Source organism: Oncorhynchus mykiss, chromosome 6 (assembly GCF_057628025.1).
Source record: "Oncorhynchus mykiss isolate SJ-2025 chromosome 6, ASM5762802v1, whole genome shotgun sequence".
Lineage (NCBI taxonomy): Eukaryota > Metazoa > Chordata > Actinopteri > Salmoniformes > Salmonidae > Oncorhynchus > Oncorhynchus mykiss.
The window spans coordinates 37,531,469-37,595,312 of record NC_143027.1 but is presented as its reverse complement, the minus strand read 5'-3'; the positions used below and the strand labels follow the sequence as shown (position 1 = coordinate 37,595,312).

The window sequence follows — 63,844 nt, the reverse complement described above, 5'->3', positions numbered from 1 at the left end:
AGGTAAAAAAAAATTGCCGCAAATTCACAAAGAATAAAAATATCATTATTCATACTCTTCGCTATGAGACTCAAAATTGAGCTCAGGTGCATCCCGTTTCCATTGATCATCCTTGAGATATTTCTACACTTTGATTGGAGTCCACCTGTGGTGAATTCAATTGATTTTGACATGATTTGGAAAAGCACACACCTGTCAATGTAAGGTCCCACAGTTGACAGTGCATGTCAGAGCAAAAACCAAGCCATGAGGTCGAAGGAGTTGTCTGTAGAGCTCCAAGACAGGATTGTGTCGAGGCACAGATCTGGGGAAGGGGGAATCAGGCCTTTATGGTAGAGTGGCCAGACGGAAGCCACTCCTCAGTAAAAGGCACATAACAGGATGCTTGGAGTTTGCCAAAAGGAACCTAAAGACTCTCAGACCAAGATTTTCTGGTCTGATGAAACCAAGATTGAACTCTTTGGCCTGAATGCCAAGTGTCACGTTTGGAGGAAACCTGGCACCATCCCTACGGTGAAGGATGTTTTTCAGCGGCAGGGACTGGTAGACTAGTCAGGATCGGGACAAAGATGAACAGAGAGATAGTACAGAGAGATCCTTGATTAAAAATCTGCTCCAGAGCACTCAGGACCTCAGACTGGGGCGAAGGTTCACCTTGCAACAGGACATCAACCCTAAGAAAACAGCCAAGACAATGCAGGAGTGGCTTCGGTAAAAGTCTCTGAATGTTCATGAGTAGCCCAGCCAGAGCCCGGACTTGAACCCAATAGCTGTGGAGCGACGCTTCCCATCAAACCTGACAGAGCTTGAGAGGATCTCCAGAGAAGAATGGGAGAAACTCCCCAAATTTTTTTTTATTTTTATTTCACCTTTATTTAACCAGGTAGGCTAGTTGAGAACAAGTTCTCATTTGCAACTGCGACCTGGCCAAGATAAGGCATAGCAGTGTGAACAGACAACACAGAGTTACACATGGAGTAAACAATTAACAAGTCAATAACACAGTAGAAAAAAGGGGAGTCTATATATACATTGTGTGCAAAAGGCATGAGAAGGTAGGCAAATAATTACAATTATGCAGATTAACACTGGAGTGATAAATGATCAGATGGTTATGTACAGGTAGAGATTGGTGTGCAAAAGAGCAGAAAAATAAAAATAAATAAATAAAAACAGTATGGGGATGAGGTAGGTGAAAATGGGTGGGCTATTTACCAATAGACTAAATACAGGTGTGCCAATTTTGTAGTGTCATACCCAAGAAGACTCGAGACTGTAATCCCTGCCAAAGGTGCTTCAACAAAGTGCTGAGTGAAGGGTCTGAAAACTTATGCAAACTTAATATGTTTTTTTTATTTTAACACATTTGCAAAACTTTCTGCAATTCTTGGTTTGCTTTATCATTATGGGGTAATGTGTGTAGATTGATGAGGGGGGGGGGGGGGGAATTAATCAATTTCAGGCTGTAACGTAACAAAATGTGGAAAAAGTCAAGGGGTCTGAATACTTTCCGAATGCACCATATGTATATCATCAGTTATACATCTAGAACATTTAATTGAACACTGGATGCCAATTCCACCATCAATGATTGAGATGTACTTCTAACATTAATTGCCCTTGGGCCATGCACACACAAATAAATCATCAGTTATAACAATAATAATAGAGGTATTTTATATAGCACTTTTCATTACATGTACAATTTCTAAATTCCTTTAAAAACAGAATTACCTAAACGATTAAACAAAACAAACATAGAGATCTGTCTGTTCTTAGTCCTCCACAGCTTTAGATGATGAGAGGAGGGAGCATAGATGGTACAGCCAGGCAGGGAGGTAGAGACATCTGACAGACAGGCCATGGAGCTTGTTGTCGGGCATGTCACGGCCGTCGAAAGAAGTGGACCAAAGTGCAGCGTGGTGAGCGTACATTTTCCTTTTCTTTAAAATGTCGCCAACAAAACAACAAACGAAGAAACAACCGTGAAGCTTACAGGGTTATAGTGCCACTAACAAAAGTCAACTTCCCACAAAACCAACAGGGGAAAAGGCTGCCTAAGTATGATTCCCAATCAGAGACAACGAAAGACAGCTGTCCCTGATTGAGAACCATACCCGGCCAAACACAAAGAAATAGAAAACATAGAAAATCAGAACATAGAATGCCCACCCAAATCACACCCTGACCAAACCAAAATAGAGACATAAAAAAGGCTCTCTCAGGTCAGGGTGTGACAGGGCACCTTGTTATCTTCGATAGTTGCAGCCCCTACTCCGTAGGTAGGCTGGATCATCCACTACTAAAATATAGCACCCACCTCTGTGATGCTTCGGCGACTGTAAAAGAACCAGTTAGAGCACCACATCTCAGCAGTGGTCCAGAAAAGCCCCCTACGAAGCGAGCCTCTGTATCCACTCACACCGCAGTCCACTTCCCTCTAGGAACTGGGGCAGGGTGCCAAAAAGGCGATGATGTCGATCTGGTGTTGCTGCATCATTCAAATCATATAATCAAATATAAACTGACTTGCAATAATCAGTCCTGCAATTCTGTGAGTCACCACCAGATATTTCAGTAACTCTATCAAGAAGTTATCAAAAACAAAAAAAAGTTGAAAAATGCAATAAAAAAACACTCAACAATAATGAAATATTTACAATATATTCTGCCTAGGCTACCTCAGTGCACTATGGCAACCACATCATCGCTAAACTAAAGTAGTCCAATGTTTTTGATTCAATTATAGCGAATTAGCCTAATAGCCTACATCATGTTGACTTTTATGACATCCTCCCCACATCAGGAGGTTGAAACAACATTGTCAGGATATTTTCAGAATGTTGTCTATGGATGTGTTAACCCATGACAGTTTTTTGTAATTCAGAAAAATCTATACTACAAGACATAGGGAGGGAGATAATTATTCCTGGGCTGGGTGCACTGAACTGTCACACCCTGATCTGTTTCACCTGTCTTTGTGATTGTCTCCACCCCCCTCCATGTGTCGCCCATCTTCCCCATTATCCCATGTATTTATACCTGTTTTCTTTTTGTCTGTTGCCAGTTCGTCTTGTTCGTCAAGTTAACCAGCGTTTTTGTTCTCAGCGCCAGTTTTTCCCGGTCTCTCTTTTCTCGCCCTTCTGGTTTTGACCCTGACCTGTCCAGACTCTGAGCCCGCCCGCAGAGCGGCCAACTATGCGGTGGATTTCCGCACGTTGGCAGCAGAGAACGCGTGGAACCAGGAAGCACTGTTCGACATGTTCCTGCACAGCATATCTGAGGAGGTTAACTTCTTTGGGATAGGGGGCAGCATTTTCACTTTTGGATTAATAGCGTGCCCAGAGTAAACTGCCTCCTACTCAGTCCCAGATGCTAATATATGCATGTTATTATTAGTTTTGATAGAAAACACTCTGAAGTTTCTAAAACTGTTTGAATGATGTCTGTGAGTATAACATAACTCATATGGCAGGCAAGAACCTGAGAGAAAATCCAAACAGGAAGTGGGAAATCTGAGGTTTGTAGTTTTTGAACTCAGCCCTTATCGAATTCACAGTGGGATGTGGGTGATTTTGCACTTCCTAATGCTTCCACTAGATGTCAACCGTCTTTAGAACGTTGTTTCAGGCTTCTACTCTGAAGGGGGAGCGAAGGAAAGCTGTTTGACTAAGGGGTCTGGCAGCAGCCTTGTTCACATGAGAGGTATCTCTCGTTCCATTGCTTTTCTACAGACAATGGAATTCTCCGGTTGGAACATTATTGAACATTTATGATAAAAACATCTTAAAGATTGATTCTATACTTAGTTTGACAAGTTTCTTCGACCTGTAATATACCTTTTTGAACTTTTCGTCCGACTGGACCTGAACGCGCATTTGGATTTGTTTACCAAAAGCCCTAACAAAAGAAGCTATTTGGACATAAATTGACATAAATTATGGACATTATCGAACAAAACAAACATTTATTGTGGAACTGTGATTCCTGAGAGTGCATTCTGATGAAGATCATCAAAGGTAAGTGAATATTTATAATGCTATTTATGACTAATGTTGACTGCGCAACATGGCGGATATTTATTTTGGCTGGTTTGGGCTCTGAGCGCCATACTCAGATTATGCTTTTTCCGTAAAGTTTTTTTTAAATCTGACACAGCGGTTCCATGCATAACACTTGAATTTTCATCAACATATATGAGTATTTCTGTGAATTCATGTGGCTCTCTGCAAAATCATAGCATGTTTTTGAACTACTGAACATAAAACACCAATGTAAATGCGATTTTTGGATATTAATATGCACTTTATCGAACAAAACATACATGTATTGTGTAACATGAAGTCCTATGAGTGTCATCTGATGAAGATCATCAAAAGATAGTGATTCATTTTATCTCTTTTTGTGACTCCTCTCTTTGGCTGGAAAAATGGCAGGGTTTTTCTGTGGCTTGGTGGTGACTTAACATAATCGTTTGTGGAGCTTTCGTGGGAAGCATTTTTGAAATCAGAGACTGTGGCTGGATTAACGAGAAAGTTATCTTTAAATGGTGCCTAATACTTGTCTGTTTGAGAAATTAGATTTATAAGATTTCTGTTGATTTTGAATTTATCGGGTATCGGGTTTCCCCCTGTCCTAGACAGGTTAAGGAAGAGCTTGCTGTTCGGGAGCTTGCCATGGACCAGGACTCCCTCATTGCTTTGACCATCTGAATCGATGGCCGATTGCAGGAACGACGGATGGAGAGGAAATTTGATTTCACTCGCACGTTCAGGGATTCCACCTCACCTCCGAGTTATCCCAGAAGTACCCGATGGTCCCGTTGCCGAGAGCATCCGAGTTTCCCAACCTTCCTCGAGAGTCACCAAAGACGGCTGATGCACTGTTTCCCGAGCCTATGCAACTAGGCAGAGCTGGGCTGTCGCCAGCGGAATGGCAACACAGGATCAACACAAGGAGCTTTCTGTATTGCGGGACTTTTGGTCATTTTGTGTCCCCTTGCTCGGTAAAAGACCAGGCTCACTGGTAGGAGCGAGTACTCTGGTGGGCCATATGGAGAACTTTTCAGCCTCCCTTACTCGCACCCCTTTTGATGTCATTCTGCTGTGGGGAAACCAGTCTAAATCTCTCCGGGTCTCATTGACCCTGGGGCTGATGAGAGCTTTTTTTTGGATGCCACACTGGCTTCCAAGCTGAACATCCCCACTCAGCCCCTTTCCATTCCCATGGATGTTGAGCGCTGGACGGGTGCTCTATAGGCCGGGTCACCCATAACACCACTCCCATCAACCTACGTGTGTCAGTGAATCACAGCGAGACCATTCAATTCCTGCTCATCAAGTCCCCCCAGATTCCTGTGGTTAAGGGATTCTCCTGGCTCCAGAGACACAATCCCCTCATCAACTGGTCTACTGGTCCCATTGTGGGCTTGGGTCCATTCTGCCACGCCCATTGTCTGAAGTCGGTGCACCTTACCCTGGGACGTCTTCCTGGGGGCTCGGAAGTTGCTCCGGACCTCTACGCCAGGACCTCCGGGAGGTGTTCAGCAAGTCCCGGGCCACTTCCCTTCAGCCAAACCGCCCTATGACTGCGGGATTGACCTTCTCCCTAGCACCACGCTGCCCCGGGGATGTCTTTACTCTCTGTCAGGACCAGAGACCAAGGCTATGGAGACCTACATTTGGGACTCCTTAGCGACAGGATTTATCCATTCCTCTTCCTCTCCTGCTGGGGCAGGGTTCTTCTTTGTGGAGAAAAAGGACAAGACCCTGCACCCGTGCATTGACTACCGGTGAGTTAATGACATTACCTGTGAAGAACCGTTATTCGCTACCACTCATTTCCTCCTCTGCCTTTGAGCCGCTCCAGGAGGCCACTGTTTTCTCAAAGCTGGATCTACGAAACACCTACCACCTAGTGCAGATACGAGAGGGGGACGAGTGGAAGACCGTCTTCAACATTCCCTTTGGTCTCACTAAAGCCCCTGCCATGTTTCAGGCTCTGGTGAATGATGTTCTCCTTTACATGTTGAACCAGTTTGTCTATTGTCTACATTGATAACATCCTCATCTTCTCCTGCTCCCCCCAAGAACACATGCTCCACAAACAACAGGTTCTCCAGCGCCTTCTGGTGAACAGGTTGTTTGTTAAGGCAGAAAAGTGTGAGTTCCATCGCTCCACTATTCCCTCTCTGGCCTACATCATCTCTGCTGGGAGTGTCCAGATGGATCCCAAGAAGGTGAGAGCGGTGGTGGATTGGCCTCCGCCTAAGTCCAGGGTGCAGCTGCAAGGGTTCGCCAACTTTTATCGCTGTTTTATCTGGGGTTACATCACCCTGGCATCCCCATGTCTGCACTCACCTCTACCAAGGTTCTGTTCACATGGTCCTCTGCCTCTGACTGGGCATTCTGGGATCTTAAATACCACTTCACCACTGCTCCTATCCTGGTTCATCCTGACCCTTCCCGTAAGTTTGTGGTGGATTCCGATTCTTCGGATGTCGTAGTGGGGCTGTCCTGTCCCAATGTTCAGCCCTGGACCTTAAGCTGCGTCCCTGCGCCTTCTTCTCCCACCACCTCAATGCCACAGAGAGGAATTATGATGTGGGGAATCGGGAGCTTCTCGCGGTGAAGACGGCGTTGGATGAATGGACGCACTGGCTAGAAGGGGCGGAACATCCGTTCATTGTGTGGACCGACCACAAAAACCTGGAGTATCTCCGCACCGCCAAGCGCCTCAACTCCAGGCAAGTGAGATGGGCCCTGCTGTTTACCCGGTTCAACTTCACTCTCTCCTACCGGCCGGGGTCCAAGAACGTCAAGCCGGTTCCCTGTCTTGCGCGGTTACCACTCCTTCCGACCTCGTGCCTGGCAATGGCACTCAGCTGGGGTATAGGGAAACAGGTCTGGGAGGCACAGCAGTCCCAGCCGACTGCTTGGGGGGCCAGATAACTGGATGTTGTGCCTGACGCTGTCCGCTCCGGGGTCCTGGAGTGGAACCATTCCTCCAGGCTTGCCTGTCACCCAGGCTCTCGTCGGACCCTGGCCTTTGTGCGACGTCGCTTTTGGTGCCATCCTGACTGTGGTCAAATGGTTTTCCAAAGCCGCCCACTTCATTCCTCTCTCCAAACTACCCACAGCCAAGGAGACAGCCCTGCTTATGATGCAGCACATCCATGGACCCCGGGTGGACATGGTCTCCAACATGGTCTCCGCTATAGACATCCTGGACCCAGCCCTCATTGCCGACTTCCACTGCCAGCACCCCGGTGAACCAGGTATGCGCCCAGGTAGGACGCCAGGTGGCGCCCCTAGAGAGGGGGGGGGGGGGGGGTGTACTGTCACAGTTCCCAGTTCGTCTTGCTTGTCAAGTCAACCAGTGTTTTTGTTCTCAGCTCCTGCTTTTCCCAGTCTCTCTTTTGTCACCCTCCTGGTTTTGACCCTTGCCTGTCCTGACACTGAGCCCGCCTGCCTGACCACTCTGCCTGCCCCTGAGCCTGCCTGCGACCTGTACCATTGCCCCACCTCTGGATTATTGACCTCTGCCTACCCTGAGCCTGCCTGCCATCCGGTACCGTTGCCCCACCTCTGGTTTACTGACACCTCCCTGCTTTGACCTGTCTTGCCTGCCCCTGTTGGATTATTAAACCAAACCATTGTTAATTCGACGTTGTCTGCATCTGGGTCTTGCCTTCATACCTGATATTGAACTACTCAACTCATCATCTACTGTAGTACATGATGCCATCACAGGATTCCAACTTCACCCAGTACATCATTAATGCTTTTTGATGCTTTTTGTGGTCGGATTCAGTTCAATTATTAAAAATAATCACGGTTTTCGATTTTGTTTTCAATGATTTTTCTTTACATTAAATGCATTATGTGGGTTGAATGCTGTAACACAAAATAAAACAAATAATAAAAGTCCCTTGTTGGTAGTGACTACCCATTGCTGCTTGTCACTTATTAACCATAATTTAATCAATCAAATATTTCAGTTGTTGTGTATTACATTTGTTTTATGAGATGAATTTGAATGTAATAATAAAGTAACCTCATCTCTATGCTGCCCTACAAATGCAAAACGCAGTAACCACACCAACAGTGAAACTGAGAAAACTTGCTTTTTTAAATTGTCCCCAGCACAAGGTGCACCTGTGTAATGATCATGCTGTTTAATCAGCTTCTTGATATGCCACACCTATCAGGTGGATGGATTATCTTGGCAAATGAGAAATTTTCACTATAAGGGATGTAAACAAATTTGTGCACATCTGCTTGAAATAAGCTTTCTGTGCATATGGAAAAATTCTGGGATCTTTTATTTCAGCTCATGAAACATGGGAGCAACACATAACATGTATGAGTTCCATTTGAAATGTCCCCAAACAGAGTGAGGAGAGACCACTGCTGCCTCCTGGAAATGGTATGCTAAAATGGACGAGGTGATTGACGGCAGGCCCTCCATTACACAGCATGTCGTCTTTGCCTCGGCCAGCCAGGAGGTAGGTAGTAGTGGTCTCTGAGAAGTTGAAGGTGCAGAGGGAGAGCGTGAGAGAGAGAGATGACCTGTCTTGAAAGAGGAAGAGGGAGCCGAAGTGAGTCGTTCTGCTAAATTATATGCAAGACGGATGAGGAGACAGAGATTTTGTCAACCAAGAAGATGGAAAAAGGGAGCAAGATGCACTGCAGAGAGAAAAGGAACAGAGAGAGAAGGATGAGCAAAAGAAGGAGAGCCGGAAGAGGAAGGACAGGTGAGAGGAGGAAAACCTAAAGAGAGAGCAGAGGAAATAAATTAAAGCAGTGGAGGGATGAAGAAAACAAGTGTAGAGAGGAAGAGAATAGAGGGAGGGAAGATAGGCTGCTTAAGATCCTAGAAGGTTTTTCCGGAATACACAAATAGTGGAATTGTTTATATTATATTTTAGTCAAAGCTTGTTCTTGTCTGTTGACTTTCAACTCTCTAGATACCTTTACTACTTTTCTATTAGTGACTTGACATGTGACGTGACTTGACGGGACTTGCCACTTTGAGACTTAGGAGTGGGATTTGAGACATGACCAGTTTGACTTACGACTTGACTTGGGACTTTGGACCTCATGCCTCGTGACAGCGGTGACTTGATCACACCTCTGCAATTTGGTTCATAAAGTTAATATCAACTGTATCCTTCTTTCAGATGTATGTTTCTTCATTATCCCGAAAAGGACTGCTCCACCACACTCCTCGCCCTGGAATACTTGACATTGTTAGTGGCCTCCACTGCACCCGTCACTAGAACTATTTGTTGTTGCATTCGATGTTTGTCCTTGCACCTTGCATAGCCCTTACCTGCAGTCAATGACCAAAAGCACCCTCTTTGGCTTCATGGGTGGAATGTTATTAATATTTTTCATAATTTCATATTATTATCATTTTAACTGATGAAAATCTGGTTTCTATGTCACACTGTTTTGTTATATTTCAGTCTTCTGTGACGTAAACAACCAGTCAAAAGTGTGGACACACCTACTCATTCAAGGGTTTTTCTTTATTTGTACTATTTTCTACATTATTGAATGATAGTGAAGACATCAAAACTATGAAATAACACATATGGAATCATATAGTAACCAAAAATGTGTTAAACAAATCAAAATAGATTTGAGATTTTAGATTATTCAAAGTAGCCACCCTTTGCCTTAATGACAGCTTTGCACACGCTTGGCATTCTCTCAACCAGCTTCATTAGGAATGCTTTTCCAACAGTCTTGAAGGAGTTCCCACATATGCTGAGCACTTGTTGGCTGCTTTTCCTTCACTCTGCGAGGTAGTCACCTGGAATGCATTTCAGTTAACAGGTGTGCCTTGTTAAAAGTTCATTTGTGGAATTTCTTTCCTTCTTAATGCATTTGAGCCAATGAGTTGTGTTGTGCACAACTGAGCAAGAGGACAAGTGCATTAGAGTGTCTATTTTGAGAAACAGACGCCTCACAAGACCTCAACTGGCAGTTTCATGAAATAGTACCAACACAACACCAGTCTCAACGTAACCAGTGAAGAGGCGACTCCGGGATGCTGGCCTTCTAGGTACAATTGCAAAGAAAAAGCCATATCTCAGACGGGCCAATAAAAAGGAAAGATTAAGATGGGCAAAAGAACACAGACACTGGACAGAGGAATGCGTTGCACACCACCGTCTGGAAAGCCCTGCGGTTGTGGGCGGTGCAGTTGCCGTACCTGGCAACTCTTCAGCCTCCTTAGGCTGAAGAGGCGCTGTTGCGTCTTCTTCACCACACTGTCTGTGTGGGTGGACCATTTCAGTTTGTCCATGATGTGTATGCCGAGGAACTTAAAACTTTCCACCTTTTCCACTGCTGTCCCGTCGATGTGGATAGGGGGGGGTCCCTCTGCTGTTCCCTGAAGTCTGCAATCATCAACAACAGCCAGTGTTCAAGTAACAGACATATCTCAACATTAACTGTTCAGAATAGTGAATCAGTGTGAATCAGGACTTCATGGTGAATTTATTTCTGCAAATAAAGCACTACTATATGACAATACTAATAAGAAGAGCCTTGCTTGGGCCAAGAAACACAACAATTAGACCAGTGGAAATCTGTCCTTTAGTATGATGAGTCAAAATTTCAGATTTTTGGATGCAACCGCCATGTCTTTGTGAGAAGCAGAGTAGATTAACTAATGATCTCCGCATGTGTAGTTGCCACCGTGAAGCATGGAGGAGGTGTGATGGTGTGGGGTGCTTTGCTGGTGACACTGTCTGTGGTGTATTTAGAATTCAAGAAACACTTAACCAGCATGTCTACCACAGCATTCTGCAGTGATACACCATCCCATCTGGTTTGCGCTTAGTGGGACTATCTTTTGTTTTCAACAGGACAATGACCCAACACACCTCCAGATTGTGTAAGGGCTATTTGACCAATAAGGAGAGTGATGAGTGCTGCATCAGATGACCTGGCCTCCACATTCACCCAACCTCAACCCAATTGAGACGGTTTGGGATGCGTTGGACCACAGAGTGAAGGAAATACAGCCAACAAATGCTCAGCATATGAGGGAACTCCTTCAAGACTGTTGGAAAAGCATTCCCGGTGAAGCTGGTTGAGAGAATGCCAAGCGTGTGCAAAGGCAAAGGGTGGCTACTTTGAAGAATCTAAAATCTAAAATCTATTTTGATTTGTTTAACACTTTTTTGGTTACTACATGATTCCATATGTGTTATTTCATAGTTTTGTTGTCTTCACTATTATTCTACAATGTAGAAAATAGTAAAAATACAGAAAAACCCTTGAATGAGTAGGTGTGTACAAACTTTTGACTGGTACTGTATATGAACCACAGCATGTTGGTGGCACCTTAATTGGGGAGAACAGGCTTGTGATAATGTCTGCATTGGTATCAAATACACCAAACAAATTGTTTCCATGTGCTTAATGCCATTCCATTTGCTGAATTCCGGCCATTATTATGAGCCGTTATCCTCTCAGAAGCCTCCTGTGATATGAACTGAATATGTTTGTCAACAACAGCCAGTGTTTTATTTTTATTTTTTGACCTGTAATGACAATTGTTACTGTCAATCTAATGAATTCATAATAACACAATGCTACAACGAACATCTGGGCTGAAGGTATGTTGACCTCAACTTCTTGCTCTGGGAAGAGCGGAGGCTGATACCGCATGGAACATTCGAAGGGGGAGAGTCCAGTGGCCGAGCAGGGGAGAGTGTTCCTGGCTTATTCCACCCAGACCAGATGCTGGGGTTACTGGCAAAGAGACATCGGAGTGCCGTCTCCATGTTTTGATTGGCTCGCTCCGACTGGTCCATTGGATTGAGGATGAAACCCGGAGGACAGGCTGGCCGATGACCTGATGGGTTCAAATTGGGGACATGATAGGGGCTGCACCAAATGTTTGATGTATTATAATAATTGATTATGCTTATGTTGTATTAATAGAAGGGGAGGGGCTATGGGACCCCACCTCCTCTACATTTATAGGATCCTAGACTACAGATTAACAATATATATATTCATTATAAGGTTTTAAAATGTAACATTTTCTCAGTCTCTGCTTCTTATAAAGAAATGGTCTGAGAAATGTGTGAATTATTGCATGGGGTCTGTGAAAAAGCACTTCAAAGATAAACATAGAGTGTTGCTTATTTGTTAAGTAAATAAAATGGAACACAGAAAAACAGAAACAACATTTGGCGAGCTTGCCAGGAGGGAGTGAGTGCAACGTTACTGGACGGAACCTGAACCCACTTCTCTGATCACCAAATTGTAAGGTAAGCAGACACCTGTGATATCGAAGTCTGTAATTTAAAAGAAGTGTTTCGCTGGTATGTAAAAGCGCCGCCTCCCTCTTGTAATTGTAAAAACAAAGGAACCTAAAATGTGCATGTGAAAGTCAATGAATGTGTGGTAATTGATGTATGTCAATGTGTGTTATATGTTATATGTATTAAGAACAGTAGCTTGCCTTCTAGCGTGTTGTGGGTGCTGGGGTGTCTTCCGGAAGGGTACTCAAGAGTAGTTAGGAGCAGAAGCTGTATCTGAGTGAGAGTTCTGAAACAGGCCATAACCTATGGGACACCTGAGATAAGTTTTTAGTTAGGGACAGAAGCTGTATCTGAGAGAACAGTTCTGACACAGACGATAACCTATGGGGCACCTGGAAGATAGAAATGAAATGTTGTCTGTCCATATGTTTGTTTGGTGTGAGTGAAAAGCGCAGTGGGTGAGGAGATAAACAAATTGAGAATTGGTTATTTGGTCTGAGGACTGAGAGCCGTTTATAAGTGGATTTTTGATAAGGAGGAGGACGAAGAACAGTATATAGATTAAGGCAGTCAATTTGAATAATATCAGAAAGTGATTTTTGGAAGTGAGGAGAGCAGGAAGGAGTTCTGTCATTGTATAAGAAAAGGCGGGTTTGATAAAGATAATACCTATAATTTCCAGTCACAACTTGCAGACTTGTTTACGACGGTTTTTACTTTTTAATTACCGTTTATATTTTTTGTTTTTCCCTCACACTAACTTTTTCACTCCGAAAACTTTATCTGGACGTGGTTCGTCAGGACCTCCACCAGCCGAAGCAGTAACATTAACATTAACCTGATGCCTTCTAATTGCAGTCGCTGTACTCATAATATACAGGAGAACAATCACCTTACGGCGAGGATAGCTGTGCTGCAAGCCCAGCTTCAGACGTAATTGTTAGACAAGGGTAATTTCAGTGTAGGAAAGGATGAAACAGCGTCTGTGCCACCAGTAAGTAAGGATAGTAGAATAAATCCCCTCGCCGACAACTTTCTCATGGTTTCTGGAGGGAAATGCTGTAGGAATGCTCAACCGGTGTCGCTCATTCAGTCGACAGAAACTTTCCACCGGTTCTCCCCAGCAGGTCGGAGTCAGAGGCTGAGCCTTCTCTGGTCTCTACTCCTCCCGTTACGGGGTCTGGGATGCAGAAGCCTCCCAACCATTAGATCTGACAAATTGAAAACCCTAGTCATTGGTGACTCCATTACCCGCAGTATTAGACTTAAAGCGAATCATCCAGCGATCATACACTGTTTACCAGGGGGCAGGGCTACCGACGTTAAGGTTAATCTGAAGATGGTGCTGGCTAAAGCTAAAACTGGCGAGTGTAGAGAGTATGGGGATATTGTTATCCATGTCGGCACCAATGATGTTAGGATGAAACAGTCAGAGGTCACCACATAGCTTCAGCATGTAAGTCAGCTAGAAAGATGTGTCGGCATCGAGTAATTGTCTCTGAGTGATGAGCTCAACAGCAGTCTCGCAACTCAATCGCTGGTTGAAAACTGTTTTCTGCCCCTCCCAAAAGATAGAATTTGTAGATAATTGGCCCTCTTTCTGGGACTCACCCACAAACAGGACCAAGCCTGGCCTGTTGAGGAGTGACGAACTCCATCCTAGCTAGAGGGGTGCTCTCATCTTATCTATGAACATAGACAGGGCTCTAACTCCCCTAGCTCCACAATGAAAAAGGGTGCAGGCCAGGCAGCAGGCTGTTAGCCAGCCTGCAAGCTTAGTGGAGTCTGCCACTAGCACAGTCAGTGTCGTCAGCTCAGCTATCCCCATTGAGACCGTGTCTGTGCCTCGACCTAGGTTGGGCCAAACTAAACATGGCGGTGTTCTCCTTACCAATCTCACTAGAATAAAGGCCTCCTCCATTCCTGCCATTATTGAAAGAGATTGTGATACCTCACATCTCAAAATATGGCTACTTATTGTTAAATCCCTCACTTCCAAGGCAGTTAATGTCAATGAACTAATCACTGATCATAATCTTGATGTGATTGGCCTGACTGAAACATGGCTTAAGCCTAATGAATTTACTGTGTTAAATGAGGCCTCACCTCCTGGTTACAATAGGGACCATATCCCCCGCGCATCTCTCAAAGGCGGAGGTGTTGCTAACATTTATGATAGCAAATTTCAATTTACCAAAAAATCAACAATGTTTTCATCTTTTGAGCTTCTAGTCATGAAATCTATGCAGCCTACTGCCATCGGATGGGGCCACAGTGTCTCCTGACCCGGGGGGCTAGGGTCAGTTTGTTATATCTGGAGTACTTCTCCTGTCCTACCCGGTGTCCTGTGTGAATTTAAGTTTGCTCTCTCTAATTTTCTCTTTCTCCCTTTCTCTCTCTCGGAGGACCTGAGCCCTCGGACCATGCCTCAGGACTACCTGACATGATGGCTCCTTGCTGTCCCCAGTCCACCTGGCCGTGCTGCTGCTCCAGTTTCAACTGTTCTGCCTGTGATTATTATTATTTGACCATGCTGGTCATTTGTGAACATTTGAACATCTTGGCCATGTTCTGTTATAATCTCCACCCGGCACAGCCAGAAGAGGACTGGCCACCCCACATAGCCTGGTTCCTCTCTAGGTTTCCTCCTAGGTTTTGGCCTTTCTAGGGAGTTTTTCCTAGCCACCGTGCTTCTACACCTGCAATGCTTGCTGTTTGGGGTTTTAGGCTGGGTTTCTGTACAGCACTTTGAGATATCAACTGATGTACAAAGGGCTATATAAATACATTTAATTTGAAATTTGATTTGATTTACTCCTGAGGTGCTGACCTGTTGCACCCTCAACATCCACTGTGATTATTATGATTTGACCCTGCTGGTCATCTATGAACATTTGAACATCTTGGCCATGTTCTGTTATAATCTCCACCCGGCACAGCCAGAAGAGTACTGGCCACCCCTCATAGCCTGGTTCCTCTCTAGGTTTCTTCCTAGGTTCTGACCTTTCTAGGGAGTGTTTCCTAGCCACCGTGCATTGATTGCTGGTTGGGGTTTTAGGCTGGGTTTCTGTTCAACACTTTGAGATATCAGCTAATGTAAGAAGGGTTTTAGAAATACATTTGAAATTTGACACTTGAAAATTTGAAATATAAGACGTATATTACTCTACATCCTGAGGAACTAGTAATACCCTCAACATATTTTGTATTAGTTGAAATACGACCTACGACTTGTAGGAGGATAGATAAGTAGACTTTTAAGTGGAACTGGTGGAGAGGAGGTTGTGTTTTATGGGCATGTGAGAAGACAGTGGAGGAAATAGAGTTCAAACTGATACAACATCCACTATTGATATGATTGAAAGTTAGATAATAGGTAGGAAAGACTAACATAGGGCACCTACACCATTATCATTACACGGCTGACTGTCAAATAAATCCAAACTGATGCTCACCATGTCTGCAAAGGCTTGTAAAGGTTTTTTTATTAGGTAATGGCCCAATTGTGGAATAAAAAGTTAGGAATAGGACAGAAGTTATTTGAATAAAAGGTTCATTGACTTCTAGAATGAGGTTGTCTATGTGAGGCCCATATGTGAAATATATTTGAGTTGAGTAGAACCATTTACCATAGCCTGGATTAAGTGAGTAGAATTAGGATTACAGTATCACCCACTGTTGTTTAACACGCATTGAAAGGAGATAGAGAATCATTTATATAGGCATATTCATACATGTTACACCCACTTTAGGATAACCCTATAGAAATTGGACAACACATTACACGCAGACTATCTAAATAAAAAGCCGGAGCGCCATGGCACAGTCAAACCAGAATGAGGAATATATGCTAAATAAGTTTCCTGCTGTGGAATTTACATTCACTTTTATGAAATGGCATGTTTGGACAGAGATGGCAGGAGAACATAGATATCCAATGGCTGGTTCATTCAACAAGACTAGGTTAGATTTAGTCAAGGAGATCATTCAGACAGGAAGAATGGACAATGAGAAGGGAATGAAGAAGTGCCCTTGTATCAGAAAGTGTGACGGTGATGATGGTGCTGGAAGAAAAAGGAGGCACAGTTCCTGGAGGGAGTTTCCCTCTCCACCCCAACTCATTCCACAAAAAGGAACAGACTGGAAGACAAAAAGACATCTGCTCAAGTTGTTTCTACAGGCTCACCACAGCCTGCAGCTCCCCCACAGTTACATTAGTCACACCTGTGAACCTGGTGCCCGAAGGGTATGTGCTTTTCACCACTCAACATTATGGTGACCTACAAACATGGACTGGAAGAGGACGTTGGCCGCCAGAGCCCTTCGTGAATGGAACAACACTCAATGCTAGACCTGTGGGCAGTTGGGGCATGTGAGTTTGCAGTGTGGGGGAAATGGAAGAGGAAGAGGTTACAACAGGGGAAGAGGAAACTCCACAGGACCAGTCACCCGGAGCTGGAAATGCTCCCCGGGGCCACTTATGGACAAGGAGGACAAGTTAATGACTGAGGATAGCCATGACCAATGGGAAATCAGAACACCAACAGTTATTATTTCCCTCAGAATCAACAATGAAGGTGTCCGACTCCCCTGCTCCAGTTTGAATTCAATGATGGAAGAGAAGAGCCAATAGATACTCTTAATGTTAAGGACATGATGTCACTTTCGTTATGAGTGGAACAAAGCTCAGTGTGAGTTGAGTTCCACATATTTATTGAGGTGAAACTTCAATCAACAAATAAATATATGAACGTGCAGTTCGTGGCGCACATAGCACTAAACAAAAACAATATCCCACAACGCAGGTGTGGACCACAACGCAGGAAAAGGACCACACTAAGTATGATCCCCAATTAGAGGCAACAATCATCAGCTGCCTCCAATTGGGAACCATACTCAAACCAACATAGAAATTAAAGACTAGAATACCCCCTAGTCACGCCCTGACCTAAAACACCAACTAAACCCCCCCCCCCACACCCCCCCCCAAAAAACCTGAACCTGGATGTGGAGGGTTAGGGTGGGCAACTAGCCGTTCCTGGACTGGGCAACGGCGCAGAGGACTCAGGGCTGGTGACACACTCTTCAGGATGAGAGTACGGGGAGCCGGCACAGGACGTACCGAACTGAGGAATCACACTGGAGGCCTGGTGCGTTGATCCGGCACAGGTTTCACCGGACTGATGACACGCTCTTTAGGGCGAGTGCAGGGAGCCGGAACAGGATGTACCGGGCTGGGAAGGCGCACTGGAGGCCTGGTGCGTGTAGCCGGTATGCAGGTTTCACCGGACTGATGACACGCTCTTCAGGGCTAGTGCGAGAAGCCGGCACAGGACGTACCGGGCTGGGGAGGCACAATGGAGGCCTGGTGCATGGAGCCGGCACAGGTGGCACCAGACTGATGACACGCTCTTCAGGGCTAGTGCGAGAAGCCGGCACAGGACGTACCGGGCTGGGGATATTCTGTCACGTTCCTTATAATGAGTGGAACAAAGCTCAGCGTGAGTAGAGTTCCACATATTTATTGAGGTGAAACTTCAAATAACAAATAAATAAACGAACATGCAGTTCGTAGCGCACATCCCACAACGCATCCCACAACAAACAATATCCCAAAACGCAGGTGGGAAAAGGACCACACTAAGTATGATCCCCAATTAGAGGCAACGATCATCAGCTGCCTCCAATTGGGAACCATACTCACACCAACATAGAAATTAAAGACTAGAACACCCCCTAGTCACGCCTAGTCCCCTAGTCACATGATCTATAATATATAATAGACAATAAAGCTTACTGTTTCTGTTTAGAAAAACATGGACAAGTTGTTGGAGAGCTTCCCTGAGCAAATCATCAGTAACAATAACAGGGACATCTGGACAGTCCAGGAATGTGTACCGGACAAAGACTTGTTTGATGTACCTCTGCTTGACTCTGACATGGTGCTGTTCTTTGATGATTCTGCTTATATAGATCAGAACACAGAGTAGAAACGTGTAGGATTTGCTGTAGTAGATGCGGAAGGTGATACTGAGGTTATCCGGCCACTATCAGACCATTTATCAGCGCAACAGACAGATTTATTCTGAACACAGGTCCCATTGCAGGCGTCTCCCAGGTTGGCAACCATCCTGCTTGGAGGACACAGAGGAGGAAAGAGGCTGAGACCCACCGATGAGGAGGGGCCAGAGGAGAAACTGGGAAGACCACAGCCAGAGGGCCGAGACCAAAGGCCAGAAGAACCAACAGAGAGTTCAGCCACAGGACTTGAAGAGTCATCAGATGTCGAGGACACCATCATACACACACACTATGGTTGAGAAACAAGAAAATCACAACCATGGAAACACACATGCAGGGTATTTATTGCTCTCCAAATCCTACTCATTCCCTTTGTGAACGGGGGATGTGGAGAATAATACATGGGTGAAAGCAGTGACATACATAGGATTACAGGAGAAGGGGAACACATCTGGCACACAGGTAATGATTTTCCAGAAATCTCCACAGCCTTTCTGTGGGGAACCCAGGTAGTACCAATTGGAAAGAATGATTTTGGATGTTAATTACTCCATTCTATGCAAAGGAACAATACCAGGGTTTGACAAAGAAACATTAATGATACTATTCTGATGTTAGTCACTAGGGGGAAGGAAGCAGCATGGGAAGGTGGATTATCCAATAATACAATAGGCAGTTCAGATGCAGCTAAAGAATTTAAGGAGGGTGGGCCCATTGAGACTAAATGGCCAAAGTGGAAGAAGATTCTTAGTGTACAACCACGTAACATTTCCCAGCTGATTAAATGCATAAATGCATCCAAAAGTACATTGGAGAGAGTATCTGACTGGTAGTGTATAGTCCCTAAATGATGAAGGAGATGTTGTGTTGGCAGGATTAAAACCCACAATAACTCCCCCTGTTTGTATCTGCAACTCAGGGAATGTGGATGTAGGAAACACCACTAATTGCCTGTCTTACACAGGCCTATAAACAGATACCAGTCATTTTGATGTACTGGATGGGCAATTGATAACTAGAGTAAGTATGTCAAACATAAGCAAAGGCATGAGGACACCTCAGGATCATTTCTGGATCTGTGGGGGTAATGGCTACATTTCCCTCCCCATGGGATGGAAAGGTGTTGTTATCTGGGGAAACTGAACTGACAGCAGCTACATTATGTGCCTCTGAGCTGCTGAACAGTTCTTTGCAAAATAGTTTTAGATCGAATGGCAGAGCTAAAAGAGCAGTGGCTCAAAATAATGAGGATTATGGACATGTGCTGTCTCAGGTAGAGATGGTAGCCCTAGTAATCTTTTCAGGTGCAGGAGTTGTGCTAAAGGGTAAGGGGATTAACAATTTGACATATTCCATATAGGCCCCTACTCATTTGATAGTACAGGGTTTTACTCAGTAGTCACTAAATGTGCAGAATTTGAAGGCAGTAGTGACCAGAGACGAAATGGCACGGCCCTTGGAATATACAATGAGGATTACTGTGTCATGTTGCTTCCTGACTCCTCTGACAACATGACAGCTATTATTAATGACCTGGCTAAATTTGGTTGTACTCTAGGAAAATCTTTGAGGCACTTTCCAGGCACTTAATGGGCAACGTATCATCAAAACTATGATCTCTTTAGAAAACTAAAATCAGATTTTCATCTTAACAAAAGTATTCTCTTCATCCTTGATATTTCCTACACAACGTAAAGGATGTAAACCTGACATACACAGTGTGAAAGCTCTTCATGTTACAACATTTTCACTGTAACATTTTTATATCATTTTTAATGACATCACAAAATAGACATTAATGTTCCATAGACCATCTCTCATCATTCCCCACATCCGGATGCTTAGAAATATTCTCCCAGTGTTCACTTTTGGATGTTAGAGTTTTTGGGCGGCAAAATATCTCTGTAACAAAGAAACATTCCAATCACCACTCCTGAAGACCAAAAAGAGTTACCTGCTGCATACAATTTACAATTGGCGCGAGGTGTCATAAAAACCCCACATCAATCCCTACTCCCCTCTGTGAGTGAAAGGGGTCTGGTGGACGTTGATCCATTGTAACATGATCTTTGGATCCTCACAAGAGAGTCATGACAAAAGGCAGCCAAGCATCAAACATCATGTCTCCAGAATAAAACCCTCGATATTTATTGGAAAGGAGCATCAATCACCGTGTGCACTTTCACTACCTTGTGAAGTTCATCATAATTGATTTAATCTGTAGCCTAATAAACTGCATTCTTTCTGGAGTCGTAGTGGGAGGACGACACAACATATCATCGCGTGACTTCCAGTTTATTTATTATATTTATATTTACACATTAAGGCATTTCCATCGCCATTTCTTGCATAATTAATTTTACAGAGGCAAAAAGATCCCTACGGAAGTCCTCGACAAAACAACTTTTGTTATGTCGTGATCACGGCAAAATTATCTTGTGATCTTGACGAAACAACTTTTGTTATGTACTGATCATGAGATAAATAAGTTGTGATCTTGAGGGACTTCCGTAGAACCCATCTTGTCTAAAGTATTTTATTTTCTAGATATTTGGAAAGTTTACCGACAAATTTGCTGCTACATTCAGGCCCGTCATGTGATTTTTTTTTATCCGACATGTACTTTACTCGCATAAAAAGGTTGTATGGAAACATGGTTAGTGACTAAAAATACGAACATCCCCATTTATTTGGATAACAAAGCGAAGGATATAAAGACACTTCAAATGAAAACCGAGATGACTGTATTAAAAGTTAAATACAGAATAGGCGACATAGACCTACAGTACCAGTCAAACGTTTGGACACACCTACTCATTCAAGGGTTTTTCTTTATTTTTACTATTTTCTACATTGTATAATAATAGTGAAGACATTAAAACTATTAAATAACACATATGGAATCATGTAGTAACCAAAAAAGTGTTAAACAAATCCAAATATATTTTCTATTTGAGATTCTTCAAAGTAGCCACCCTTTGTCTTGATGACAGTATTTGCATGATATATTAAATAAATGTCATGTTAATTCAATTTAGTTTTATTTAGCTATATGTACACTAGCCGGGTGTATGTCATTTTTGCATCAATATATTTCATGATGTGTAACATGTGTGCAATGAGGTGTAAAACTTTTGATTTAGTGCATTATTACAGGGTAAGCATTAGAATAAGCTGCCACAATATTTGTAGCCATACGCTCTCACAAAACAAGTTCCTTGTAGAACCAAAAAGGGTTCTATCGCTTGCTTCATATATGGAACCCCTAAAAGTTCTATATAGAACCCTTTGATCAGAACCCCAAGAGTTATTCTTCATGAACCAAAATAGGTTCCATATAGGACCCTGTACGGTGTCATTTAGGAATTACAGTTACTACTAATAAATTGTTATTTTTTTTGCTTTTAATATAACAAACACTTATATAATGGACAAAACAATACCAGCATAGTTTTGAGATTTTATTGTCATTATATGCAAACATAGTTCAGAAATATGCACTGGTGGCCAGGGAGGCCTCGCTTTGTTTGAATGATGGCCCACGTCAACCTTGGTACCAACCTAGCTGACTTCTTTATAGAACAGTACAGTATGGTCTGTTGCCTGGCTGGTTCCTGAGAAGAAGAAAAAAAGAGCAAAAACAGTTCATCTTCAGGAATGAACGAGTTCATCTGCAAAATGAAGACCAAAGGCTATGCAGACATATCATTATTATGATGTAGACTAGAAGAACAACTTACATGTAGTTGTCAGCAGCAGCGAAAGCAAGATTCTCTACCTCTGATAGTTGGGTTACTGCCAAACTGAGCAAAACATAGAGAATGTGTTGAAAGGGATTAAAGATGAACTAGGCTACTAGGATCTCTCTGTACTTTGCTCCGTTCATCTTTGCCTCGATCCTGACTAGTCTCCCAGTCCCTGCCACTGGAAAACATCCTCACAGCAGGATACTGCCACCACCATACTTCACTGTAGGGATGGTGCCAGGTTTCCTCCAGACGTGATGCTTGGCATTCAGGCCAAAGGGTTCAATCTTGATTTCATCAGACCAGATCTTGTTTTCATCAGACCAGATGTTGTTTCTCATGGTCGGAGATTCTTTAGGTGCCTTTTGGCAAACTCCAAGCGGGCTGTCATGTGCCTTTTAATAAGGAGTGGCTTCTGTCTGGCCACTCTACCATAAAGGCCTGATGGGTGGAGTGTTGCAGACATGGTTGTCCTTCTGGAAGACTTTCCCATCTCCACAGAGGAAATCCGGAGCTTTGTCAGAGTGACCATCGGGTTCTTGGTCACCTCCCTGACCAAGGCCCTTCCCCCTCGATTGCTCAGTTTGGCCGGGCGGCCAGCTCTAAGAAGAGGCTTGGTGTTTCTAAACTTCTTCCATTTAAGAACAATGGAGGCCACTGTGTTCTTGGGGACCTTCAATGCTGCAGACATTTTTTGATAACATTCCCCAGATCTGTGTCTCGACACAATCCTGTCTTGGTTTTCTGCAGACAATTCATTCTATCTCGTGTCTTGGTTTTTGCTCTGACATGCACTGTCAACTGTGAGACCTTATATAGACAGGTGTGTGCCTTTCCAAGTCATGTCTAATCAATTGAATTTACCACAGGTGGACTCCAATCAAGTTGTAAAAACATCTCAAGGATGATCAATGGAAAAAGGATGCACCTGAGCTCAATTTCGAGTCTCATAGCAAAGGGTCTGAATACTTATGTAAATAAGGTGTTTTTGATTATTTATACATTTGCATAAATGTATAAAAACCTGTTTTCGCTTTGTCATTATGGGGTATTGTGTGTAGATTGCTGAGGGATTTTTTTTATTTAATCAATTTAGAATCAGGCTGTAATGTAATAAAATGTGGAAAAAGTCAAGGGGTCTGAATACTTTCCGAAGGCACTGTACTTCTTTCAGCCCACTGCCCATCACCTGCATTCAATGGTCTTCTAATGGCTTCATGAAACATTGTCCCCTCATCTGACTCCACACTGAAATACTAAAATAAAACTAACAAATTAGCTAATTGCCAATGTCAGGCTGGGTCTGTAGCCATATTTGGCATATTCCATAATAAAAAAGAAAGTGTATTTCTAAGAGTTAGCTAGCTACCTTGTAATGTGGATAATTAAAGTAGCCTAGCTTTTTCCTGTCTAGCTAGCTAGCTTACAAACGGTGCTCAAATTCTAATACAACTTTATCTATCTAGCCTAGCTATAGTTTATCATATGACTTTGGTTTCATATATTTGAATCAAACAATCAACTTTGCTCACCTAAATAGATGGGAAAATAACCTGCTTATTGGTAGGCTATTTGCTAGTTTAATAACCATCCTCTTGCATCATCATGCTGGAATGGCAGTTTGACCAAAGTGTTCTATATAGAACCCACTTTTTTGTCTATAGTGTATGCTTTGGTTAAACACAGTATTTCCTCTTGCTTCTAGCTAGCATTTAGATTGCAACAGCACAGGTTTGTATGAACCTTGCTGTTTTCCACTCAGATCAGCAACAATGTTGCAATATGCTAATTAAATCTCCCGCCTGTCATAGAGAGTTAATTGTGTCGGAGGTCAGCTAACCATTTTCATGAACGGGAAATCATCCAGCATTAATATGGATATAAATGTTAATTAAAAATAGCTAAAACAAATTAAAAAGGAGCTAGTTAGCTGTCATTCCAGAGTTTGGTGTGTTAGCATGTGTTAGCTTTTTGTTTTTGTTTGCTAAAATCCACATTACACTCTGGGGTAGGGATAGAACTCTTGTGGAATAATTCTAATGTAAAGGAAAGATTTGAATGGAGAAAGCTGATTCGAGAGAAGACCTCCCTTACTATCGATCCTAGCAATATTGACACATGCTCCAACGACGCATTTAGCGACCGTTGTTTTGTTGTTGTTGTTTGTTTTGGTGTTTTGGGAAATGCATGTTACATCTTCAGGAGTTGTAGGCAAGATCCATCGTTAAAACAATTGTAAGCCTAAATTCCATTGTTATTGGGAAATCGGGCCCAGCATGAGGCAGATAGACCTGTTCACACTGTGATGATCATGGCCATGTCATCAATTCCCAAATCATGTAAGAAAAGAGAAAACAAGTGATGTTAGCCTTTCATTATTGTTTAATTTGATTTTCCCATCTGACATCTTTCTCACATGTTCTTATAGTCTTCTCTTCATAACTACCATAGACACAAAACCCTTCTTTCCAACCACCATGTGAGTCTGAACAGGCACTATCTGTACCAGCCATTGATTTAACATCTGTGTTACATCTTAATCCCAAAGTTCAGTAGACAACTCTGTCCCTGCCTGCCTGTGAGTCTGAGTGGAGGGAGGGGGACAGGGGGGGTTTGTCCTTGAGAGGCTCCCTGTCTGCTATTGATAATTACCAACAGCAGCATTCATGTCGTTATTATCATAATCATGGCTGTTTGGATGTGTCCCATTCCTGCACTCAGGTCACTGTGTGTTATTTTGGCGACGCAGTTAATTTCCTCCCGTTGTGCTTCTCGCCTCTATGTAATTATTCCATTCCTGCTGTTGATCGCCATCACAAAGGCGGTAGAGAGGTTAGAAGAGAGAGAGAGACAGAGAGAGGGGCGGTAGACATTGAGGGAAGGGAAGAAAGACAGTGAGAGAGAGAGATGGGGGCGTCCAAGATATGCTTCACCATGTTCTGTTTGTGGAAATGAATTATTGTGTACCTGTATGTGGGTCATTCCACCAATTCGGTGCCTTTTGAGAAGTGTAACTTGATAAAAAAAAAAGTTTGATTTCACCCCTTTTTTTTTTACCCCTTTTTTTCTCCCCAAATTCGTGGTATTTAATTGGTAGTAGTTACAGTCTTGTCTCGTCACTGCAACTCCCGTATGGAGAGGCGAAGTTCGAGAGCCATGCGTCCTCAGAAACACAACCCAACCAAGCCGCACTGCTTCTTGACACAATGCCCATCCAACCCAGAAGCCAGCCTGCACCAATGTGTCGGAGGAAACACCATACACCTGGCGACCGTGTCAGTGTGCACTGCGCCCGGCCAGCCACAGGAGTCGCTAGTGCGCGATGAGACAAGGATATCTCTGCCAGCCAAACCCTCCCTAACCCGGACGACGCTGGTCCAATTGTGTGCCGCCCTATGTGCCTCCCGGTCGCAGCCGGCTGTGACAGAGCCTGAGCTCAAACCCAGAATCTCTAGGGGCACAGCTAGCACTGCAATGCAGTGCCTTAGACCACTGTGCCACTCGGGAGGCGATTTCACCTAATTGTAACATTAAAAAACATGTTTTCCCATCTCAAGAGGTTAAATAAATAAAACAATGACTATAGTAAGTGCATATTAAGTGCCAAATAAAGTAACAGGGTTGACCATAACAGGGTTGAGGATTTCTTCTTAAATCAGCCATACATCCCCCTGTGATAAGAGGAATGAAAGCTTGTTGTGTGCAACAGGGAGTGGCAATTGAAGGCAAGCTTCACCCAAAAAAAACACAAAATTGTTACAACATTTCTAGCCTGTCTATCTACGGGTGTTATGCTCAAACCGTTCAGTTTTCCACCAGAAAATGTCCACGAAGAGTAGACCCAGCTCACCTGCTTTTACAATATTAGATGTTCAATGTTTAATTTAATTTTAATTTAAAAAAAAATCGTTTTGCATATTAAACAAGAGTTCAGTTCATGTTACAGTTTTGACCTTAAATGAGGGACAGAAGTAAATGAATCACTAATCACATTAAATAAATAATCTTCCAAAATGACTGTCAAAGCAACAAAATAACTAGGGCTTTACAATGATGGTGAAACTTTGATAAATGTTTGGATTAAGTGGGTTAAAACCTTCCTGGAAATGTTGACGAAGGAAAAAAGTGTAAAAATGCTGCATTTTGGCACTTTAGCTAGCCTTTATTCATATAAAAAAATCTGATTGATTTAGTTCTCCATGTGGTCCATATTAAAGGGGACTTAATTTAATATAACAGGCTTTAATTTCTACATAAAATATTAAAGAGACACATATGGCACTCTTTTCGTGGAACGACCCATGTGTATTTAATTGAAGGAGTCTGTTTATCAGAAATCTATCATGAGAGTAAAGTGTAAAGTGATAAACAGCAGCTCAGGAGACATTCAGAAATGTCAAAGAAGAAAACAAACACTATATGGCTAAGTTCCAAATGGCATCCCATTCCCAATATACAGATGTAGGATCTTAATTTGATCACTCTTTTGTTGGTGAGAATTTTCCTGCAAATTAGGAAAACCAAACTTAGTGTATTCAAGGTTTAAAAAACAATGTTTGTAATTTCAGCTTTAAAATGTCAGACTTGATTTCTTCTGAAGAAAAATGTATCAACCCCTAAAAAACATTTATTTGAATTATAATACACATAATAATTCACATTATTCTTCTGTACCAAACGGACTCAAATTAAGATCCTACATCTGTAGTGCACTACTTTAGACCAAGGCCCATAGGGCTGTGGTCAAACGTAGTGCACTATGTAGGGCAGGGTTTCTCAACAGGTACAGGTACCTGTGGGGTCCAGGGTCCAACAGGTACAGCAGGCGTTCAGCGAGCAGAACTCCACGAGGTGCTGCAGGTGTTCCGCGAGCAGATCTCAATATATATACCTCGTGGACCCTGGACCCCAGTTTGAGAAACCCTGCTCTACATAGGTGGATCCTGAACCCCTTGAATATGGTGCCATTTCGAAACCTATGACGGACAGCCTTAAGACAGACAATTAACACCAACAAATCGACTATAGGATAGTCCATTAGTAGTTCACCTTTTCAGAAAGGTATCAGTGAAATTACATTTTCCTTTTTAGTGAATGCAAAGTGCATTGGCCTTATATTAACTCAAAGCACACAGCAGCACAGGCTATTTGTGGTGGTGCTCTCAAACCCAACCCTGGAAGTAAGACAGACGCAGCATTAATCTCTGGCCTGTGCCAATGCATCTGCTGCAATGTGCCCTGCGTGCCAACCACAAACAAATCTCTGCTGTGCAGACCCAGGATGTGTCTAAAATGCCACCCTATTCCCTATATAGGTAATTCTACAGAAGTGGTGCAAACTGCAGTCCCACTGTACTGTACTACTGTACTCCACTTCTCTACTTGAGTTTCATACTATTGAAGCAAGGGCCCATGGCCTCTTGATCTAGTGGTCTTGAGACCAGTCAAGACTACATAAATGTGGTCTTTAAATTTGGTCACAACTCACTGGGTCTTCATCTTGGGACTCTAGTCCTAGTATAAATCTTGGTCTTGGCTCCTGGAAATGTACCTTAGTCTTTTGTTTTCAAACCATAGGCAACCAATCGGATCATTGGCTGATCACTCCCAACCCATTGGGATCCCGAGTGGCGCAGTGGTCTAAGGCAATGCATCGTAGTGCTAGAGTCATCACTACAGACCCGGGTTCAATCCTGGGCTGTATCACAACCGGCAGTTACCAGGAGTCCCATAGGGCCAGTGTCGTCCAGGTTAGGGGAGGGTTTGGCCGGGGTAGGCCGTAATTGTAAATAATAATTTGTCCTTAACTGACTTACCTAGTTAAATAAAGATAAAATTGGAATCCCCACCCAGTTGACTACTTTAAAATGGTGAAAGCCCAGTCCTCAATGGCAATGTCTATACTAATATGAGTTACATAAATTCTCTATGATTGACACTGAAACATCTGGTATTTTACCAAAAGACGGGTAAAGTGATCATTTAAAACATCTAACAACAATCATTCCATCAACCTTGAACATTTTACAGTGATCAATAGAGATGATATTTCTCTAAGTTAAATTGAAAGGTTTTGACAAGATTTTCAAAAATGTATCTGTAATAGAAGGTTAATCAAAATGATCACTACTGTGTTTCCCTGCAATACAAACAAAGTGGGATGGGATATCTCTGCAGAATGCTGTGGTAGCCATGATGGTTAAGTGTGCCTTGAATTCTAAATAAATCACTGATAGTGTCACCAGCAAAGCACCCCCACACCATCACAAGTCCTCTATGCTTTACGGTGGGAACAATACATGCGGAGTTCATCCGTTCACCTACTCTGCGTCTCACAAGACACGGCGGTTGGAACTAAAAATCTAAAATTTGGACTCATCAGACCAAAGGACAGATTTCCACCCTTCTAATGTCCATTGCTCGTGTATCTTGGCCCAAGCAAGTCTCTTCTTCTTATTGGTTTTTGCACCAATTTTAACAGGAAGACCTGATTCACGCAGTCTCCTCTGAACAGTTGATGTTTAGATGTGTCTGTTACTTGAACTCTGGGAAGCATTTATTTGGGCTGCATATCTTCCTTTCCTGTGGCTGTCCTCACAAAACCAGTTTCATCATAGCACTTGATGGTTTTTGCAACTGCACTTGAAGAGTCTTTCAAAGTTCTTGAAATTTTCCAGATTGACTGATCTTCATGATCTGGTTTTGGTATGTTTCATTTAAATGTATGCAGTCTGTTGTCAAATATTGATTGGGTTAGGATTTGGGTTAAATCAACTGATGCTGATGTAATTGTGTTTTCTGAAACCTGGCTCAGCAAGTCTGATCTTGATAAGGATATTTGTATAAATGGTTACAATGTGTATCGCAAGGAACATGTTCTGATGCTGATTGGCTTCTTTTTAGGCAGCTACGAAACAAGTGTTCTTCTCTTCTCAGGAAGGCCAAGTCTGAATATGTTATCTTTTACCACTGATAACCTATTAAGTCTTATGTCTGATAAAATTCATGTTAATTCATTACCGTTATTGTGTATTGAAGGACTCTGTTGCTGTATATGACAAAACTGAAATGCTGAATTGTTTCAATGGGCACTTTGCATCATTTGGTAGGCTATTTGATTCAGTACCCTCTGTCTCAGAACAACCCTGTGTGGATAAACCAGTGAGAGCTGGTCAAACTTTGAGCTTTTTGCCATTCTCAGTGCAGGAGGCACATAAAGCCCTGAAATTCCCCGCTTGATCCCCGCTTTTTTCAAAACTTGCAGCTGATTTCATAGCTGAACCACTTACATATCTGTTCAATCTAACCCTGGAATGTAAAGGAATTCTAATGATATGGAAATCAGCATTTGTCCTACCACTTTTAAAAGGGGGAGATCCAACTCTTTTAAATAATTATAGGCCAATCTCAAAGCTGTCACCCCTGGCGAAAATACTTGAAACCCTTGATAATGAACAGCTAATAGTTTTTATATACTAACTCTATTTTATCAATGTACTAATCAGGCTTCAGGAAGAAGCATAGCACAACTACAGCAGCCATTAAGGTTTTAAATTATATCACTGAAGCCCTTGACAAAAAACAGCACAGTGTCTCACTTTTTATTGAGCTCTCTAAAGCTTTTGATACAGTTGATCGTACTATACTGTGGCAGAGATTGTCGAGCGTAGGTCTTTCGGAGCATGTAGTTGCATGGTTTGCTAACTATCTGTCTAATAAAACTCAGTGCACTCAATTTGATGGGCTCAAGTCTGTTAAATTGTCTGTCTGTGATGGTATGCCCCAGGGCTCCTGACTTGGTCCCCTCTTATTCACTATTTATATAAATAATTTAGACAAAAATGTACTAAATTATACTGTTATTTACTGTTGTGCCTCGTCTCTCACAAAAGCTTTCCAGAACTTGCAAATCGCTTTTTATACTGTTCAACATACCTTGTGTCAATTGAAGCTTATTCTCAATGCTGACAAAACTAAACTAATGGTGTTTTCTAAAGCAAGAAATACACCTCTGAAACTTTCACCTATTACTACTTGTCAGGGCAATGAGATTAAGGCTGTAACCTCATATAAGTATATTTGAATTTTAATGGATGACAGCCTCTATTTTAAATTGCATATTCAACAACTTACAAAACAATTGAAGCTGAAGTTGAGATTTTATTTTAGGAATAAGACCCGTTTTTCTTTTGAAGCCAGAAGAAGGCTGGTATCAGCTACATTTATGCCTATACTAGACTTTGTTGATGTTTTATATATGAATGCTTCCACTCAGTGTTTGAGGTCAATTGACACCCTTTACCATGGAGCATTGAGTTTAATTTTAAACTGCAAAACCCTTACGCACCACTGCACTTTATATAGCAGGGTTGGCTGGCTTTCTCTAATCAGTCATAGGCTCAGTCACTGGTATACTTTTATTTACAAAGCCACTTTTGGTTTACTACCTACTATTTGGGCATTTTTATACTTCAGAAATGTGGTGGATACTCTCTTTGTTTGCAGGACTTCATTCTGCTAACTGTTCCAAATGTCAGAACAAAAATTTGGTAAAAGGGCTTTAAATGTACTCTGCGCCATTGGGTTGGAGCACCTTACAAAATACTTTCAAACTGGAATAACTTGTTATTTTTAAGTAATTGATGAAGGATTTTGAGGCTAATTCCTTGACCTGTCAATGTTTTTGATTTGCTGTTTTATGATTGTTACACTCCTGAGATTTCTATGGTTTTTACTAGATTACCTGTAGTTTTTCATATTGTCTGTCTGTAATTGTGTAATGAATTGGTGCTGCCTATCTTGGCCAGGATGCTCTTGAAAAAGAGATATCAAATCTGAATAAGCCCCTCCTGGTTAAATAAAGGTTAATTAATTAAAATGCCTTAAAAGTAATGGACTGTCATTTCTCTTTGCTTATTTGAGCTGTTCTTGACACATGGACATGGTATTTTACTAAATAAATAGGGCTATCTTCTGCATACCACCCCTACCATGTCACAACAACTGATTGGCTCATATGCATTAAGGAAAGAACTTCCCAAATAGTACTTTTAACAAGGCATACCTGTTAATGGAAATGTATTCCAGGTGACTATCTCATGAAGCTGGTTGAGAGAATGCCAAGAGTGTGCAAAGCTGTCAAGGCAAAGGGTGGCTACTTTGAAGAATCTCAAATATAAAATATATTTTGATTTGTTTAACACGCTTTCGGTTACTACATGATGTTATGATATGTGTTATTTCATAGTTTTGATGTCTTCACTATCATTCTACAATGTAGAAAATAATAAAAATAAAGAAAAACCCTTGAATCAGTAGGTGTCCAAACTTTTGATTGGTACTGCATATGAACCACAGGAGATTGGTGGCACCTTAATTGGGGATAACGGGCTTGTGGTAATGACTAGAATGGTATCAAATACATCAAACAAATTGTTTCCAGGTGTTTGATGCCATTCCAAACTTTTGACTGGTACTCACATATATATATATATATATATATATGTCTACTTGACACATTTGAAGACGTGTACCGAAAGTTTTGTAAAAATAGGATACACATTTGCATATTTTTCCAACCCCAAATTTCTACCACTTTTGAAGAGCAACCGTATGGGCCCTGGTCAAAGGTATTGCACGATATAGGGAATAGGGTGCCATTTGGCAAGCACACCCAGGAAATCCACCACATAAACTGTGTGACCATTACAACATCGTTATAAGACAGGCAGTGTCTGAAATGGCACCCTATTCTCTATATAGTAGTACACTACTTTTGATCAGAGCCCATAGCAGCCACACTTTACATGGGAGATGCCCCTGTAAAAAAAACATTTACAGGCAGAATATAGATGACAGAGCAAAGAAATCAAATTCAAAACAGCTTTATTGACAATGACAGTAGTGTTTATACAATGCCAGAGCTAAGATGAAGCTCAAACAGTGCAATAAATCAGATTAGATATGAAAAAGATCCTAGCTTTACATGGATTGATATAATTTGGACTGGATTTGTTGTATCCCTTATAACATTGGTTTTGTTTCAAAAAAGCTAAGTATATAAAAAAATGGAAGAGACTGAAAACCCCTGATGAGACCCTAAAAGATCTGTAAACAGTTTCCTTTTTTAACTTAATTAAAATACAACACACACACACACACACACACACACTTAGTTCCTGAATAGGCAGTTCATACATACAAACATAGTGCTGTCGAAAAGTATTCAGACCCCTTGACTTTTTCCGCAATTTGTTACGTTACAGCCTTATTCTAAAATTGATTAAATCATCCCCCCCCCCCTCAATCTATACACAATACCCCATAATGACAAAGCAAAAACAGGTTTTTAGCCATTTTTGCTAATTTATAGAAAATTCAAAACTGAAATATCACATTTACATAAGTATTCAGACCCATTACTCAGTACTTATTGAAGCACCTTTGGCAGCGAGTACAGCCTCGAGTCTTCTTGAGTATGACGCTACAAGCTTGGCACACCTGTATTTTGGGAGTTTCTCCCATTTTTTACCGCAGGTCCTCAAGCTCTGTCAGGTTAGATGGGGAGCATTGCAGCACAGCTATTTTTAGGTCTCTCCAGAGATGTTGGATTGGGTTGTCCGGGCACTGGCTGGGTCACTCAAGGACATTCAGAGACTTGTCCCGAAGCCACTCCTGAGTTTTCTTGGCAGTGTGCTTAGGGTCGTTGTCCTGTTGGAAGGTGAACCTTCACCGTTGAGATTGTGCCAGGTTTCCTCCAGACTTGGCATTCAGGCCAAAGTGTTCAATCTTGGTTTCATCAGACCAGAGAATCTTGTTTCTCATGGTCTGAGAGTCCTTAAGGTGCCTTTTGGCAAACTCCAAGCGGGCTGTCATGTTTGTTTTACTGAGGAGTGGCTTCTGTCTGGCAACTCTACCATAAAAGTGTGATTGATGAAGTGCTGCAGAGATGGTTGTCCCTCTGAAAGGTTCTCCCATCTCCATAGAGGAACTCTGGAGCTCTGTCAGTGACCATCAGGTTCTTGGTTACCTGCCTGACCAAGGCCCTTCTCCCCTGATTGCTCAGTTTGGCTGAGAAGCCAGCTTTAGGAAGACTTGGTGGTTCCAAGCATCTTTCATTTAAGAATGATGGAGGCCACTGTGTTCTTGGGGACCTTCAATGCTACAATGTTTTGGTACCCTTCCCCAGATCTGTGCCTCGACACAATCCTGTCTGAGCTTTATGGACAATTCCTTCAACCCCATGGCTTGGTTTTTGCTCTGACATGCACTGCCAACTGTGGGACCTTATATAGACTGGTGTGTGCCTTTCTAAATCATGTCCAATCAATAGAATTTACCACAGGTGGACTCCAATCAAGTCGTAGAAACATCAAGGATGATCAATGGAAACAGGATGCACCTGAGCTCAATTTCGAGTCTCATAGCAAAGGGTTTCAATACTTACCGTAAGTACACTACTGTTCAAAAGTTTGGGGTCAGTTAGAAATGTCCTTGTTTTTTAAATAAAAGCAAATTTTGTCCATTAAAATATCAAATTTATCAAAAATACAGTGTAGACATTGTTAATGTTGTAAATTACTATTGTAGCTGAAAACAACTGATGTTTAATGGAATATCTTCATAGGCATACAGAGGCCCATTATCAGCAACCATCACTCCTGTGTTCCAATGGCATGTTGTGTTAGCTAATCCAAGTTTATCATTTTAAAAAGGCAAATATTGATAATTCGAAAACCCTTTTGCAATTATGTTAGCACAGCTGAAAACTGTTTACCTGATTAAAGCAATAAAACTGGCCTTCTTTAGACTAGTTGAGTATCTGGAGCATTAGCAATTATGGGTTTGATGACAGGCTCAAAATGTCCAGAAACAAATAACTTTCTTCTGAAACTCGTCAGTCTATTCTTGTTCTGAGAAGTGAAGGCTATTCCATGCGAGAAATTGCCAAGAAACTGAAGATCTCATACAACACTGTGTACTACTCTCTTCACAGAACAGAGCAAACTGACTCTAACCAGGATAAAAAGAGGAGTGGAAGGCCCCGGTGCACAACTGAACAAGAGGACAAGTACATTAGAGTGTCTAGTTTGAGAAACAGACGCCTCACAAATCTTCAACTGACAGCTTCATTAAATAGAACCCGCAAAACACCAGTCTCAACGTTAACAGTGAAGAGGCAACTCCGGGATGCTGGCCTTTAGGCAGAGTTCCTCTGTCCAGTGTCTGTGTTCTTTTGCCCATCTTAATCCTTTCTTTTTATTGGCCGGTCTGAGATATGGCTTTTTCTTTGCAACTCTGCCTAGAAGGCCAGCATCCGGGAGTCGCCTCTTCACAGTTGATGTTGAGACTGGTGTTTTGCGGGTACTATTTAATGGAGCTGCCAGTTGAGGACTTATGAGGCGTCTGTTTCTCAAACGACAAATGCTGATGCTCCAGATACTCAACTAGTCTGAAGGCGGCCAGTTTTATTGCTTCTTTAAAATCAGGTCAACAGTTTTCAGCTGTGCTAACATAATTGCAAAAGGGTTTTCTAATTATCAATTAGCCTTTTAAAATGATAAACTTGTATTAGCTAACACAACATGCCATTGGAACACAGGAGTGAGGGTTGCTGATAATGGGTCTCTGTACGCCTATGTAGATATTCAAGCTACAATAGTCATTTACAAACATTAACAAATGTCTACACTGTATTTCTGATAAATGTTATGTTATTTTAATGGACTTATATATATATATATATATTTCAAAAACAAGGACATTTATAAATGACCCCAAACTTTTGAACAGTAGTGTAAATAAGGTATTTCTGTTTTTAATTTTTAATAAATGAGCAATCATTTCTAAAAACGGGTTTTCACTTTGTAATTATGGGGTATTGTGTGTAGATTGTTGAGGGATTATTTAAAAAAAAATCTAATTCTAATTTAGAACAAGGCTGTAGTTTAACAAAATTGTGGAAAAGGTCAAAGGGTCTGAATACTTCCCGAAGGCACTGTACAAACCGGTACAAATGGAAGCAAAGAGTTCATACAAAAAAGAAACAGGCTACACATCCTTCACAGACATTGCACTCGAAGCAAGATAAGATTGGCTACTCCCATTCCTCTGCTCTGACTAGAATGATAATCTCAAACAAAAAAAATGTCAAATCGGTCTAGTAAATAAACATGATGTGAATTGTCTTCTGACTATTGGGCCATTTGAATACAGCCTGAGGTATGCTTTAGCACATGAGACACAGTTCAAAATAAAAGATTTATAAAATACCTGCAACAAATTTGAGGAAATGTCAAAATAAGACCGCAGCTCCATTTGAAAGCTCCATTTAGAAAAAGGTAAAAACAACTGTTAAATTAGTGTCTAAAAACCACTGCAGCATCTTGTTCTTTGAAAGACTAACAAATATTTAAAAAACAGGATAACAATTGCTCCAATAATGCCTTTCCAAAGTGCCCAACCTCTGGTTGGGTTCCAGGCCAACTGCATGCATTGCATCAACCAATGGATGTGTGCCACGTCATCAACTGCGCAGTCAGGCATCAGATTGCTATATCATATCATGTGGTTAGCTGATATGTTAAACACCTAACCAGGCATTGAGATCTGGAATGCGTATGCAACGTAGCCAGCTAGGAACGTGGCCATTATAACCTGTGATCATGTCAGTTAATGACCATTGATTGGTTTGACCACCAAATAGTGCAACAGGTCTAACCTGTCCTTCAACAAACACAGAGACCAAAACAAGACCAAAAAATAAATTAAATAAAAAAATAATTCACAAATTAATATTCCCTTCTTTTCTGCTTCCACCCAATGTCTACCTCGTCCAGTCTAAGCCCAGATAGCTTGAGGTCTTGGAGGGATTGGGCCAGGGGCCTATGGACCTGGACGGGCAGGGGTCGCTGGACTCGGATGGGGATGGGCTTTAGGTCAGGGTCAGACAAGATGGGGTCTAGAGCTGGCAGGGGGAGGTAGCCTCCGTCTCTGGGCAGACACAGGCAGCAGCCAGCACCAGCCAGGTCCAGCTCGCTGTACTCAAAGCCAGCTCTCTTGAGGATCTTGAAGTCCACCATGTCCATGGACTCATTCATCTCCACCAGCAGGTTCCAGAACATACAGCTCAGCACGATGCCCATTAGCTGGAGAGACACACAGCAGAGAGACCCATTACATTTACTCTGACACTGGGACTAGTACACACAGCTCAGCAGGCTGGAGAGAGAGGCAGGGAACACAGCAGAGATGTAAGTAGCCTTGCAGGAGCCCATCTCCTGGTTCTGTAGCGTGAGTCAGCTTGATGTACAAGTTCACCTCCTGGACAGGTCGCCATTGCAGGGCCTTACCGCTAATCTGTCTCCATAATGCTGTGCCAAGCAGAGACGCATTGGGTCCCATTTTTACAGTCTTTGATATCACTCGGCTGGGGATCGAACTCTGACACCCTTATTCCCTATATAGTTTTGACCAGGGCCCATAGAGACTGGTACCCACAGCCAGGGGAAAATATTCCAGCTGGATATTCAAAGACCACCGCATAGAAACCAGTTTAGACCATGTAACTATGTATTTAAATATAATGCACTGTCATGTTCCTGTTTAATGTGCTTGCATGTACCTGACATCATAAAAGTTGCAGAGGCATACACACATCCAACTTTTCAATCAAGTAATATCTTACTTTGGTCCCAAGGTGGTTAATGCCTGGGCAAGCCAACTTGAGTGTGCAGCTGTCCACTCCCCCAGTGCTTTGAAATTAACTAGTTCCCAACTGAGCTTGCCTGATAAGAACCCTCAGTTTCCTTTTCAGTCCGTCTGCTACTGGACTGGACTGTCTGGATTGCACCTCCATCCCCAAAGAATAGGCACATTTTATAATAGTGCAGCTGCTGCAGAATCCGTATGTGGTGTAATTACACATCTCCAAGGGGGCTCGCATAGAAGTCTGGCTGCAAAATTGACACAGCACAGGAGAGCGAGGATAAAAGTAAAAAGAGGCTGATAGGGTGGGGGAGACAGAAGAAGTGAGAGGCAGACAGACGAACGCTCTAAACTAGAACTAAAAACTAAGTGAATGGATAATAGTAAACAACAAACTCGGATTTATTCAAATGGAGTTTATAACACAATACAAAATCATCCAGCCCCTTGTTGGTTATGAAAGCGTTAAATGTTACAGAGACACTATCATGCAGTGTAAACTGGCTAAGCTACAGTACATGTAGGCTAGACCATGTTGCCAACAGAGAAGGGAGAGGGTTGCCTAGCTAAGCCCAAATTTACAGCTCTTTGAGGGGAGTGCTTTCTACAGACACCATTCACATGACATTGTTCGTGTTCCAAATGGCACCCTATTCCCTATTTATATTTTTTTTAGCATGTATTTTACCTTTATTTAACTAGGCAAGTCAGTTAAGAACAAATTATTATTTTCAATGATGGCCTAGGAACAGTGCCAAGCAGAGACGCATTGGGTCCCATTTTTACAGTCTTTGATATCACTCAGCTGGGGATCGAGCTCTGACACCCTTATTCCCTATATAGTTTTGACCAGGGCCCATAGAGACTGGTACCCACAGCCAGGGGAAAATATTCCAGCTGGATATTCAAAGACCACCGCATAGAAACCAGTTTAGACCATGTAACTATGTATTTAAATATAATGCACTGTCATGTTCCTGTTTAATGTGCTTGCATGTACCTGACACCATAAAAGTTGCAGAGCATACACATATCCAACTTTTCAATTAAGTAATATCTGCCTTGTTCAGGGGCAGAACGACAGATTTTTACCTTGCCAGCTCGGGGATTCGATCTTGCAACCTCTCGGTTACTAGTCCAACGCTCTAACCACTAGGCTACCTGACGCCCCCCTATAGGGCCCTGCTCAAAAGTAGTGCACTATATTGGGGATAGTATGCCATTTGGAACACAGAAATGGTTTAGTTCTGTGTGTGAGGCAGACACAATATAATGAAGTGGTGAGCAGACCGACAAAAACTGGTTAGGAGGCAATCAAAATGCAAATGTGCTAGGAGAAACCTCCCGGGCATGGAAAGACTGAGTGAATAAATACACACGCACGCTCTCACCTGGTGCAAGCGCGTGTGTGAGTCTGTGACTGACCTGTGGCAGACCTAAGGCACAGCAGAGCCCAATAGTTGCTCCCACGTTGTCGCCCATCCACAGGTTGACAGCATGGATACAGCCTCGCACATGAATCACCTCATCTAGGACCTCACGCTGACAGAGAAAGCAAGCAAACAGGCAGAATGAAGGAGAGAGGGAGGAGAAGACAGAGGAAGAGAGAGAGACTAAATGAAATGCATTTGACTGAGTGTAATTCAGTTTGTATGCATGGCGTTAAGGCAAAAACAAGACAGTCATTTCACAACGATGAGTCACTACAATGCTAACATTAACGATAGAAAAACAGCAGAAAAATATATTCTACTACGACAATCTAATAGTGTGCCTTTAAAAAAATAACTGTTCAACTACTCCCAAAAAACAACTGTGATTTTCCAATATACGGTACCAAAGACAATATGACTCAAGGACAGAAAACAGAAACAGCTGAATCAATATCACAACACCACCAGCCACTACCAGCAGGCACAATACAGTGATACCCAAATTACCTTATTTGCCGCATACTGCAGCTAGAGAGAAGAACCATTTTGGGGCCATAAAAATAAAATGATCCTGTTGCTGCTCTTTTCCCTGTTGCCATCTTCGGATGCGTCCCAAATGGCACCCGATATAGTGCACTACCTATGCGGGCCCTGGTCAAAAGTAGTGCACTTTATAGGGACTATGGTGCCATTTGAAATAAAGCTTCGGTCTCTGTGCAGAATGACAAGCTCCACAGGCTAAAGAAGGCCAACAAACAAGCAGCACACTGAGGGGAAATGGAGGGGGGGGGGGGGGGGGGGGTAAAGACTTCACAGCCTATTAGAACTGGGATATAACCACTTATCTTCCCCTTACCTGCTGGCTGAGAGTCTTGTAACCACAAAGAGTGTTGACAACCTCTCCCACCTGGGAAAACGAGACAGGGAGAGAGTATGATTATGAAGATGAGTCATGTGCAAATAACTAACAATTATTTGTTTTGTTTTTTGAAGTCAAGTAAGTATGCTGGTTGTTAAAAAGTACATTTATGCACGTCGGACACCGACAGACACATGTTGTGGAGCACATAGCAGAGAGCTGGAGATTCCTTAATCAGTTTATAACTGTGGTGCTTTGGAGTTACCCTGTGTGGGTACAGACCAGAGGAAGAGGCAAAGAAGAAGAGAGAAGAAAGACAAACAGACGAGAGAGAGAAGAAAGACAAACAGACGAGAGAGAGCGAGAGAGCGAGAGAAAGCGAGAGAGAGAGAGAGAAAAAGATGAAGTGATAAAGGAACAAGAGAGAGATAGCGAGAGGGTGAGTTAGACAGGGAGAGAGAAAATGAATCATGAGTTCAGTAAATGGATTTAATTATCTCCCACTCCCTCAACTGACGCCAAGGTCTCGGGGTCTCTTCCTGTGCCTGAGTGACTCCACACATTTCACTGTAACCAATTCAACCAGCGTTAATTGCCTAGTAATGCAGCATGAGGCCGGGAATGAGAGGCAGGTGGAGAGGGGCTGTACTGAGAGCAGAACATGGATCCCTCCAGTCACTCACTCAACTCATGACTAGAGGGCTGTATGGCTTTGTCTCTCAATTTCACTCTCACAATATCTGACCTGTGCACGTAAAACACCAAAGATGAACAGTAGCGCTGGTTAGCTTACTCATCGAAGCACAAGGAAAGGTCTCCCTGATGGGTTTGTGATTCCATGTGGTAGAATGACATTCACCCCCCCCCCCCCCCCCCCCCCCCATTTCACCTGTGTGTGAAGATCAGCTTTACAAATAACATTGTCTTAGTATCTGATTAAATGGGAAGAGAGTAGAGTATTGCTTTGGGGTTTAGAGACTTCTTCAGTTTCCAAGAACTGATCTTTGTTTAAAATAAATGAGGACCCCTTATTGCTACAGGCCACTGATGCTTCTCACTACCTCTGCAAGGCTCAGTGTGCTCAGTGGGTCTGTGTGTGGGTCTGGAGGAGCACTAAATGAGATCCACAGAGACATGTGAGCGGCTGATAGGGAGGGCAGGTATAATATTGGCTAAGGTTTATGTGGGCTACCGAGTGGCGCAGCGGTCTAAGGCACTGCATCTCAGTGCTTGAAGCGTCACTACAGACACACTGGTTTGAATCCAGGCTATATCACAACCGGCCGTGATTGGGAGTCCCATAGGGCGGCGCACAATTGGCCCAGCGTCATCCGGGTTTGGCCAGTGTTGGCCGTCATTGTAAATAACCATTTGTTCTTAACTGACTTGCCTGGTTAAATAAAATAAAAATAATAATAATCAAATGTATTGACCAGGCTCCTCTCAGTGTGTTATCAGTTCCTACCTGACACACACACACACACACACACACACACACACACACACACACACACACACACACACACACACACACACACACCACTGTCTAGATAACAGGTGACAGGCAGAGGAGCTGGAGAATGGTGCCAGCGGATGTTTAAAAAAATTACTGTGTGTGTGTGGACGACGACAGCATTCACCTTGTGGCGGACACAACATGTATAAGGAACGCCACAGGCCAGCGGCCCGGTGCCATTGCAGAAATGGTATTGATTGACACCCCAGTCCTTGTACTCGTCCCCACCACAACAAGAGAACTGGAGAGGAAAAGAAACAGAAAAAGAGAGATACAGAGAGAGAACGAGGTGAGAGAGAGGGAGAGAAACAGCACCAAACACAGGCAGCAGGTATCTTAATGAAGTCAGGGGGGGGGGGGAAACAACCCCAGTGAGTGACTGCTTCCCTGCTCAGGTCAGAACCTCCCTGTCACCTTGGACTGGAGCCCTGAGGACATTCTCTACTCTGCCTCAGTACCAAATGGCACCCTATTCCCTCTATGGTGCACTACTTTAGACCAGAGCCTAACAGGGTATTTTATAGATTATAGACAGTTGAAGTCGTAAGTTAACTCACATAACACACGTGCGCACACACACACACATACAGTTGAAGTCGGAAGTTTACATACACCTAGGTCAAATACATTTAAACTACATTTTTCACAATTCCTTGACATTTAATCCTAGTAAAAATTCCCTGTCAGTTAGGATCACCACTTTATTTTATGAATGTGAAATTTCAGAATACTAGAAGACAAAATTATTTATTTGAGCTTTTATTTCTTTCATCACATTCCCAGTGGGTCAGATGTTTACATACACTCAATTGGTATTTAATAGCATTGTCTTTAAATTGTTTAACTTGGGTCAAACATTTCAGGCAGCCTTCCACAAGCTTCCCACAATAAGTTGGGTGAATTTTGGCCCATTCCTCCTGGCAGAGCTGGAGTAGCCGAGTCAGGTTTGTCGGCCTCCTTGCTCGCACACGCTTTTTCAGTTCTGCCCATACATTTTCTATAGGATTGAGGTCAGGGCTTTGTGATGGCCACTCCAATAGCTTGATTTTGTTGTCCTTAAGCCATTTTGCCACAACTTTGGAAGTATGCTTGGGGTCATTGTCCATTTGGAAGACCCATTTGCGACCAAACTTTAACTTCCTCACTGATGTCTTGAGAAGTTGCTTCAATATATCCATATAATTTCCCCACCTCATGATGCCATCTATTTTGTGAAGTGCACCAGTCCCTCCGGCAGCAAAGCACCCCACAACATGATGCTGCCACCCCCATGCTTCACGGTTGGGATGGTGTTCTTCGGCTTGCAAGCCTCCCCTTTCTTATCAGACCAGAGGACATTTCCAAAAAGTACGATCTTTGTCCGCATGTGCAGTTGCAAACCGTAGTCTGGCTTTTTTATGGCGGTTTTGGAGCAGTGGCTTCTTCCTTGCTGAGTGGCATTTCAGGTTATGTCGATATAGGACTTGTTTTACTGTGGATATAGATACTTTTGTACCTGTTTCCTCCAGCATCTTCACAAGGTACTTTGCCATTGTTCTGGGATTGATTAGCACTTTTCGCACCAAAGTACGTTCATCTCTAGGAGACAGAATGCATCTCCTTCCTGAGCGGTATGACGGCTGCGTGGTCCCATGGTGTTTATACTTGCGTACTATTGTTTGTACAGAAGAACGTGGTACCTTCAGGCATTTGGAAATTGCTCCCAAGGATGAACCAGACTTGTGGAGGGCTACAATATTTTTTCTGAGGTCTCTGACAATTTATTTTGCTTGACATAATGTGAAAATCAAAGAGGCACGGAGTTTGAAGGTATGTCTTGAAATACATCCACAGGAACACAATTGACTCAAATTATGTAAATTAGCCTATCAGAAGCTTCTAAAGCCATGACACAATTTTCTGGAATTTTCCAAGCTGTTTAAAGGCACAGTCAACATAGTGTATGTAAACTTCTGACCCACTGGAATTGTTATAGAGTGAATTATAAGTGAAATAATTGTTGGAAAAATGACTTGTGTCATGCACAAAGTAGATGTCCTAACTGACTTGCCAAAACCATATAGTTTGTTAACAAGAAATTTGTGGAGTGGTTTAAAAACTAGTTTTAATGACTCCAACCTAAGTGTATGTAAACATCGGACTTCAACTGCAGATAATAGCCATTTGGAAAGCACCCAATTTTTTATCCTTTCAACCCAAAGCAGGGCTGGCTTCATCCATTGACTTTAATCTCACAACCCATTTCCCCCAGCAAATCGATATCGAGATTGCCAGATAGGGAGCGAGGGCCCCAGGTAAACCGGGACTTTTGACACTCAAATAAAGACTACACTTTAAACTCGTGCAGGCTGTAGGAAATCAGATGGATAACCTAGCATGTTGATATCAGCGTAGAGAGAAAAGTAGAGAAACGACAGCAGGTCAACGCTTTTGGTATCTTTTGGTATTATAGTGGCAGCAGCAGCTTGTTATTGTTTTGGTTCTCTTTGTGGGGCTCAAAAGCTTTGTACTCCACTGCTGATTGAGATCGAGGCACTCTAGTAGGTGTGCAAATGACAACAGCCGTTTCCCAAATGACACCCTATTCCCTATATAGAGCACTACTTTTGACCGGGAATCATATGGCTCTGTCGAAAGTAGCAGACTGTGTAGAGAATAGTGTGCGCCATTTGTTACACAGGTGGAAATTAGAGCTTTGAGAGGTGGGAACAATGGTTGGCCAATGAAAGGATTGAATGCCTACAGCAGTGAGGCTTATTAGTTGCCTAGTTAAATGTCTAGTTGCCTAGTTAAATAAATAAATAAATATATATATATGTGTGGTCTGGTTAATTAATTAACCAGGATGAATGGCAGAGATAAAATTCCAAAATTAGCCAACCTCTCAAAAGGCTAGTGTGTGTGTAGTGGGGGAGGATTTAATAATGATATATAAATGGGTTCAGTCTGTTGTTTTTTCAATCAATCATACTCTATCCATCTCAGTGTATCCTACATTCAACACACACACACACACCCAGACCTACACACACACACACACCCAGACCTATATCCTGTCTGTTGCTTCCGTTAATGTAAAGCGAGTCCTCCCTTACCTTCTGTTGCACAAAGTCCAAGATGTTTTTGAAGTCCAGATCATCGTAATAGTGTTTAATTCCCTCTCGTATGCTGCTTTGGAACAAGGCTGATGTCTACAGGGAGAACGAGAGAGGAGGAAGAGTAAAGAGAAAGGGGTGGGGATGATGAGCGATGGAAGTCATCATCCATCACATTGAATGCTGCTGTGATGTGATATTTTCGTGACTGGAGGCTATGCCAGAGGGGACACTGCTGTACCATGTGAACATGATACACATGACATGTGCGTGCATGCATGTGTGTAGGTGCCAGAAATTAGAGAACTGGCCTTCTTCTCAAAGATGAGTGCAACGATGAGAGCCACAACTTGCAGGAACAGTAGGACACACAGAACACACAAGAACTGGTGGAGAGGAGAGAAAAAGAGATGTTAATTTCCCTTGTTTATTTCCCTTTAGGTTATTGTATATTCCATTTTCTTTGGCAATGTAAACATATGTTTCCCATGTCAATAAAGCCCTTTGAAGGGGGGGAGTTACCTACTCTTCTCCATGACCTCCCTCTCTCATCTACCCCTCCATCCCAATCCCTTTAATCTCACAATGTGCTTCCGCCTACATACCTTTCCCCTCCCTCCTTTCCTCCCGCTCTCATCTGCCTCTCCATTCCTCCTCCCGCTCCCATCTCTAACCATGTGTAGCAGGATCTCCTTTCTCCTCCCTCCCTTTCTCCCTCTCCTCCCCACCGCTCCATCCCTCCCCGCTCTCACCATGTGTAGCAGGGTCTTGTTGTCCCTGAGGGAGCCCACCATGCCCACCAGGGAGACGGTGAACATCACCAGGCCCAGCAGGATGAGCACCACAGCGGGGGCCAGGAACACCCCCTCCAGGGTACGGTTATTCTGGCGCTCCACCTCCGCGTACACCCCCACACACAGCACACACAGGCCCAGGAGCTGTAGGAGGGGAGAGGGGGTAGGGGAGGCAGGGAGAGAGTGGAGGGGCAGGGCAAGAGGGGAAGGAAGAGAGAGGGTGGGTGGGGGTAGAAGCGGCGAGACCAGTGAGATGGGAGTCGTTAGAGAAGAGGGGTAAGGCAGGGAGAAAGGAGAAAGACAGAGAGAGATAGGGAGGAGAGAGGGCAGTAGAGGAGAGAAAGGAGATGGGAGAGAGGGAGAGCGGGTTGGGGTGAGAAGGTCAGAACGCTGCAGAGTGCCATCTTTATGAATTAGCATCACTGCAAATAACAGGATTTTATGACAGCAGCGTGCATAGAGAGCATAGCCTAACCAAGCGAGGAACATTAAATGCTTTTGCCATTAGTGCTGAGCGATTAACCAAAATGTCTTCATTTTCATTTTTTAAACAAATGTTTGACCAACGTCAGTTCAATTATTTGAATTCCATGTAGTTGTTTTTTTCCCTGTGAGCTGGATGCGCAGTTTCTGTAGAGATAAATCCTATCACGCCCGAACTGTGCGATGTAGTAGCGAGTCTCCAACAGGCTAATATTCTAAATAGTTTATAATCCATCGTGCGTCTGTCTACTTGTCCGTTCTGTGTGGAGCAGACACGACACAAAAATAAGAGAGAACGCACGATCGAGAGGGATGGACAGCTGTTTCTTCGCGAGGCATCCCTACCTGAAAATACATAATCAAAGTGATTGATAGTTGGTATTCAGCAGTCATAAAAGTATGCCTTATTTACTTGGAAGAACTACAAAAATGCTGATTTTGTCAGACAGCATAGCAGAGAGATGAGGACTTGGAATTAAATAAGAATGTCCTCAAATAAAACACATTTTATTAAAGTAATGTGAATAAATCATGGTTAATAAGTGATAAGCAGTAATGGGTAGTCACTGCCTTCATGGGACTTTTATTCATTGTTTTATTCTGTTGTTACATAATTAAACCCACATAATGCATAGAGCATTTCATGTAAAAAATAAAACCAACCACAAAAAGCACTAATTGCTCAGCACCAACTGTTATGTTCAAAGCTACCGTGGATTGGATTATAAATATAGCCAATTTCAAATTACAAGGACATCTTTAAAAGAGCATCAATGAGCCCCAAATGGTACCCTATTCCCAATAGTGCACTACTTTTGACCAGAGCCTAAAGACCCTAGTGCTCCTACGCACACCCTGCTGCCCAAAATAAAGTTAGCAAATAGGGAACAGAAGATGACGGAGACAGGAGAGGACAGAAAATGGTGGGCCTAGCTCCTGTCTTGCTGCGACATCACCCTCGTTAGTATAAAACAACCCACTTGACTAGCTCCTAGAGTGCCATTTGGGAGCTTTCAAAACCTGGGCAGGGTGGGCTGCTAGTTCACTTAGGTAACATCCCAAATGGCACCCTATTCCCTTTATAGTGAATTAAAAGGAACTATAAAAACGCAACATAGGGAATAGGGTGCCATTCGGAACACAAGCTTTGACTCAATGATAGTTCATTCTTTCTGCAACGCTCGCAAAAAAAGAAAAGAAAAACAACCAACAATTGCCACCACCTAGGCCTACCTATTGATTCTCAATTACAGAGAAAGGCACTCTGCACTAAGAGAGCAAGCCTCTTCGCTCTTTACCTACTTTAGTCCATTCACTACGGACAGCCACCACCACCCCGCCCAACTTCGGAAAATGTATTAAAGGCTCTTTTTTTTCAAAGCTATGGGCCTAATTCAAGTCTCTTACAGCAGAGTTCCTTTCTTATTTATTCTGTCTCCCACTGTCGTGTAGCCGAAGTGAACTGAAAAGTAGGCTACACACTGAGACCGAGAGACAAATATCCTAAAATGACCAAACCTCAGACGGATAAGAAGCTATGCAAATAGGGTACACACTCTTAAAGGATTAGTTGCCTGACTCTCTCCTTCCCCCCCAAAAAAAACCTACACACACACACACACACACTTATGCATGCACGTCATACGGATTCCCGCAAAACTGTGTGTGAAATTACATTAAACAGATTGAAGAGACAAGGGGAAGAAACAGCATTAATTAACTACGAGAGCCCCTGCATGGCTGGCTGTGGGCCAGGGACGCTCTGGGAGGAACACAAGCCAAGGCACTAAATCTCAACACGGAAGAGTGGGAGCTGAAAGGAAGGTGAGAGGAAGAAAGGAGAAGTAAGAAAGACTGGAAAGGAGATAAAATAAAAATCCACGCAAATGAAGTCACTGATGGTGCTTTTTCCCATTGAGACTTACCCCCACACCAGTGGGCCGCCAGTGTTTTATGTTAAAGTAGGTCTAGTGTTATTGTGTTTCCGTCAGGAGTGTGACACTAAAGACTTGTGGTGAGCAGAACCAACAACCTCCACGTCATTCAAGACTTTTGGTTTGTGAGAAGGTGTTCAAGTTAGCCATTGTTATGTAAATGCCAGCTGAAAAGTAACATGGGCTGTGCCTTGCCTTGGCTCCTTATCACCTGAATTCGAAGGTAATGTTCGAATGAAGCCTACTATGTTTAAAAAAATAACTTGAATAAGTAAAAAAATGTAAGTTTCTATTTATATTGGAGGGGTTGTAGATTTTATATTCATCTTTGATATGCTAACGTTACTAGCTAGCACTGTTAGCTGGCTAGCTGTGTTACGGTCTTGCAATTTGCAGAGCAAGAATGTCACTTGTCAGCCACAATGAAAGGTAAGGCAAGGATGTAATATAATCTGAAAAGTTTATGTACATATTATGTCAATTGCAATCTCGTCGGGCTGCCACTCCTTAAATGTTGGCCAATGAGAAGTCTCCACATTCGAGTAGGTCCGCCGGAGCCATGGCCAAGTGAGACATGGGTGCCGGCCTGCATAGATGGAAACAGAAAAGTCTGAGCCTTTTGGGTAAAACACCGGGGTAAATCCTCAGTGGAAATGCAGTATTACAGTTTAAGAGTGAGAGAAAGAGAGAAAAGAGTGTGCAAATTGAACATGAAAACGAATGCAATTTCCTTTGAGGTTAGAAGGAGAGTCATGGAGTGAGTCATGGAGTGAGAGAGAGGGTGAGAAAGCAGAGAGAGAGAGCGAGGGATTCATTATACCCACTGATTGATTCCAGGAAGATGAGTATTCACAAAAAATGGTGGTGGAAAGAGAGAGTGATGGAAGGGGCATGGTTACATTTAACTGATAAAGTAAATGGATGAGTAAAATACTCACTATCAAAATTGGCTGACTCATCCATTAGCCTAGGATAGGGTTTGCAATTCAAATATGACAACAACAAACAAAAAGTGTCAGAGAGCACTAGCCTATACTAGACATTCTAGTCTCAACACTTTCCAGGCAGCGCACCAACACCTAGGTTAATAACTACATAAGAACACACACAAAAAAAAAATGGAATTATTCAATGGCACTCAAAGGTTGTCTACGGTGAGTCAGATATTGGCGATTTTCCCATAGGCACACATATAAATGTATAAAGACGTCACCATATGCCTAAACACTGAGTCATTACTCACTACCCAAGAAAACCACTTGAAAGTCATGGCCAAAGTCACTCATCCATATCTCATACAATCTTCCCCCAGTTCCCTTCATCCTCTCTTTCAGCTGCATGCAGGGGGAAACGACTGTTAGCAGAAAACATGACCCCCCCCCCTCTTATAGTGAATGGAAAAATGGCAATCTTCATGGTCAATTTGAGTAAATAAATACAAAATTCAAAGACAATCGTGGTACCAGTAACTTCTTCTAATTACACTAGATGTATGTCCTTGAACCAATTGTTTAAAAAAAATGGCACAAAGAAGAAGTTATGAGGATAATTGAGTTGCTAATTCAGCCTGCAGTTTCCCGGTGGCCTTCAACTTGAGTTCAAATCAAATGTTATTAGTCACATGCGCCGAATAGAACGGGTGTAGGTAGACCTTACAGTGTACGGGGGCACCGGTTAGTTGAGGTAGTATGTACATGTAGGAAGAGATATTAAAGTGACTATGCATAGATGACAACAGAGAGTAGCAGTGGGGGGGTAGCCATTAGTCTGGGTGGGTAGCCATTTGTCTGGGTGGGTAGCTATTTGACTAGATGTTCAGGAGTCTCATGGCTTGGGGGCAGAAGCTGTTTAGAAGCCTCTTGGACCTAGACTTGGAGCTCCGGTATCGCTTGCCGTGCGGTAGCAGAGAGAATAGTCTATGACTAGGGTGGCTGGAGTCTGACACATTTTAGGGCCTTCCACTGACACCACCTGGTATAGAGTTCCTGGATGGCAGGAAGCTTGGCCCCAGTGATGTCTTGGCCCGTTCGCACCACCCTCTGTAGTGCCTTGCAGTCGGAGGCCGAGCCGTTGCCATACCAAGCAGTGATGCAGCTGTAGAACCTGGATCTGAGGACCCATGCCACATCTTTTCAGTCTCCTGAGGGAGAATAGGTTTCGTCATGCCCTCTTCAAGACTGTCTTGGTGTGCATGGACCATGATAGTTTGTTGTTGATGTGGACACCAAGGAACTTGAAGTTCTCAACCTGCTCCACTGCAGCCCCGTCGATGAGAATGGGGGTGTGCTCGGTCCTCTTTTTCCTGTAGTCTACAATCATCTCCTTTGTCTTGATCACATTGAGGGAGAGGTTGTTGTTCTAGCACCTCACGGCCAGGTCTCTGACCTCCTTCCTATAGGCTGTCTCGTCGCTGTTCAGGCGACGTCGCTGATCACTGTTGTGTCATCGACAAATTGAATGATGGTGTTGGAGTCGTGCAGTCATGAGTGAACAGGGAGTACAGGAGGGGACTGAGCAAGCACCACTGAGGGGCCCCTGTGTTGAGGATCAGCGTGGCGGATGTGTTGTTACCCATCCTTACTACCTGGGGACGGCCCGTCAGGAAGTCCAGGATCCAGTTGCAGAGGGAGGTGTTTAGTCCCAGGGTCCTTAGCTTATTGATGAGCTTTGAGGGCACTATGGTGTTGAACGCTGAGCTGCAGTCTATGAGTAGCATTCTCACATAGGTGTTCCTTTTGTCCGTATGGGAAAGGGCAGTGTAGAATGCAATAGAGATTGCATCATCTGTGGATCTGTTGGGGCAGTATGCAAATTGGAGTGGGTCTAGGGTTTCTAGGATAATGGTGTTGATTGTGAGCCATGACCAGCCTTTCAAAGCACTTCATGGCTACAGACGTGAGTGCTATGGGTCGGTAGTCATTTAGGCAGGTTACCTTGGTGTTCTTGGGCACCGGCACTATGGTGATCTGCTTAAAACATGTTGGCATTACAGACTCGGACAGGGGGAGGTTGAAAATATCAGTGAAGACACTTGCCTCTCAGTGAGAGGGCGCAGCACTGAGCTAGCCTTCAATGTCACTTCCTGGAGTAGCTTAAACTGGGCATGTTATGTCTCTATCTTAACCAACTTCATTTGGCTTCAATGCGCTATTGAGTCTTCACATAGGAATGAACAGTGTCACGTGAACGATGGCTTTGTCCATTCATATATACAGTTACTGGCTGCATCACTCCTCTCTGCCTGGTGGTGAGACGACCGTAGAGACTGTTATAGTTAATATTGCATCACCTGCAGAGACCGAGCAGAGTGTACAGTTGATCCCTCTCAGGACCACTGCTCTCACTCAAGGCCTCGGTCTCAAGAGACTCAAAATACATCTGAACACACCAGTTGCTTCCGAAATGGCACCTTATTCCTGATATAGTGCAGTACTTTTGACCAGGGCCCATACTGAACACATCCATATGGACCCTTGTCAAAAGTAGCCGTAAAGTAAATGTAACAAGTAGAGTAAGGCTTTTTTGGCTGAATAGATAGATGCAGTTCAATGCATGATTAATATAATTCACCAATATACAGTACGTCTTGGTAGTCCAACAAATATTGCTATCAGGTTGCAAATCACAGCCAACCTGGTACATTGTTTACTTCCTCAAGCTATTCGGGATGCACTATTTCAACTGGCATGCTCTGATCCAGTAGAAACATCATAAAATAGGCCTACCTCTTATCAGTGCTTGACTTTGATTGAAATAGGTTCCAGTACTCATTGTGAGTGCTGGTACTGTTTATATTTAGGTGCAGGAGCTCCACAATACTTTTGATCTAATATTCCATAAGAGGAACAGGAGCTCAAGCAGTAGAAAATGTGCTGGTAGTCAGCTTCGGTGGGCTCCTGCCCAAGTGAAGTACTGCTTATTATCCCTTGCGCAAATAGCCTACAGCTGCGTCTGTCCCGAGCTCACTGGCGTGGGAAACTGAGGGCCCAGAATACTTTATACAATGTCTCAAGCTTGCTAGCGCATGCTTTTGGCCAGGCCCAATTTAATACAAAGTTTCAAGTTCATTGCAGACAGGCCAGGTGTAGCCAATGTGATTTATAGGGCTATAGCGTTGCGGGTCGAGAGATTCAAGTTCCTTGGTGTCCACATCACCAACGAACTATCATAGTCTAAACACACCAAGACAGTTGTGACGCCAAACCTTTTTCCCCTCAGGAGACTGAAAAGAAGCGCTAGAGGGTAGTGCGTACGGCCCGGTACATCACTGGGGCCATGCTTCCTGCCATCCAGGACCTACAGTTGAAGTCGGAAATTTACATACACCTTAGCCAAATATATTTACATTTAGTTTTTCACAATTCATGACGTTTAATCCTAGTAAAATTTCCCTGTCTTAGGATCACCTCTTTATTTTAAGAAAGTGAAATGTCAAAATAATAGTCGAGAGAATGATTCATTTCAGCTTTTATTTCTTTCATCACATTCCCAGTGGGTCAGACGTTTACATACACTCAATTAGTATTTGGTAGCGTTGCCTTTAAATTGTTTAACTTGGGTCAAATGTTTCAAGTAGCCTTCCACAAGCTTCCCACAGTAAGTTGGGTGAATTTTGTCTCTTTCCTCTAGACAGAGCTGGTGTAACTGAGTCAGGTTTGAAGGCCTCCTTGCTCGCACATGCTTTTTCAGTTCTGCCCACAAATGTTCTATAGGATGGAGGCCAGGGCTTTGTGATGGCCACTCCAATACCTTGATTTTGTTGTCCTTAAGCCATTTTGCCACAACTTTGGAAGTATGCTTGGGGTCATTGTCCATTTGGAAGACCCATTTGCGACCAAGCTTTAACTTCCTGACTGATGTCTTGAGATGTTGCTTTAATATATCCACATAATTTCCCTTCCTCAATATGCCATGTATTTTGTGAAGTACACCAGTCCCTCCGGCAGCAAAGCACCCCCACAACATGATCCTGCCACCCCCGTGCTTCACAGCCAGCTGGTTTCTTCACGCATCGCGCTGACAGAAACAAGCATCTTTCTGGTAAGAAGAAGGGCGGAGGTGTATGCCTTATGATTAACGAGACGTGGTGTGATCATAACAACATAGAGGAACTCAAGTCCTTCTGTTCACCTGAATTGGAATTCCTCACAATCAAATGTCGACCGCATTATCTACCAAGAGAATTCTCTTCGATTATAATCACAGCCGCCTATATTCCCCCCCAAGCAGACACATTGATGGCCCTGAACGAATTTCATTTGACTCTATGTAAACTGGAAACCACATATCCTGAGGCTGCATTCATTGTAGCAGGGGATTTTAACAAGGCTAATCTGAAAACAAGACTCACTAAATTCTATCAGCATATCGATTGTGCAACCAGGGCTGGTAAAACCCTGGATCATTGTTATTCTAACTTCCGCGATGCATATAAGGCCCTCCCCCGCCCTACATTCGGAAAAGCTGACCACAACTCCATTTTGTTGCTTCAAGCCTATAGACAGAAACTAAAACAGGAAGCTCCTGCGCTCAGGTCTGTTCAATGCTGGTCCGACCAATCGGATTCCACGCTTCAAGATTGCTTTGATCATGTGGACTGGGATATGTTCCGCATTGCGTCAAACAACAACATTGACGAATACGCTGATTCAATGAGCAAGTTAATTAGCAAATGTATCGGCGATGTCGTACCCACAGCAACTAATAAAACATTCCCAAACCAGAAACTGTGGATTGATGGCAGCATTCGTGTGAAATTGAAAGTGCGAACCACTGCTTTTAATCATGGCAAGGTGACCGGAAACATGACCGAATACAAACAGTGTAGCTATTCCCTTCGCAAGGAAATCAAACAAGCTAAGCGTCAGTATAGAGACAAAGTAGAGTCGCAATTCAACAGCTCAGACACAAGAGGTATGTGGCAGGGTCTACAGTCAATCACGGATTACAAAAGAAAATCAGCCCCGTCGCGGACCAGGATGTCTTGTTCCCAGACAGACTAAACAACTTCTTTGCTTGCTTTGAGGACAATACAGTGCCACTGACACAGTCCGCTACCAAAACCTGCGGACTCTCCTTCACTGCAGCCGACGTGAGTAAAACATTTAAAAGTGTTAACTCTCGCAAGGCTGCAGGCCCAGACGGCATCCCCAGCCATGTCCTCACTGGGACTCGACTAGAGGTCAACCGATTATGATTTTTCAACGCCGATACCGATTATTGGAGGACCAGAAAAGCCGATACCGATTAATCGGCCAATTTTTTTATTTGTAATAATGACAATTACAACAATACTGAATTAACACTTAATATAAAACATCAATAAAATCAATTTAGCCTCAAATAAATAATGAAACATGTTCAATTTGGTTTAATAATGCAAAAACAAACTGTTGGAGAAGAAAGTCATATGTGCCATGAAAAATGTGTGCCATGTAAAAAAGCTAACGTTTAAGTTCCTTGCTCAGAACATATGAAAGTTGGTGGTTCCTTTTAACATGAGACTTCAATATGCCAAGGTAAGAGGTTTTAGGTTGTAGTTAATATAGTATTTATAGGACTATTTCTCTCTATACCATTTGTATTTCTAACACCTTTGACTATTGGATGTTCTTATAGGCACTATAGTATTGCCAGTGTAACAGTATAGCTTCCGTCCCCCTCCTCACCCCTGCCTGGGCTCGAACCAGGAACACATCAACAACAGCCACACTCGAAGCATCGTTACCCATCACTCCACAAATGCCGCGGCCCTTGCAGCGCAAGGGGAATAACTACTCCAAATCTAAAAGCGAGTGACGTTTGAAACAGTAATATTTCAACTGGACAAAAACGTTGTCAATATACAAAGTAAACAAGAAAGGCACTCTCTCGGGATTGCGCATGAAAAAGCTCTGCGACACGTCAGGGTCCACTCATTCAGACTGGTCTCCATTTATCAGAATACAAGACTAAGACAATTTCTAAAGACTGTTGACATCTAATGGAAGGCATAGGAACAGCAATTTGAGTCCTAAGTCAATGGATACTGTAATGGCATTGAATAGAATACTACAAAACCCCCCCAAAAAACGACTTCGTGAATGGATTTTTCTCAGGTTTTCCCCTGCCAAATCAGTTCTGTTATACTCACAGACACTATTTTAACAGTTTTGGAAACATTAGAGTGTTTTCTATCCAAATCTATATATCCATATCATATCTCCTGGGCCCGAGTAGCAGGCCGTTTAATTTGGGAATGCTTTTCATCCAAAATTCCGAATGCTGCCCCTACCCTAGAGAAGTTAAATCATCCCCCAGCGTTGCATCGATTATATGCAACGCAGGACACGCTAGATAAACTAGTAATATCATCAACCATGTGTCGTTAACTAGTGATTAGGATTGATTGATTGATTGTTTTTTATAAGATAAGTTTAATGCTAGCTAGCAACTTACCTTGGCTTCTACTGCATTCGCGTAACAGGCAGGCTCCTCGTGGAGTGCAATGAGAGGCAGGTGGTTAGAGCGTTGGACTAGTTAACCGTAGGGTTGCAAGATTGAATCCCAGAGCTGACAAGGTGAAAATCTGTCGTTCTGCACCTGAACAAGGCAGTTAACCCACCGTTCCTAGGCCGTCATTGAAAATAAGAATGTGTTCTTAACTGACTTGCCTAAATAAAAGGTGTCAAAAAAAAACAACATTTTAATTAAAAATTACAATTAAATAAATAAAATCCCAAAATACCGATTTCCGATTGTTATGAAAACTTGAAATCGGCCCTAATTAATCGGCCGTTCCGATGAATCGGTCGACCTCTAGTCTCGACCCCGCCCTGTGCAACTGGGTCCCAGACTTCCTGACGGGCCGCCCCCAGGTGGTGAGGGAAGGTAACAACATCTCCACCCCGCTGACACTGGGGCCCCACAAGGGTGCGTTCTGAGCCCTCTCCTGTACTCTCTGTTCACCCACGACTGCGTGGCCATGCACGTCTCCAACTCAATCATCAAGTTTGCAGACGACACTACAGTGGTAGAATTGATTACCAACAACGGCGAGACGGGCTACAGGGAGGAGGTGAGGGCCCTCGGAGTGTGGTGTCAGGAAAATAACCTCACACTCAACATCAACAAAACAAAGGAGATGATCGTGGACTTCAGGAAACAGCAGAGGGAGCGCCCCCCTATCCACATCGAAGAGACAGTAGTGAAGAGGGTAGTAAGTTTTAAGTTCCTCGGCGTACACATCACTCGGCGTACACAAACTGAATTGGCCCACCCACACAGACAGCGTGGTGAAGAAGGAGCAGCAGCGCCTCTTCAACCTCAGGAGGCTGAAGAAATTTGGATTGTCACCAAAAGCACTCAAACTTTTACAGATACACAATCGAGAGCATCCGCCCACAACCGTAAGGCTCTACAGAGGGTGGTGCGGTCTGCACAACGCATCACCGGGGGCAAACTACCTGCCCTCCATGACAACTACAGCACCCGATGTTACAAGAAGTCCAAAAAAATCAGCAACGACAACAACCATCCCAGCCACTGCCTGTTCACACCGCTACTATCCAAAAGGCAAGGTCAGTACAGGTGCATCAAAGCCGGGACCGAGAGACTGAAAAACAGCTTCTATCTCAAGGCCATCAGACTGCTAAACAGCAATCACTAACTCAGAGAGTCTGCTGCCTACATTGAGTACCAATCAATAGTCACTTTAAACAATGCCATTTTAAATAATGACACTTTAATAATGTTTACATATCTTACATTATTAATATCATATGTATGTAGTGTATTTTATACCATCTACTGCACTTTGCCTACGTCGCTTGGCCATCGCCCATCCATATATTTATATGTACATATTCTCATTCACCCCTTTAGATTTGTGTGTATTAGGTAGTTGTTGGGGAATTGTTAGAATACTTGTTAGATATTAATGCACTGTCAGAACTAGAAGCACAAGCATTCCGATACACTCGCATTAACATCTGCTAACCATGCGTATGTGACCAATAAAATTTGATTTGATGTAAGAGGACTCCCATGGTATTTACATATTTATAGAAATCCATTCTGGTGTATTCTGTGGCTCATGGCAAATCTTTCTAATGATCTAAAGTCTTGATGTTGCTACTGCATGTAAACACACAGTCCAGATTAAAGTAATTGATGGCAGGCCCATGTGGCAATTGGCTTATTTGCATATAAGCCTATTGTAGCTCTGATTGGCTATGGTTCACCGGCCGGTGTAGATATTTTAATTAGGTTTTATTCGCTGCAGTGTCTATTAAATTTTCCAAACGCACAGACACTTTCCCACTCTATAGTGCTATAGCATTATCACAAATGCCTGAGTCATTCCCAAACATTCTATGAATGTATGAAAATGACCATATCTATATTCTTGCTTGTCAGAAATAAAAAAAAACACCACAATCCTCCTGTGGGTGTATATGAACAGATTTGAAGAATGTTGACAAAATGCTGTCAGTTCCACTTTAAAGCCAACATGACACATAAGTGTATGTGTGTCATGTATGCTAGCATGTTATTGATTTTAAGTGAATTAGACCTGTGTAACCCACTCCTGCCCTGAAAAGCTGTAATAACACTGTAGTAAATGTCCCACATGTCTCAGAACACCAAGAAGAGGCATTAACACAAGGCTGCATTAAATGGTCATTTGACTATAATCAAATGTAGAGTAATAGGTAGGCTTAGGCCTATAGCTAGTTACTCTTTCCAAATATTGCAATATGAAGGCCCTAGAATAGTCTGAAACAATCAAATGTGTTAATGGGCTACAGTTAGCATCCCATTTCCTGTCGGCAAAGAAAATCTCCCACTTCACTTTTAACTGTATCACAGTAGTCTCACGGCACGGCACGCCCTGCACTACAAAGCAGCAAAAGCAGTGTAGCCTAGTGTAGTAAATGAACGACAAGTGTGCACAGCAGTATTTTCATTATTTGTTATTCTTGCAAGCAATTTGACACCAGAGTTAGCTAGCTAGCCAACTTAGAAGATCCTGGCAGCTACTAGATAGCTGTTGCACTGGCTAGCTAGACAGCTGGCTAGTAACATATAACGTTAGCTGTGTAGTAAACAAAGGTGATGGTGGTTCTCTGACAGTCACACAAGCCAACATGTTTGTGGTCCAGTCCCCAACCTTGTCCCTGAAACCAACAAGCCAATATTAAAACACTTACCGAGAAGAGCATTGAGTAGATATTTAAGGTGAATTTGATGAAATAATAGAAACGGTTGCTTTTCCTCACTGCTTTGTACGAAGGCATGTTGCTTGGTAGCTGAAGAAGCAAGCTAGTTTCAAGCTAAGAACCCAATTTAGCTAACGTTAGCTATCTATGCTAGTAGACGCATACCAACACTGACCTAATTAGCTATTTCAGCTAGCCACAGTTAGCTAACTATATTTTCCGATAGAATTTTCAAAACATCTCGATTTTACACAAGTACGTCAACGCCTTCGTTTAGCTTATTTACTCAGGTTAAATGTACCCTCACAAACAATAGCAACTTCCGGGCCACGTTCCATGCACGCTCTGTTTTGGCGACGTCATTTAAAGGGCCTGAGTAGTGAAATACGTTCAGCTATTTCATATGTAATTATCCAGTAAAACTCGATTACAGTATCATCCTGTGCTATAGCTGAGACAGTAGACAAATGAGCTGGCTCTCATTATCCAGACTAATGCTTGCTTTCCTTTACATCTTAAAGGAAATGGGTCACATCTCAGCCCACTGAAGAGTCTGTGTCACTACCCTACAAGTGTCACTGTTACTGGCATTAATCCCTGCTATTGCTCCTTGTTGCATCAGTTGTTGGTTGGTATATTTTTGGCACACGTGATGTGGAAGCTGGATACTAGGCTATTACTAGGTCACTAATCTTTGTTGTAACTTAAAGTGTAGAAGCAATGATGTCTAATTGCTGCCTCCAATTTGGGGCATTCCAGCATGTGGGCATTCCTGCATCTGCAGGAACCCCTCTTTATACTTATATTGGTCAATTTTTAAGATAGGACAGGCGGGAGGCGGAGACTCATCAGTACAGTAGGCGGCATTAATGCACTAGCTAGTACAGGGTGTTGCTAACTATTTAGCTAGCTAGTACACAGTGTCGCTCTAACCTCCCATCTGCTGTGCTAGCGGGACACAGCAGGCGGGAGGCGGGGGTGAAATCTTGTGCTAGCTAACTAGCAAGCTCGCACATGGTGTCGCTAACTAGCAAGCTAGCCCACATGCAGAAACGCCCCAAATTGTAGGCTGCAGTTGCACACTATTGGAAGCCGCAGGTAGAATGAACACATCTAACGAGCCTGTTGGAATATCTTGTGCCCTAATACCAGAGCACAACCATTCAGCACCATGGACAGCGCCCCGGACCTGATTCAGCACCACAGCTGCTAGAAAAGGACAGCGCCCACTTTTCCCTGGACTTTAGATTTGTGATAAGGTGCAACGTACCTACCTGTATGTAGTGGTGTAGTGGGGGCTATACGCAGGTGAAAAAAAGCGCCACCAACTGGTGGTGGACTCTGATAGAGGTGCCAGTTTAGATTATAGGTGCAACTGTCCCAGCGTCCCGGTAAGAAGATGGAAATGACCAGTAAGACACAGGTGTACAGAACACACGTTTATGGACACACTCAAGACAGGCACACACACAGTGAACAGGAAGGATAATAGACTAGTGGAAGAAAGGTCCAACTGATGAGTTGGTGTGAAGCCAGGGGTTTACATAGGCTGTGCTCAACCTGGGCTCCAAAATGCAACTGAAGAGTTCAGAGATTGTGTTGGGGGTTCCCCTGCCCCTGGCTAGGCCAATGATTGTCTGACCATGACACAGGTCAGGAAAGCATTGCCCCTAGCAACATAGGGCCGAAGGTGTGAAACTGGGGGATGGTAGGTTCTGCTGGGTTGGAGAGTTTCTCTCTGTGCCTCTGTGTCCCAGGGTCATAGAGAGGGTTTGAGAGAGATTTTTAACAGCAGGTATATGCTGTACACAGCCTAGTTTCAGCGGAATATCAGGCAGCAAGAGGGCCCAGCTCTCAACTGGCTGTCTCATGGAGAAACTCATCGGTAGCCAGTAGGGTAGATAAGAAAGACGTTTCAACTTATGATATCTACCAGTAATTGCCAACTAAGGCAACAATGGGTATGCAAACCAGACATTGAAAAAGTTTGGTCCGAAGTCTTGGTTGAATCTTTGTAATGTGCAATTTAGTCATCATGTGCTGGTTGAATGAAAATGTTAAAGACTTTTCCACAAAACCTTCCCAATTTAATGTTGACTGCAAAGTAGGTCTACCTGGCAGAATGATATCATCATGATTTGTATCAATCGGAAAGGCAATTGTTTTTCCATCACACTGTACTCTACCAACACACAGGGGCAGACTGCCCGAAATGCCAGATGGGCTGGTCAATTGTTTTGCCTGGCGGACTTGTCTAACTTAGTGTTTTCTTTAGCAAAATTATAATTATCTGGATAATTATGGGGGCCTCAAGGGGAAGAAAATAAGCTGGTGTGGGTGCCTCCATGACAAAAATGGGCCGGTGTGTTATGAATTACATTAGGGATGTTGGGTTTCAGTCTGCCCCTGACTGTAGGCATACATTGTACATTAACACTACTATGGTCTCTTGCTACATGCACAATTGAAGATTTTATAGATTTTTGCCAAAACTAGAGTTTACCCTCTTCTCCAGGCACCACTACACCACTGGCAGTGGATATATGCAGGTAAACACCATATACTCACTTTTTTGTGGGCATTGCGTATACTCACTTCTTAATCCCAATGATGTGTATCGAAGTAGTGTAGTGGAGGTATACAACGTATCAATTAATAAGGCTGATGGAAAGATCAGAATGTTTCACTTAAGATGTTGATAAGCTATTATTTCTTCACATTTTAAGTGCATCAGTGTGCACATGGTGGTAGGCCTACGAGCTAATGTTCCAAAATGCAATTAGCTGAAAGCACCATTCTAAAATGCCCACCACACATGCAAGTGGTTTCATGGACAGAGATTTACATATCCATTCGAAATTTAGAAAGAAGGAAGATCTGAAGGATGCAACAACTATCAATCATGGGTTGCTAATATGACTAGGATAATGCCATAGGCTGCTAAACAATGAAAGAGAAGGTGGACAGTTTTAAGTTCTTCGGCGTACACATCACGTACAAACTGAAATGGTCCACCCACACAGACAGTGTGGCTTGTCACCAAAAACACTCACAAACTTTTACAGATGCACAATCAAGAGCCTCCTGTCGGGCTGTATCACCGCCTGGTACGGCAACTGCTCCGCCCACAACCGTAAGGCTCTCCAGAGGGTAGTGAGGTCTGCACAGCCCATCACCGGGGGAAAACTACCTGCCCTCCAGGACAACTAGACTGTTAGACTGCCATCAGACTGTTAAACAGCCATCACTAACATTTTTATGAATTGATACGCAAAACAACGCCGGATTCAAAACTTCACATTTTTCAAAATAATTTACTATACAAAATTCTTGCAACTAATATAATGTTATATATATGGGGGATACAATCTTCCCAGCTCTGCAGATTCTGCTGTGAGGAGGCAGAGTCATTAGATCATTTATTTTGGTATTGTCCATATGTAGCTCGTTTTTGGTCACAGGTCCAGGAATGGCTGAAGAATTGCAACATTTGCCTAGAACTAACGCTACAGATAGCAACACTGGGTGTTTTGAAAAGCCATAGTCAATCAATCAATATTATAATAAATATTTTAGCAAAAATGTTTATTTTTAATTTACAATCTGTATAAGCTATGAGAATAGGAAGGTTAAATTATTTTGTGACGCATCACAGCACAGTTGAAAAATATTTGGCAAATAGAAATCTGAAATGGATGATATTGAGATATAGATGGGAGGGGTTGAATGGAGCTGAAGGGTGGGACTAATAACAAGATAAACAATGTAAAGCATAGGGGATCTGTAAAAGGTATATAGGTTCGGAACTTTTGTGAAATAGCATAGTTACAAATAGAAATCAAACTGGATGGACATCAGAAATAAGAACAAACAAGAGAGAACTATTGTAAAGTAGACTGTGTCTGTAAAATGTGTATAAGATACAGTGCCTTGCGAAAGTATTCGGCCCCCTTGAACTTTGCGACTTTTTGCCACATTTCAGGCTTCAAACATAAATATATAAAACTGTATTTTTTTGTGAAGAATCAACAACAAGTGGGACACAATCATGAAGTGGAACGACATTTATTGGATATTTCAAACCCCAAAATTGGGCGTGCAAAATTATTCAGCCCCTTTACTTTCAGTGCAGCAAACTCTCTCCAGAAGTTCAGTGAGGATCTCTGAATGATCCAATGTTGACCTAAATGACTAATGATGATAAATACAATCCACCTGTGTGTAATCAAGTCTCCGTATAAATGCACCTGCACTGTGATAGTCTCAGAGGTCCGTTAAAAGCGCAGAGAGCATCATGAAGAACAAGGAACACACCAGGCAGGTCCGATATACTGTTGTGAAGAAGTTTAAAGCCGGATTTGGATACAAAAAGATTTCCCAAGCTTTAAACATCCCAAGGAGCACTGTGCAAGCGATAATATTGAAATGGAAGGAGTATCAGACCACTGCAAATCTACCAAGACCTGGCCGTCCCTCTAAACTTTCAGCTCATACAAGGAGAAGACTGATCAGAGATGCAGCCAAGAGGCCCATGATCACTCTGGATGAACTGCAGAGATCTACAGCTGAGGTGGGAGACTCTGTCCATAGGACAACAATCAGTCGTATATTGCACAAATCTGGCCTTTATGGAAGAGTGGCAAGAAGAAAGCCATTTCTTAAAGATATCCATAAAAAGTGTTGTTTAAAGTTTGCCACCTGCCACCTGGGAGACACACCAAACATGTGGAAGAAGGTGCTCTGGTCAGATGAAACCAAAATTGAACTTTTTGGCAACAATGCAAAACGTTATGTTTGGCGTAAAAGCAACACAGCTCATCAACTTGAACACACCATCCCCACTGTCAAACATTGTGGTGGCAGCATCATGGTTTGGGCCTGCTTTTCTTCAGGAGGGATAGGGAAGATGGTTAAAATTGATGGGAAGCTGGATGGAGCCAAATACAGGACCATTATGGAAGAAGAACCTGATGGAGTCTGCAAAAGACCTGAGACTGGGACGGAGATTTGTCTTCCAACAAGACAATGATCCAAAACATAAAGCAAAATCTACAATGGAATGGTTCAAAAATAAACATATCCAGGTGTTAGAATGGCCAAGTCAAAGTCCAGACCTGAATCCAATCGAGAATCTGTGGAAAGAACTGAAAACTGCTGTTCACAAATGCTCTCCATCCAACCTCACTGAGCTCGAGCTGTTTTGCAAGGAGGAATGGGAAAAAATGTCAGTCTCTCGATGTGCAAAACTGATAGAGACATACCCCAAGCGACTTACAGCTGTAATCGCAGCAAAAGGTGGCGCTACAAAGTATTAACTTAAGGGGGCTGAATAATTTTGCACGCCCAATTTTTCAGTTTTTGATTTGTTAAAAAAGTTTGAAATATCCAATAAAAGTCGTTCAACTTCATGATTGTGTCCCACTTGTTGTTGATTCTTCACAAAAAAATACAGTTTTATATCTTTATGTTTGAAGCCTGAATTGTGGCAAAAGGTCGCAAAGTTCAAGGGGGCCGAATACTTTCGCAAGGCACTGTATATAAATTGAAGGTAAAAGCAGAAGTGTTTATTAGTTTACTCCAATTGGGGGATCGTCGGTAGGGTTTGCGGGGAATAATAATAAAGGTATATTCTTTTAAAAAAGTATGTATGTCTATATAGGTATGTGTATGTATATATGTGTATATGTATGTATGGATGCATGTATGGATATATATATTTACCAAAAAAATATGGGGCATTGGAAATGATGCAGACAATTACATTGGAAGCAACATTCTGTCCGCAATATTAAGCTGTTACACCCCTTGAAAAAAAACACAAAAAAAAAACATTGAGTGGCTGCTGCCAACATATTGACTCAAATCTCTAGGCACTTTAATAATAAAAAATTTGATGAAATAAATGTATCACTAATCACTTTAAACAATGGCACTTCATATAATGTTTACATACCCTACATTACTCATCTCATATTTATATACTGTACTCTATACCATCTGCTGCATCTTGCCTATGCCGTTCGGCCATCGCTCATCCATATATTTATATGTACATATTCTTATTCATTCCTTTTGTCAGAATGTGTGCGTACTGGTAGCGAAGTCAGGTGCAGTAGAGCAGAGATTTGTGAACAGGCGCACACTTTATTTAGACAAAAGTGCAAAACGCACAAAACAGTCACAAGAATTATGATTAACAATAAACATCTTCATGAAAAATAACACGGAAAAAACAAGCCAGTCTGGCGCGTCAACAATGCACACGTAACACAAACAATCTTACACAAAGACATGATGGGGAACAAAGGAATAAATGCATGTAGATTGATTGGGGAATGAAAACCAGGTGTGCAGGCAACAAGACAAAACAAATGGATACATGAAAAATGGAGCGGCGACGGCTAGAAAGCCGGTAACGTCGACCGCCGAACGCCGTCCGAACAAGGAGAGGAGCCGACTTCGGCGGAAGTCGTGACACCTTTACACTTATGTGTATAAGGTAGTTGTGAAATTGTTAGATTACTTGTTAGATTTTATTGCACTGTCGGAACAAGAAGCACAAGCGTTTCGCTACACTCGTATTAACATCTGCTAACCATGTGTATGTGACCAATACAATTTGATTTGAATTTGATTTGAACAGTGGTAGGTGCCTGCTCAGTTGAATTAAAGGGTAACAACACAAAAAAATCTAATCTATCTTTGATTTTTCCCAGACCTCAAAAGTGGTATACTGGCATTGTTGTGGAGTTATAACATACTTTTTAAA

The 63,844-nt window shown here is 42.8% G+C and overlaps 1 protein-coding gene across 2 annotated transcripts; it reads right to left on the bottom strand.

Annotated features, from left to right (window-relative positions):
- Positions 1-31,924: 31,924 nt before the first annotated feature.
- Positions 31,925-57,685, bottom strand: zgc:110329 (tetraspanin). 2 transcript variants are annotated; one of them, XM_036980053.2, is made up of 8 exons: positions 57,067-57,664; positions 44,418-44,603; positions 43,977-44,051; positions 43,666-43,761; positions 40,695-40,811; positions 39,052-39,102; positions 38,188-38,304; positions 34,871-36,203 (listed from the first exon to the last, which is right to left on the bottom strand). In XM_036980053.2, exons 1-8 carry the CDS (start codon positions 57,151-57,153, stop codon positions 35,847-35,849), a joined length of 1,086 nt encoding a protein of 361 aa, XP_036835948.2. In that variant the 5' UTR covers positions 57,154-57,664; the 3' UTR covers positions 34,871-35,846. The 2 variants fall into 2 exon arrangements, with proteins under 2 accessions (XP_090094010.1, XP_036835948.2); XM_090237884.1 differs by lacking the exon at positions 40,695-40,811 and having other exon boundaries at positions 31,925-36,203; positions 57,067-57,685.
- Positions 57,686-63,844: the final 6,159 nt, after the last annotated feature.

Excerpts from the sequence above, each read along its gene's own strand:
- zgc:110329 (XM_036980053.2), bottom strand. The coding sequence starts at position 57,153 with ATGCCTTCGTACAAAGCAGTGAGGAAAAGCAACCGTTTCTATTATTTC. Across the intron at positions 43,762-43,976 it reads CACTCATCTTTGAGAAGAAG|ACATCAGCCTTGTTCCAAAG; the intron begins GCCAGTTCTCTA and ends TTCTCCCTGTAG. Across the intron at positions 38,305-39,051 it reads ACAAGACTCTCAGCCAGCAG|CGTGAGGTCCTAGATGAGGT; the intron begins GTAAGGGGAAGA and ends TTTCTCTGTCAG.